This window comes from Juglans microcarpa x Juglans regia, chromosome 4D (genome assembly GCF_004785595.1).
Source record: "Juglans microcarpa x Juglans regia isolate MS1-56 chromosome 4D, Jm3101_v1.0, whole genome shotgun sequence".
NCBI classification, from domain to species: domain Eukaryota; kingdom Viridiplantae; phylum Streptophyta; class Magnoliopsida; order Fagales; family Juglandaceae; genus Juglans; species Juglans microcarpa x Juglans regia.
In genome coordinates, this window is record NC_054600.1 from 24,911,161 (window position 1) to 24,981,096 (window position 69,936).

At 37.0% G+C, this 69,936-nt stretch overlaps 7 protein-coding genes, 1 non-coding gene and 1 pseudogene across 17 annotated transcripts in view; 6 read left to right on the forward strand and 3 right to left on the reverse strand.

Annotated features, from left to right (window-relative positions):
- Window positions 1-8,589: 8,589 nt before the first annotated feature.
- LOC121260237 lies at window positions 8,590-11,379 on the reverse strand (annotated as a pseudogene).
- A 12,220-nt stretch (window positions 11,380-23,599) lies between these two features.
- On the forward strand, window positions 23,600-29,072 carry LOC121260538. 8 transcript variants are annotated; one of them, XR_005939736.1, is made up of 6 exons: window positions 23,600-25,929; window positions 27,047-27,194; window positions 27,294-27,508; window positions 27,866-28,066; window positions 28,148-28,199; window positions 28,246-29,072. XR_005939736.1 is itself a non-coding variant. In XM_041162452.1 (2 exons), the coding sequence occupies exon 1, from the start codon at window positions 23,618-23,620 to the stop codon at window positions 25,904-25,906; it is 2,289 nt and encodes a 762-aa protein (XP_041018386.1). In that variant the 5' UTR covers window positions 23,600-23,617; the 3' UTR covers window positions 25,907-25,929; window positions 26,023-26,558. The 8 variants fall into 8 exon arrangements, 2 of the variants coding, with proteins under 2 accessions (XP_041018386.1, XP_041018385.1); XR_005939735.1 differs by having other exon boundaries at window positions 27,047-27,508; window positions 27,863-28,066; XR_005939733.1 differs by having other exon boundaries at window positions 27,047-27,508.
- A 2,349-nt stretch (window positions 29,073-31,421) lies between these two features.
- Window positions 31,422-32,620, forward strand: LOC121260238 (tol-Pal system protein TolB-like). The gene is made up of 2 exons (XM_041162073.1): window positions 31,422-31,647; window positions 31,803-32,620. Exons 1-2 carry the CDS (start codon window positions 31,422-31,424, stop codon window positions 32,591-32,593), a joined length of 1,017 nt encoding a protein of 338 aa, XP_041018007.1. The 3' UTR covers window positions 32,594-32,620.
- Window positions 32,621-34,399: 1,779 nt separating this feature from the next.
- On the forward strand, window positions 34,400-39,189 carry LOC121260540 (E3 ubiquitin-protein ligase ZNF598-like). The gene is made up of 7 exons (XM_041162455.1): window positions 34,400-34,758; window positions 35,809-36,108; window positions 36,211-36,419; window positions 36,514-36,562; window positions 36,699-36,788; window positions 36,918-36,980; window positions 37,184-39,189. Exons 1-7 carry the CDS (start codon window positions 34,591-34,593, stop codon window positions 38,801-38,803), a joined length of 2,499 nt encoding a protein of 832 aa, XP_041018389.1. The 5' UTR covers window positions 34,400-34,590; the 3' UTR covers window positions 38,804-39,189.
- Window positions 39,190-39,460: 271 nt separating this feature from the next.
- LOC121260541 (autophagy-related protein 8i-like) lies at window positions 39,461-41,665 on the reverse strand. Its single transcript, XM_041162457.1, has 5 exons — window positions 41,529-41,665; window positions 41,387-41,442; window positions 41,033-41,085; window positions 39,817-39,935; window positions 39,461-39,718 (listed from the first exon to the last, which is right to left on the reverse strand). The coding sequence occupies exons 1-5, from the start codon at window positions 41,566-41,568 to the stop codon at window positions 39,615-39,617; spliced, it is 372 nt and encodes a 123-aa protein (XP_041018391.1). The 5' UTR covers window positions 41,569-41,665; the 3' UTR covers window positions 39,461-39,614.
- A 40-nt stretch (window positions 41,666-41,705) lies between these two features.
- Window positions 41,706-41,778, forward strand: TRNAF-GAA. Its single transcript has one exon. It is a non-coding gene; the product is annotated as a tRNA-Phe (tRNA).
- Window positions 41,779-41,848: 70 nt separating this feature from the next.
- LOC121260539 lies at window positions 41,849-53,440 on the forward strand. 3 transcript variants are annotated; one of them, XR_005939739.1, is made up of 20 exons: window positions 41,849-42,417; window positions 42,534-42,651; window positions 42,985-43,067; window positions 43,442-43,665; window positions 43,762-43,894; window positions 45,063-45,145; window positions 45,722-45,931; window positions 46,496-46,855; window positions 47,323-47,497; window positions 47,814-48,005; window positions 48,105-48,314; window positions 48,392-48,484; window positions 49,424-49,620; window positions 49,919-50,479; window positions 50,564-50,644; window positions 50,755-50,840; window positions 51,472-52,218; window positions 52,646-52,799; window positions 52,932-53,100; window positions 53,134-53,440. XR_005939739.1 is itself a non-coding variant. In XM_041162453.1 (19 exons), exons 1-19 carry the CDS (start codon window positions 41,992-41,994, stop codon window positions 53,014-53,016), a joined length of 4,218 nt encoding a protein of 1,405 aa, XP_041018387.1. In that variant the 5' UTR covers window positions 41,849-41,991; the 3' UTR covers window positions 53,017-53,440. The 3 variants fall into 3 exon arrangements, 2 of the variants coding, with proteins under 2 accessions (XP_041018387.1, XP_041018388.1); XM_041162453.1 differs by having other exon boundaries at window positions 52,932-53,440; XM_041162454.1 differs by lacking the exon at window positions 41,849-42,417 and having other exon boundaries at window positions 42,596-42,651; window positions 42,985-43,050; window positions 52,932-53,440.
- An 8,199-nt stretch (window positions 53,441-61,639) lies between these two features.
- Window positions 61,640-63,837, forward strand: LOC121260542 (S-adenosylmethionine synthase 1-like). Its single transcript, XM_041162458.1, has 2 exons — window positions 61,640-61,795; window positions 62,518-63,837. The coding sequence occupies exon 2, from the start codon at window positions 62,527-62,529 to the stop codon at window positions 63,706-63,708; it is 1,182 nt and encodes a 393-aa protein (XP_041018392.1). The 5' UTR covers window positions 61,640-61,795; window positions 62,518-62,526; the 3' UTR covers window positions 63,709-63,837.
- Window positions 63,838-66,853: 3,016 nt separating this feature from the next.
- LOC121260543 (major pollen allergen Ole e 10-like) overlaps window positions 66,854-69,936 on the reverse strand; it is a 3,444-nt gene continuing 361 nt past the window's right edge. The window contains exons 2-5 of the mRNA XM_041162459.1: window positions 68,610-68,700; window positions 68,068-68,147; window positions 67,552-67,852; window positions 66,854-67,382 (exon numbers count right to left, since the gene is read on the reverse strand). Of these exons, the coding sequence (XP_041018393.1) occupies window positions 67,354-67,382; window positions 67,552-67,852; window positions 68,068-68,147; window positions 68,610-68,694 (495 nt within the window). The 5' untranslated portion in view covers window positions 68,695-68,700 and the 3' untranslated portion in view covers window positions 66,854-67,353. The remainder of the gene's footprint in view (window positions 67,383-67,551; window positions 67,853-68,067; window positions 68,148-68,609; window positions 68,701-69,936) is intronic.

Sequence of the window (69,936 nt, forward strand, 5' to 3'; positions counted from 1 at the left end):
GATTTGGGAAGTACCCACAACTTTTTAGACCCATCAGTTGTAATGAGGGGGTAATATACCATCTAATGAGAATGAATGTGTGAGAGTTAGGATTGCCAATGGGAGAATAGGTCACTAGTGGAGGGAGAGTGGCTAAACTGGGATTTAAGGTGCAGGGCACCCATTTTTCTGCTGATGTGCATGTTCTAGTACTTGCAGGTTGTGATATAGTCCTAGGGGTGAAGTGGTTGAGAGGCTTGGGTACTATCATCTGGTATTTTCATATTCTGTTGATGAAATTCCAACAAGAAGGGAAAACTGTACAACTAAGGGGGTTGAGCTCTTCTCAAGGAATTGAAGAATGTTGACTATCGATGTAACACTTGGGTCCATCAACAAGCCCCTTTTTTGTGCATAAATTATATTTTTGTGATTTGATTCTATTCTGTTCTGAAAATATTTTGTACTCTAATATGATATGATGTGAATTCTGAAACCTTTGACATGACATTTTATTTTTGTTCCATTCTAACCTTACCACTGGTGTAAAACAGTGGCTTCTGTTTGAGTTGGTACTAACTTTTCTGTTTCCGGTGCACCCACTTTGAAAGCTAAATTAGTTTTCTGTGTGGTTTTTCCTATATGTACACTTGGAGATCCGAGAATAATAAGAAGAAGATTCATATTTTATTTCTGCTCTGTTGGCCGCCGGAGTTTGCACAACCCTACCATGAGGGTTAAATATGAAATTATGTTTTGATGTGATGTTTCAGTTATGACGTGCCAAAAGAATTTTGAATTAAAATATTTTTGAACTTTCGCTCTGATATTTTTGATAACACGTTTTGATTCTGCATTCTGAAAATAAAAAATATTTTGTTTTGCATTCTGAACTCTGTAAATGTTCATGTTTACATACTAGTATATGTTTTTTGCATACTGAATTGTTGATAACTCACCCCTTATCTCTGAACATTTTTAAGATAATCTTGATGGTTCTACTGAAGAGTAAGAGTAGGCAGTGTAAGAGAGATTTGACGTTCGTAGAGGAATAAGTATCCGAGTGTACAAGTACTTATTTAAAAGTCATAGTTAGTAAATTGATTATTTTTCGATTATTTTGATATGATGAGTTAAAGATATTTTCGAATTTTTGAGAGTTTTTAATTTTGTTTATTGAGAATTCATTTGTTGTCCCTATGAAGAAATATGGATATTTGGGTTGAGCAAATGAATTAATATTTTATAGAGTTTTTTGAATTTTATAGTTGTGATATTGGAGTTGATATTAAGTATTAAGAATTAAGAACTAACTCTCCAGACCTCTGGGAATAGGGCGATACAACTGAGCTTTGAACAAGGCAACCAATAAAAAAAAAATATCATATCCCAGTAGTTGAAGATCTGTTAGATGAGTTAAGTGGAGCATAATTATTCTCTAAGCTAGATCTACATTCTGGATACCACCAGATAAGGCTAAGGACAGAAGACATCCTTAAAACTACCTTCAGGACACATGGGGGTTACTATGAATTCCTGATTATACCTTTTGGGCTAACCAATACTCTATCAACTTTCCAAAAGTCTCATGAATGAGATTTTCAAACCTTATCTAAGAAAATTTTTCCTAGTTTTTTTTTTTCAAGATATTAATCTACAGTAGGACAACAGAGGAACATTTGAAGCATATAAAACCGACCCTAAAAATTCTGAGGAAAAACAGTCTCCTAGCCAAGCCCTCAAAGTGCTCTTTTGCTAAGTGTAAAGTAACCTATTTGGCCACTTAATATCTGCAGATGGGTTGAAAGCAGACCCTGAAAAAATTAGGATCATGGAGAAGTGGTCCTTCCCTACAACACTAAAATCTCTAAGAAGATTTTAGGGGTTAACAAGGTATTTAGGTGGTTCATCAAAGGATACGAGGGAATAGTTAGGCCCCTAACTAATTTATTGAAAAGAAATTAGTTTGTATGGTCTCCTGAGGCTAAGGAGGCTTTCCTCAAGCTTAAAGTAGCAGTGACTAGGCCACCTGTGTTGGCCTTACCAGATTTCTTAGTGTCTTTTGTAATAAAATGTGATGTCTAGGAAAATGCAGTTATGACTATACTTACGCAGAAAAATAGACCTATTGCTCACTACAACTAAGCTCTTAAGGGAATGGTGCTAACATGGTCTACCTATGAGAAAGAGTTGTATGCACTTGTGGCTACCATTAAAAAATAGAGGCCCTACTTGATTGGTCAGGGCTTTACCATCAAAACTGATCACCAAAGCCTAAAATACCACTTAGAGCAAAAAGTAGAGAACCCAATGCAACAAAAATGGGTTTCTAAGCTCTTAGGTTATGATATTAAAGTGGAGTACAAAAAGGGACAAGAAAACAGAGTGCCCGATTCATTGTCTGGGAAGGATGAAGATAGTAAGGCTGAAGTGGAGGCAAACATTTCTGTCTTATATATTTCTACTATTGAGTGGTGGGAGGAGTTGAAATTGGGATATACCAGGGATCCCCAAACCCTCAGCCTATTCTCTAAATGGGAAGAGGGATCTTTACCACAAGAGTTCACAGTGAGGTAAGGGCAAACAGAAGATTTATACTACAAACAGAAGATTTATATTGCTAATGATGGGGAAACCACACAAAAAAGTATTGCAAATGCTATACAGTAACCTAGTAGAGGGCCACTCAAGGTATGATAAGACCTTGCATCGAGTGAAGAAGGTGTATTATTGGCCACGGATGAGATCAAACATTAAAAGGTTGACAAGGGAATGTGAAACTTGCCAAAGGATCAAAGTTGATCAGTCCAAACCTAGTGGCTTATTACAGCCTCTCTCAATCCATTCCCGTAACGCCCCGTACCTGGAAGGGTTGGAGGATTACTACCTGTCACTTACAAACCTATCTCTCCAAGCATCTAACACTCCAAGGACTTCATAAATAGTACACAATCTCATATTTTCCAAATAACCATAACACAAACTCCATAAGTCATCATTACAAAATAACAAAAACCAAAGGGGGGTCCACAATTTTAAAATAATCTCAACGAAATAAAACGATACATCTTTAGATCTCAATAAGTCCAAACAACACAAAGTATTTCAAATACTCAAGTTAAATCCTTCTACTAATAATGATACTCTTAGGTACTTGACCTTCTATCCATATCTAGCCAAGCTCCAATTTCTAATCCTGACTCTCAGCTGGGTAATCAATGTCATCTAAAAAATAATGAAAATAAGGGGTGAGTTAACCACAACTTATTAAACAGAGAATATATACTAGTATGTAAACAAGAGCCATTTTTAGAAAATTTAGTATGCAGGAGCAAAACATTTCGTTTTCATGTACGCATCTCAAAACGTATTATCAGAAAGAAATCTGAGTGACTTTTCAATATTTTCATATTCATAAACCATTTTCATATTGAAATACTATTTTCATATTCAAAATCACTTTGGCGTAACATAACTACACGTCTTCATTTTATTATAACATATCATATACCATGTTTAACACCTGTGGTAGGATTGTGCTATCCCCGGTGGCCAAACCAGACAGTATCATATTGTGAAACTTCCCATTTTTCAATTTTAGAACCCCGAGTGTGCACACAGAAAAGAACACATAAGAAACCATTTTGTTTCCAAAATGGGTGCACTCATATCATATCATATCATGTTGGTTGGTGCCAAGCATATCACGTGAACCAGTATCATCATATCAGAACCATATTCAGAATCAGAATCAAAACAAATAAATATGTCAAAGGTTTTTCATATCCATGTCATATCAAACCACGTGCTGAACATATTTATATCATTTCCATTTGGTCAAAAAAAATAAATCCAAATCATTTCATATCACATGTAGAAAAATTCACAGATATCATACTCGTTCTTTTGCACATTTCAGAAACATGTCAAATATTGCTCATGTCTACACTATTCATGTCAAAAACATTTCTTTTCTCTTTCATACATATATCATGAGCGAATGCAAAACATATACTGAGATTGTTTTTCACATTTTATTTTTAAAACAAAATGCCCATTTTTATAAACCAATCTCAGTTAATTTGTTTTTATGCAAATCTAGCATAAGAATCCCGCTTATCTAGACTTCTTAGTTTTTCAAAAATTTCCTCAACAAAGTCGAACAATTATTAACCGTCACCTATAAGATAATCATATAATTTTCATAAATTTTTAGTCAATCACATATTTCGATATTTAAGCCTAACATTTTAAAATAACCTATTTTAATTCCTCGAAACTTGAATTTCTCATAACCTCAAAATATCATCATTTTACCAAAACCATCAATATCTTCTTAATCGAATTCGTTTCTGAAAAAGAATTTAATCGAACAAGTATTATGATAATTACTGAATTCAACAAATACTAATATTAAAATATCTAAAATACTAACAACGTATTATAAATTAATAGAATACTAGGACTACTTTAAAAAACAAATCTTATAAAATATGTCATTAAAAAAAAACCTCTATTAAAAATAAGTTTATTTCCTTTAGTTAACAATATTATTAAAATATTATCTACACAAATATTATATTTCAGTGACTTAACAACAAAACCCATTTTAACATAAACCCAATTAGACTGTTCATCTGAAAAATATATCTGAGACATACAATAAGGATAACTGGTAATCAACTATTAGGTTAATGATTTATATTATATATATATATATATATTATATATAACTTATAAGAACAAAGCTAGAGGAAACAAAACAACTAGAACTCAGTATGTGGCGGCAGGGACTTATCCCAAGGAGACCGAGGCAAGCGTGGTGGAGTACGGGGCAACGGGGCTGGCTGGCAGGATAATGGCGGCGCCGCTGAAGAGCAGGAGTGCGGCAAAGATGCCGTCGAGCTAGATTGAGCATGAGAGAAAAAAAAATTAAAAAAAAAAAGGAGAGAGGGCGAGGTGAGCGAGCGAGAGGCGGAGAGAAAGGAGTGTGTAGATCGAAAGAGATGCTCACCGTGAGGGGTGGTTAAGGCTGAGGTGGCCCGTGGGTGTCTGACGCCCTTTTCCGTGCGGGTGGCGACGGCTTGGATTGGTTGGTGCGGTGCAGTGTAGTGGTTCAGTGGTAGGGCCTCTGTTTCAAGTGGCTAAAATAGGGGAGCTTCGTGGCTTGCAATGGAGGCTACGAGAGGCATTGGACGACAGCTTTGAGTGGCTGAGCACAGTGGTGAGGTCTGGACCGAGGTTCTCAAGGGGTGGACGAACTGTGCGGTAGCAACTTGTGGGGGCAGTGGGTCACCCGACTCACCCTCTGTTTTTTTTTTTTTTTTTTTTTTTTTTTTTTGTGAACAAAAAATACAATCATGGGTGATGGAGGCTATGGTTGACGGCAAGATTCCTTGCTAGCGCAGTGAAGTGGAGCTCTCGGTTGACCCTTATGTGAAGAGGAGGATGGGCGGCACATGAACTAGGGTTGAGGATGTTTAACACACACACACACACACACACACATATATATATGATATAAATAGTAAAGAGAAAAACCTAGAGGAAGAGGATGAAAAGGGTATGCATGAAAATGGTAAATGGGCGCGAAACCATGCTACGTGTTCTGGAAATGCTTCCACGGGCCTGGGCATGGCAGAGGGCTGGGTCTTACACTTCCCAACCTTGGGCCCACATCACAATGGACTTCATAGAAGGCCTACAACTTTTCCAAGGTTTTGAAAGTCTATGGGTAGTTGTTGATAAACTCACCAAATACTCTCACTTTACCCTCTGATCCACCCCTTCAAAACCAATACTTTAGCCCATTTATTTGTCAAAAACATCCTAAAAATCCATGGCATGCCCTAAACTATCATCTTAGATTGAGAAAGCACATTCACTAGTACCTTTTGGCAGGAGCTATTCAAGACTTAGGGAACTCAGTTAGACTTCAACACTTTCTACCATCCCAAACCGATGGCTAAATTGAGGCAATAAACAAATGCCTCGAAAACTAACTTAGGTGCTTTGTGGGTAACAAACCTAAGGTGCGAGCACAGTGGGTACCCCTAGTCGAATGGTGGTATAATACCACTCTACTTGCCTCGACACGCCTAACCCCCTTTGAGGCCCTCTATGGCTACCCACCCCTTAAATTAATGTTGTATTTGATTGGGACAACTAAGGCTGATGCAGTGGAAGCAGATCTTAAAACTAGAGACCAAATAATTCAATTTTTGAAGCATAATTTGAAACGGGCACAAGAAAGAATGAAGAAATATTCTAGTCTCAGGTGAAAGGACCAAACTTTAGAGGTGGGAGAGTGGGTTTACCTCAAGCTTCAACCCTATCGACCATTGATAGTGGCTCACCATAAAAACTTGAAGTATGCCTCGATACTATGACCCCTTTCAGATCACAGAAAGGGTTGGGGAAGTTGCATATTGCTTTTAGCTTCCACCCACAACCACCATTCACCTGGTGTTCCACATCTTGCAGCTTAAGAAGAAGCTTGGCTAGCAGATGGTAGCTCATCAAACTCTTCCCTAGTGACCCAAGACGACACCTTTAAGCCAGAACCTTTGGAGATTTTAGCAAGAAAGGTTAGGAAGGTGTGGAACCAGCCCATTGTGGAGCTCCTCACCCGTTAGCAAGGGCAACATGCCGACGATGCAAATCTGGGAACCTTACCAGGTTTTGAAGGAACATTATCCTTACCTTGCGGGCAAGGCATTTTGAGGAAAGGGGAAGTGTCACACATATTTGAACAAGGGCCGTGTACTGGGCTGGAGTTGGGCCAAGGTAGTAGTCTGGGCTTCGAAGAGTAGGGGTACTGGGCACACGAAGGAGTAAAGGGTTAGGCCCTCTCATTTATGTTATTGGCTTTAGTTGTTTGTTGTCTGCATTATTTTAGTGACAGTGTCTCTATGAACCTAAGGCCCATGATGGTCCACGATATAGTTTATACTTTCTGTTAGTTGCTTATTTTCTGATTGGTTAGCACATTGGGAGGTCCGTCGCATGTGACCCTTAGTGGTTATTAGTGGGAACGTGGTGCTATTGTCAATTGCTTAATGAAATTACAAAAATCCTTTACTCTCTTTTCTCTCTCTAAATTCATCTTGGAGTAGCTCATCCTCGAAGTGGGACTTTATCTTTCTTTCAATTTTCATATACACTTGTGTGTGTGTGTGTGTTACATCGAGCTAGGTCCACTTTGAGATATATTTATACGCCACTCGAAACTATTGTCTTTTGAGAACACAAACCCTAACAACTTTACCATTTACAGTGCTCTCTCATGGATCCCATTGGCTCCATAGTCTTGATATCCACCATTGATTGGGTTCACTATGGCTTCGACCTCTTCTCTCTCAAGATTGGCCCAACCTCCAAAACTCTCGGTCCTAAGCGTTGCATCACCGATATTGTTTCCATCAACTTCAATGCCCAATTCCTTGATGACTAGAATGATGAGAACCTTGTTTTCGTATATGAGAGAATTGGGTCATCTTGTATCTATCTGAATCGACCAAAAATTCGGAACCCAAAATTGTTGGATTTTGAGAATCCAAACATACCAAGATCTCATGTCAAAATTCTTGTAGAAATTTATTAAAGAGAGCGTACCTGTAGCCATTGGAGAAAAGAGCGCAACAGTTCGGTCTTTCACGTCCAAGATTCACTATCTGGAAATACTTACAGCGATATGATGCGAAAAGTTAAGAATAAATCTAGAATGGGATCATAACCTATATATAATATCCGGATTCATATTTTGCCCATCATAAAATAATGGAATTACATGGGCCTTAATGTGTTTCAACACATGAATTGGGCCCATACAACTTTATTACTGATGATTTGACCAGTGACCAAAATCACAGGCTTCTAGAGATTTGTCAATAGCCCAGTTGTATTACTTTATTGATCATACTTATTGGTCCTTACAGACACTACCAAAATCTTATATTTGGCAATTATACAATGTATGTTGTATGATCTATGTAGGTCCATTAATTTAAAATATTTCTAACAAAAATCACTTCCTTCAATACCTACAAGCCTCTTCCATGATCACCCTATCATCAAGAATGATCGCCTCTACTTCATCCCAACTCATAAGCAACTTGACTGACCCTACAAGAGCTGGTCAGACTTAGTCTACTCTCTACTCGACTTGGATTGATGAATTGAATATCACTCTGCTCACCCCTTACAGTTCTATCAATTAAAGTCTTGTACATTGTTTCTCAGACCTAGAAATTTATAGTCGTTGTGTCACATGGGTCTGGTCCTTGGGATGGTGAATATCGTGAGCTCTACACCGCTTATATGGTAAGATTTAATTTACAAGACTCAAAATTCTATCTTGCTAATCAAATGTTGGCATATAAGCTGTGTGAAAGGCATGTACTCCACACCAACTTGCAAATAAAATTTTTCTTTCATTTATATTTCTAATTATTAAAATTTCTTCCTTAAGAAAAATAAGTTTGGATTTTTTTTTTCCCACAGAAATATTTGGAATTTCGTTGTAATGATCATTTGCTTGAAAATCCATGTCTATTATATTATTCATTATCAAGGAATTTAGTGCATGGAACATAGAATAACTAGTAGATATGGACCTGAATCTCTTAGTCATATTCTTAATTACCAAACTCTAGGTCCTATAATTCAGTCACAAAGTTTAGAGAATCTCTATTGAGTAGATATCATCCATTTTGATAATCACGACTATCATGGAACAATTTGAATTATTGCAGCTATTGCGTACGTGCAGACCAGCGACTAGGGCTAGCTGCTAGGAAGTCATATTCTGCAACCTTTGCGTATAAAGCTCTCGTGTTCGAGCATATAGACCACATGCTAGGAATGTCCCAAAAGCACATAGAGAACCCCAGATAACAAACGTCGTTCTGTAGCATTTCATTCCCATGCATATAACATCTCCGTTTCCTTCCCTGCGGTAAAGGAAAGCTGCCATGCAACCAAAAGTTAAGGATCCCACTGGAATATTGGCAATCACCACATTATGATTCCGAGAAAATTGCTCCCTCCCGAATAAGTCTGCGGTGATACATACACCAATAGATGAAATTGCTCCGGCACATACTCCTATAATGGCAGTGCTGATGTATAAGAGGATGGTGATATTGGAGGGAACAATTAGTAAGAAGAAAGCTAATGTCATCAGAGCCATTGATGCTGCTGCCAAAGATGTTGGTCTTGAAATCATCTCATACTTAGTCCTGAAAGATTTAAAAGAAAGTAAAAGAAATTAACACTCGAAAGATAGACTTCAGTTAAGTTTTTGTATAATTAGTCAGTGTAATTTGTTGGGCTAGCTACTGCTATGCTAAGAGATTTTTCTAAGGTGAAGGTTTTGAGGAATGGGTATATATTTTTTGCAGCTATTGGTTCTCTTTTGTGTTGATATATGAAGGCCCCAAAGTTGGAAATTCTGAAGCAGATCGAGCAGACCAGTTTTTGGGGGGAGTTATGTTAAATATAGATGGCAACTGGACTTTGTGGATTGGTGGGCATTTAGAGATGAGAAAGGGAAGTTTGTGGAGACTTTTTCTGCTCACAGTGGAGAGAGTACGTACGTCTAACACCATTACTGAGCTGGTACGATCATTGTTGACTGGGATCTGTAGTTTTGTGAAAAGCTTTGCCTGTGGTAGGTGGAAATTGGATCTGATTCATTGGTGGAATGGAGGTGTGTCCAGGTTTGTGTGGGAGATACGGAAGAAGATCTTAAAAGAACAAGAATTCTAAAAATCATATATATGATAATTACCAGACGCTTAGTCATGCAAGTCATTGAATAATAGAATTTAATTTGCTGTGAATCGCGACGTTTAATCCCGAAATGCATAGACCTTTTCATCAAGTTCTTAAATATTTTGAACTAATGGTCAACAGCAAGAAGACTATGCTAAGTGCTAAGTTTTAACTGATCATTTAACAATTTTGATCAGATCCATATAACGGGCAGGCGACTTACCCTTTCTAAAAGAAATGATAATGGAGTCAGAAAGTAGAGTTTAAGAGAGTCACCGTGAGGAGCAGTAGTCCATAAAGGATGGGATGAGACGGCCGAAGAACCCGAACGAAGAAGACAAAGAGACCAAAGCGCTTGCAGAGTGGCCACGGGATTCAGCTATTTGAGCCAAGTTGTTAAAAAAACACCAGTCCCAGCGTTGGCCCACAAAGGTACATGAAAAAATACAAATAGAAATCGCATCTTTGTACCATCTTCTTCACTCCCATCTCCTCAGACTTTGAAGTTGTTTGCTCTCCCTCTTTCACGGCCTCCTCCAATATTCTATTAACACCACCATTCTCTTCTGAAGCAAAACAATGAAGTCTAGTGTCTGTATCATTACGATCCACATGATTTCCTGAGAATTCTAAAACTGGAACTACTAAAGGGAGCAACAGGAAAACTCCCATGCCAATAATTTTACCCAGAGATGATATTGGAACTAAACTGCTGATCAAAGAATAGATTCCAGTCCCTATTGCTATGAAAAATAGAACAGCGAACCCAACTCTCATGATTGATCTTGGTCGTCCAAATTCAATTTTTGGAATCAGAATTGGTGCAACTATGACACCAAAGATTATAGCTGAGATAGAGTTGAGAAGAAGAAACGCTTCAGCTATTTTATCGGGCGCAGGGGAAAAAATAGCATGAACAAAGTCTGTATAGATCTTTGCGCTTAATCCTTGGTAGCTAATTGCTATCCCCGCCACAACTTGTTGATGATGAGAAGGAAAGTTCCTTATGATAACCACATTGCAGACTGTGTTAATCCAAGAGATACCGAGGCTTGCAAATAAAATGGATAGAAAGAAAACCCAATACATATAAATATGGAGTTTTAAGAGGAGGAACGACAATCCATAGCCAACAAACCCAAGAATAGAACCAATCAGGAGCATTAACCAGAGGGGTAGACGATCAGCCAATAACCCGGGTAAGAAACCGAAGATCTTTCCGGCATCAAAGGCGAAGGCCAGCAGGATGAGTTGCATCTGGGATATAGAGAGTTGTTTCTTGAGTTGGATAGAATAAGCAGGGAAATTGAAATTTGTTCCATTTACAACTTGAAGCCACACTATCGCCACAAGGCTTAGCCATTGAAGAACTGATCTGGAAGACATATGTAGATAGTGAGGTGGGAAGGATTACAGAAGCCGAGTAGTACTTCGTAATTAAAAGCTCAAAAGAATTAAAGCCGACTGCAGTACGTGATTATTAAGCTGCTTGCTTTACTGTATATATAGAGAGGAAGTCAGGAGAGAAGTGTTTTTTTCCTCTATAAATTGGCCAATTAGGGTCGTGGGGAGGTGAGTAAACGAAGGAAGCGGCCGACTTCATACTGCATTATATCTGGAAGAAAGGTCGACGCAACTTTCATGAGTTAGGTTCAGGGCTAGGCAAGCTTGCCTGCAACGGTACCTAATCTCGGCTTGCTAGAAAAAAGCGTCCACGTACACAGTAATTAAGAAATATATAGGTGTTATGAAACTTATCAATGCATATTAATACATGATGATTTATCATTTTTACTATTCAAGTCTTAGATGGAGAGCGGCTTAATTCATTTCATCTTATTTTATTTAAATAATTATAATTTTTTTAAACTTTCACACAAAACATAATAAATAATTTAATTTTTTTAAATTTTCAAATAAAAATAATATTCTAATAATATTTTATTCAACTTCTAATTTTTATCTTATCTCAATTCATTATTCAAATCTAGCCTTAAACACATACATATATTGATATATGAATATATAAATACGTGTATTTAAATAAAAAGATAAAAATAAAAATTATATATTAATGCGTGGTACGGTATGAGAATGATAAATAGTGTGATTATTTATACATTATTTTGACCGGAAGGACAGTCCGCGTACAGGATAGTTGGCACGGCGCTGGCAAGAGAGGCAAACATTTCTAGATAAGATTGGCTCTAGACGGTGACGCTGCGTGCGTGTCCTTTGGTTTGCATTCAAAGATTCGACGAAAGAGATCAGCTGCTTAAAGAGCTATGTACACTAGCTAAAAGTAGAGGGGAAAAGAAAAACATTAATTTCTTCATGCCCATGTTGACCAGAATGGTAGACTTAACTCGGGTACGTACGTACGTACGTGTCGGGAAATGAAGACACACCAGAATGATTCCATCTCTTAAAGCTTGGCGAAAGGATTATATATTTTAGAAGAAAAAGATGGCATCCGTCGATCGCCTCCAAAAGTTCCAAAAGAGACTCATTTGTCTCTTTACTTGTGTATTTTCTTTAGAATATTTTGAACAACACAGCACTTAAAAAATTACCTGACTCTCTGCAACTGATCTCAGAAGTCAGAACCGATCGATCCACCCAGAGCCGAGGCAGATTCCTTGTGTTTATGCCTGGAGGATGATCCATTTTCCTGGTGGATTTCCATGAAATTTAACCAATTTGTTTCCCGCTTGGATTGATCCATTGTGTCACTCCGGCTCGGCCACAGTTTCGAGATCTTCCACATCGATTCGGGTGCAAGTCAACTCCGAGTGGCTAGAAATTTTGTTCATGATCTTCTCCACACGGCAATTGTGTCGCGTATGGTCACGACTTAGATGGAAACTCCCGCCTGGTGATAATCAAAGTGAATGATGGTGATAACATCCTGATCCGGCTGACGCGACGGGAAGACATCAACGACAGGGGAAACTGGGAATAACGCCTCCGCGTCGTGCATGCTTGCCAGACGTCAAGTCCACGAGCCGTCTTTTGGTCTGGGCACTAGAGTTTGCATATATCGAATCCATTAATGCCGACTTGGACTCCGCTGTTTACGTGCTCCATTGCCGGAGGGACCATGGATCTGCATCGCTCCCCAGCTGCTCACCTAACGGAGACCTCATTGCCTTCTCATCCGACGGACAAAACAGAACAAGGTTGAAGAGTTGATCTTTTACTTGGTCAAACATGATGGATAGTTTAGAGGTTCACGTGGCAAAATCCGACTGGTCATCTGGCTTGAATATGCTACAAGTCAACCAATTCTACTTGGTTTTTATATTGTTCTTGATTTCAATATTATTACCATATTGTACCAACTTACTGACCCCCAAAAAAAAACTTTAATAATATCTCTAATAATTATCTTACCGAACATACTTGTATAAATATTATTACATATCCTTATGAAATAATTATTACACATAATCCAATGAAAAATGTTGACGAATTAAGACTAAAAAATTTAGGTAAAGAAATTGTAATATCACAAACTGAGTATACAAGTAGTAAACGAGATTTCACAATTTCTTAGAAGAATAAATTATTGGGATTTATAATAATCTAAAATAACTTTAACTTTAACTTTGATTGGTGTTTTTGAAGTATAAGAATGGGTGTTAATGCTTAAATATTACACAACAAGCGGGAAGGAGAGAGAGTCATTCCCAATCCATTATGATGATTCAGGCTTTGGTCAAAGTGGTTTGGAGCTCCCAGTGGTGGTTAAGTGCGGTTGTACGGTATTTGTGTGTACATCCATGATAGTGAACAGGAAATAATTGCAGGTAGAAGTGTAAGGCTGCATTTGGATGTTGAACTGAGTTTAGTTGAGTTGAGATGATAAAATATTGTTAGAATATTATTTTTTAATATTATTATTATTATTTTGGGATTTGAAAAAATTGAGTTGTTTATCATATTTTATATTGAAATTTTAAAAAAATTGTAATGATGAGTTGAGATGAGCTGAGATAGGTTTAACTTCCAAACGAAACCTAAAACTTTCAGTCTGGACCAGACCAGACCAAAAATTTGTTTGGTTGGTTTCGATCCTCCATTTGTGGGACCGAATGGGCTTCGGTCCGGTCCCGAGATCTATGATTTTTGGACTAGATCATACCGAAACCAACCAAACAATATATATTTTTTAATAATACAATATATTATTTTATATAGTAATTGCATTGCTTAATTATATAATTTTCATCTAATCTATTATCATTGACCATATAAAATGTTAAATAATATATGCTATCAATTAATAATATATCATAAATCATATGATAATTTATGTCATTATATGTAAATACATCATACATTCATATATACTCTACTATTTACACTTAATTAAAGTAATTAGATAATTTTTTTTAAGATACCTAAGTTGCAAGTAAGTATTAATAATCTATGGACAATAAAGTTATTGAATATTCATTAACCATATATGATATATAAAAAAATAAAATGTTAGAATTTTAATTTTTAATACAAGCCATTATTAATGATTATGAATACTAAAGTCTAAGTTATAACTATCAATATTATAAATATAATTATAATTAAATATTTTTTAATTACATAATCCACATTATTAATTAAACCTTACTTAATTTTAATATTAGCAATTTTAATATTTTTTTTATTAATTTATCTACTAAAAAAATAAAAATAAAACAAGTTTTTGCTAGGTATTGTAAGAACGACACGATTTAGAGTGAAATAGAATCTAAACAGATCCATTGGATGATTGCTAAGTTCAATGAAACCAGGCTACTTCCGTTGAAAATACTCAATTTTTTTTTTAAAATTACCCGTGTTGCGCTTTATCCGTTGATAACCTTTTTTGGATGAATATGGATAATTTTTATTTTTTATTTTTTTCTATATTTTTCTTTTGTTTTGAGTTTGGATGTTATTAGCATATTGCATCTTTTTCAAGTTTTTTTTTTTTCTTTCTACTTTTTGTATGTAAATAATTTTAGGCTGAAAATAGGATAAAATGTCAAGACTTGGGCCAAAATCTTACAAGAAATGTCAGTTGGGCTGAAAAATATAAAACTGACACATTTGGTGATAGGTCGGACCGACTGGACTGATACTTAACAATCTTGTCCGGTTCGGCGTGGGAAAAGGGTGGACCAAAATGATCTGGTCCAGTCCCAAAAATACCCTATAGACCAACCGAACCTGACCAAAATCGCCCCTAAATGCAGGGAAAGTAAAGAGACAGAGACTCAGATTAATCTGGTTTGGCATAATGCCTACATTCATGGGATTTGGGGAACAGGAAATCCACTATAATATTATTGTTTTACAGTCTCTCATCATTGTTGTGCAATGGGAATCAGAGATCTATTTTTTTAAAGAGACCTTGTCATTGGTGCTCTGGCCGCGAGGTTGAAAAAGTTGAAGGAGAAGTTAAAGTTGCAGTCTAAAAGCCCTTTGAAGTCGTCTGGTCCTTTTATATTATCCTATGTCCATCCCTCCTTTATGTCACATCACCTCTCATTTATGTCCTCTCCTCTCTTTCCTCTTGACACATTGACACCCTTTTACTTCCTTAACCTTTTGTTCCCTCCTTCTTTCTTGATAAAACCCTTAACCTTGGACTGGGTTTGGAAAGCCACTTTGGGCCTGAGATATTTTATTCCCTCCAATGTGAAGTTTTATTTTATTTGTTACAAATTAATAGTACCATATGATCAACCCGGGACCTAAGGTAGGATCGTGTTGAATTTATGGAGTTATATTGAAAATCAATTAGAAATCATGATATCACGATAAGAAATATGGTTGGCTAGCGTGAAGGTGTCAAGAATGAGAAAAACTTCAAAATGGATATGGTGAAAATTTTGATTTTACACCCTCCAATAGAGGGCACGTAAGCGATGTAGATTATTTATGCTAAAAACGATTTGAGAAAATTATCCTCCCATGTGAAGTCTCTCTCCTCCCTCAGTTGCTTTCTTTCTCTTTCTCTTGAAGTCTCTCCTCCCCCTCCCCCCCTGCCCCCGGGCCGCGGGAAGCAAGTATTTTTCACTACAGAAAGCTTGAAGTTTGATGAGTTTGAGGAATAAGAACCATACTTTTCCATCCCAATGTTTGATGACAAAATGTCTTTTCTTCAGACGCTATAGAGCGTGCGATCCCTATGTTTCTTGTCCATCAAGGAGCCCAGTTACTAGACACTGTTGAGATTACAACACCTTAAGAAGCCTTGAGATGGAAACCCAAATTTAGTTCCTAGCGTTCGGGAGTTGTATCACCAATGACATTGTGGAGCTGTATTCAGCGGTCAAATATGAGACCATGGACCTTCAACATTCACGTGTCGAGTGGGGGAGCTCAAAGCGCAACCAAAACCAACCCAGCTCAATAGAAAACCATTGCATAGAAGGTGCCTCAGCCTCTCCACCTTCTTAGGCTAATCCATAATCGTGGCCTAAGAAAACTCACTTCCCCAAATCTCTTCCAATCACCCGGGAAAGAAAAAAGCGAAAGCAGGTTGCTCATTAGAAAGCATTTTTCCCCATCTGAGATGACTTGAGGGGAGAGAGAGAGAGAGAGAGAGAGAGAATCAGAGCTTCATATAGAGAGAGAAAATCTGAACTTCAGGAAGAGAGAGAAAAGAGAAGAGAGGGAGAAAGAGATGCCAAGAAAGTTTGTTAAAGTTAATCGATTTTACGGTAAATATATAAGATGGCAAACATGTCATCCTTTTATTAAAGGGTGTAAATTCTGTGAGTTTTTTCACAACATCTAATTAGAAGGACCTCTCGTCAAGAATTAGTACATACAAGCCTAAATTTATCGAGGGATCACACTCGATCTACTGACGTGTTCTACACTCCTAAGATCCAACAAATTTATTATTGCATGTAGTCAATTTACTTGGACCTGGCTTCACTTTGTATATAAGTATTACAACATTAATTACTTCTTTTTCTTCTTTTTTTTTTTTGCTTCATTTAGATTCATATATATGGTTTGGCCGGGTTTTTCTCATTCATGTTTTCATTTTGGAACCTAAACTTAGTGGAAAGATCTCTCTCCCTTTTCTCCCCAAATAATCGCCTAACAAAAACCCAACTGGGGGGGGGGGGGGGGGGTGGACCTTCGGCTCCTCCCTCCCTCCCTCATCCCATCTGGTTAGACCAAAGACTGTCTGTGTATCCCTTTATTTTCTAGTTTTGTTTGTTTTTCCGTCTAAAATATGGCAAAATGCTGATCTACTATTTTTCGAATCCAGCGACCACCACGCACCCCTTCGTAGGATTTCCAAGCTACCGATCCTTTAGACGACCGAAGGCTTTCATCGGACGGAGCGGTGCGTGAGTCACACGCACAGGTCATAGTAGCACGTGAGCCAGGCGCCACCGCACCAAGAAGCTTCTACTGTTGCCATGCGCGGCATTTTTGAGACCAGGTACCTCAGTTTCTTTTGACTCAACTGTCTGCCACACTCCTAGCATGTCCCTCACACGCCACCACAGTCTCTTTTTCTTGTTTTTTATTTTTCTTTAAGCTGAAAATTTAGATCTATAGTTGTAATCCATCATTTTCACATCTATCTTTATGTTTATTGTTATTTCTTTTCGTTTAGGTAAAAATAAAAAACAAATAGTCTCTTGGACATTTTATCCATAGAGTGAAAGTCTTCTCCTCCTCTAGTTGTGGGATTTGAAATCTCTACTTTAGGTAGAGTGTGGTTTCTCAGACGGTTTATCTATAGAGAGTTATAAAAGTTAAAACTATACCAGTCACAAAGGAATTTATGTACTGATGGAGCCCCAACCATAAGTAGTTGGCCTATAATCTGAGATTTTTCATGTCTATATCAAGTCATAGTTGTACCTTCGCATTTATGAATTAATGAATTCTATTTTCTATAAAAAAAAAAAAAAGTTATGATTTGGCCGGGGAAAAGAAAAGATGGATAGATAATTAGTTACATAGCACGAACAAATTAAGTAAAGCACAACCATAATTTATACCAGCTGGGTTAAATGAAGTACCAAAACGAACTACATATAATGTCCTGATTTCTAATAATGTAATTTCAATAAAGTGCTCGAAATGTACTAATTATGATAGTCCTTAGCCATAAATTAATGAAGGCATTTTAATAAAAATTAATAATACAAATAACACTTTTACTTGACTATTTAAAATGTGACATTTTTATTATCTTTGAATTATCTTTTATTTCTTTAAAAAAAATAAAAAAATTGGTGGAGAATGTCATCTCATCCTAACATGAATGGGATGGGTGAGTTTTCTTCTAATAAAATTGGGATATTGTCCATTCTAGAAGCTGGAATTATGTATCTTGATGACCAAGTTTTGAGCAGGGTTATAATAATATTAATTATATATTGCAATTTGCATGCACGGGCTCACCACCCTCCCCACACGTTCTATGTTTCTTGACAAATGTGGTCAACAACTTCCGGGATGGAGTAAAAGTGTGCATATTACATGGTCAAGCCTGACCTGTTTTCAAGATTTCGTCCTTCCACGGCTACTTTTCCATCTCTCGCTTGACACCACACGTACGCAATATTAATCCACGCCTCGCCTGAGATCAAGTCCCCATGCATGAGGCCGCGGGATTAGGCGCTAGAAAATCCATATTCTAATTCATTGATCAATGTGTGTTTGTGTGTGTGTATCAGTGGTCGACCTTAATTTCAAAGATTGAAAGTGCAAAAAGAAATGCTAGATTAATGTAAAAAAAATATATAAAAGAATAGACTAATAATTTGTTAATTTTTTTATTCCAGATTAGGATAGACCGGACAACATTATGCATGCATATCAAATTACTCTAATCGATTCTAAAGATTACGTACAAGTACCGTTGAAACAAGCTAGCATGCATATGATGCCATTCATTTGCTATATATACATATAAATAAGATTTTATTGCCTTGATCTATATATATCCTTGAACTTCCCTTATATAATACTCAACTAAATGTCAGCAGAATGTCGGTAAAATAAACTCATGAACAAATTTCTTGGGAGTACTTTTTTTTTTTTTTTTTTTTTTCAATTCTGTAGATCAGTTTGACCAGCTGCATGCAAGAAATAATCTCATCACCGGCCTTATCCGACATATATAATTAATGCTTTATTTTCATATGCTATAGCCTTAAATATTTGGAGTTGGATCATTGCGCAAATCAAGCGTATATATCCACGTGTCACGATTTATCACATTTGTTGAGTGTGGCTTCATTCCTATTGAAAAAGCACCACTCTAGGTCGTTCGTTCGCTCAAGCCAAGCACTTGATGCTCAAGTGAAGCATCAAATAGATTGTTGGATCAACAGTTGCTCGACAGTCAGCTCGAATAGGATCTTTACTTATTATTCGTTCGACTCTCGCTCGATAGTCAGCTTAAGGGAGATTCAGACAGAGCGTTCGTTAGACACAAGCTCGACACTCAGCTCCAGCGAATTCCAGCCCTAATGTTCGCTCGAATCTCGCTCAACATTCTGCTCTAGCGAATGTTTTTAATTAGGTCTTTTGCGCCGTTTCAATATAAACACAAATTTAACAGCAACAAAGTAACAGAAAAAATCAAGAAATGCACTATCAGAAGAACAAAGCACAAAAATTCTCTTCCAAACTGCAGATGAACACAAAATAAGATATCCTTCAATGGAGATCAGGGCCTAGGTCACAAGTGGAATGAAGATGGCCTCCATCCATAGTTCCTTTAGAAATAAAAAAAGGTGGAGAGTGAAATAGAGAAAGAGAGAGGACGAGAGAAAATACCTCCAAATCAATGGCCAAAAATAAGAGGGTGAGAGCTTATGGAAATTGAGACCAGGCATAGCAGGTGGTGGAATACCCTAGACTGTGGCGGTACGACAACTGCAAGGATTTTGGGCAGACGAGGTGAGAAGGAACAGCAGTAAGCACAACATGAGAAAGAAACATGGACGGAGACGAGAGATAATATCGAGCTGGGGGTGAAGAAAATACAATAGAAAGGGGAATTTTAGGTTTTGACCTTTTACAACGACTATTGTCGCCACAAATGGTATTTACTGTACAAAATGTTTTTAATGGTAGAATAGTGTCACTATAAAAGATTAAAACTCGCCACAATAAATTATAAATTGTTTTAATCCACAAGTTGTCACTCGTGACAAATAAAATGGCCAAATATAAATATTTCGGACCAATTTTGTTCTAACAATGTAAATTTGATAGCAAAAAGTACTTATTTGTCCCCAAATAAAATTCGTTGGAAAACTTTATGTCCCAAAAACCATTATTTATTGTAGTAATCCTTTTACAATAGTTACTACCAAATTACTATATTCTTTCACAAAAAGGTACTAAATTACTATATAAGAATTTGTTGTCGTTGGAAAGATTACGCCTCAATTGGGAGATTTGATTGCACAACTCTAATTAAAGGTGGAAGAGATAAAATATATCAAGCCCAAAGTAAGTCTACTAGGCTCATCCCAAGGGAGAGGTCTCATCTGGAGGAAAAGAAGAGAAGATAATGAGGGAAATAGCGAAAGGAAAAGCGGAAGGAGGGAAAGATGTTAGGAAAAAAGAGAAGATATGACATAAAGGTGGGATGATGTGACGTAAAGCAATAAAGAAGGTAGATGATAAAAGGAAAGGGACCCGACCGCTTAAGGGGACTTGGAAAATCTCGACTTTGGCTTCTTGAAAGAAAGGAGATGAACTCTAGTGACGATCTTTCCATTAGAAGATAAACCTCTAATATACCTTGTACAGTGAGGAGGAGAGACTATAAGGAACTGTAAATAGGCTTATTATAGTGGATATTCTCTCTCTAAAACTCATATTGTGTGTGTCTCTCTCTCTTTGTTATTTTTAGTATTTATTTTTTATTCACAGTCATGTATGTATGCACAGTCACACCGGACCATGCCAGGGGCTCCAGAACATACCAATCGAGGCCTAGATCTTCATAACGCGGTTGTACAATTTTTGGCATAAAAAAAAAAAAAAGATGAATTTTTTTTTAAAAGGTACCAAGAAAATTGGGTTATCAAATCAAATGACCACTACTCTATTGATCATGAACTTACATATCATGCAACAATAATAAATAAGTCAACTTTCAAAAAGTTTAAACAAGTTTAAGAAGAATAAAATTAAAAAAAAAAAGTAATGATGTGTGGTGTCAGGTGTATAGGAATGATAAGTAGCAAAACTCCATTTCACTTGACAAAAACAAAACAACCAAAAGAATAATGCAACCATTTCCACATTTCATCTAGGCATATTCCACCCAACTCTCAAGTATTAATTTAAGAGTTTTGCTACTCATCATTTTCTCAAACCACACATCACACTTTTTATTTTTATTTTAAAATATTTTTTATTTTATTTTTCTTAAACTAATTGAATTCTTCTACTCATCATCCATATACCACATATTTGGTATGAGAAAAAAAATATGGTATATAGTGTATGGAAATGATGAATAACAGTTTTCTTAATTTAAAGGCCATGGACATGACTAGCTTCTCAACTGAGTAATTGCTCTGACTTTGTACGTTTGGGTAGTGATAAGTATTGAGAAGAGTTGTAAATAGTAATACTAAAATAATGAAAAAGTAATATTAGAATATTGAATGATAGTGAAAAGTAATGAATAATAATAATAAATAGGTAAAAATTAATAATAAAGTAATGAATAGTAGTGGAGCATTTAGATAAAGTAACATTTTTTCTAAAAACTTAAACCGTTGAACAAATGACAAAAAAGTACGTACGGATCTTGACGTTCAATTTAAACCACAATTTCCTAATTATCTGTAATAACTTTCAAAATACTACTATAATTAATGAAATTATCCAAGTATCCCTGTAATGCAGTGGAAATATCTACAAATTTACTCAACAAATTGGTTAGTATTCAAGCATGCAATTAATTTAATAATTAAACGATAACATACAATAAATAAATTACATAACACTAAGATTGGTATCAAAGGGAAACCTTTTAAATAACTCTTTAAAGGTAAAACCCTACGGGGTAGCCAAACTCAGGAAAGTCAATTTTATTATTTGAAAATCAATTACAAGTACTCATCAATTACAAAACATTTGCAACTTAACTCTTTTACTTGCCTAGACAAACGACTCGTTTGTTTTCTACCGCGGTAGTCGCCAGAACCTTTAGCGATATTCAAATATTGTCTTTCCTCCTAGAACTCTAGTGGCTGAAGTCCAATCACACGATCCTTCACGCTCGAGGCATGATGACACTCAAAGAGAGATCACAAATATGAAATTCACTAAGGAATTTTCTCACCAAAATATGTACTAGAAATTACTCTAGAAAATATGCAAATCTGAATCTCTACCGATCCTAACCAATAGGATCTCCTAAATAAACAATCTGAAAATCAATTCTAATTGTAGTAGGATGCTGTTGACAGAACAAATCTTATAGAAGTTTCAGGAATCTACTGACGAGAGAACTCTTCTGACAGACTGCTAACAGCCGACGCTGACGTTTCATCAAATAATTGCTTTAGATAACTTCTTGATAGTTCGAAATTCTTTCTGTTTGATATCTTCTTTTTGAATCTTCTATTTAGATCACTTGATATCTCATATCTTTTCGAACATTCAATCTTGATCAAAAGTCTTTTAAACTTTTATTTATTCAACTACTTATCTTATAATTCAAATATTCATAGATAACGATAAAGACAAACCTTTATTTATTAATCTACTTATCTTTGAATTTAAATATTCATAACTAAAGATAAAAATGAATTATATTCATTCAATAATTCAAATAGATCCTAACCATCTAATCCTTACCAACAAACTTTTTTATCAACTATTAAGATTATTACTAACTTGGGAGTGGAAAGGCCCAAATATTACTGGGAGGGTGTAATGGAGATTTGAGAAACAATGACTTTGATGGAAGGTCCATGTACGAGAGAGAGAGTACATTTTGAGAAGTAGCAGCAGCCCACAATACAGCCCAATATTTAAAATATAATTATCAAAACATGGTGATAGTGTTTTTTTGGGCCTTTCCCTCTCCCAAGTTTGTTCTCGACTCTGGATCAGACCTTCCGTATCTTTGATCTTCTACAATCTACTTGATTATATTTTATTAAAATAAATTTATAAATAGATATAATTTATTTAATATTTAAATTTTATTATTGATTTATCACAATTTATAAATTTATTTTAAAAGTCGAATAACTTCTCTTAAAATATATGTATAAAGTTATTTATTTTATTTAAAAAGAAATATTCTTATCCACTTTATTCCTAAGGTGAAAAAAAAGATAAATCGAACCGGACCGGATTCGATTTTCTTAAAATCAGTTTAGTTTCGATTTTCTTTTTTCTAATACCGATCAAACTTGATCGATTCATATATATATATATATATATTTTAATTTTTATATTGTATTAAATATTTTTTATATTATATATATTTTTTATATATAATTATATATGAAATAATTTTATATTATATGATAAATTATTAATTAATATAATATTAAATTTTAAAATAATATATAAATAACTATATATTATCACTATAATCTATAATATATTATTACTATATTATTATATACTATATAATCTATATGCTATATTATATATACTATATAATATATTAAAAAAATTGAACCACACCAAAATCGATAAAATTAAAAAAATCAATTTAAAAATATAATTGATATAGATTCTTCAAATCCAAAAACATATATATCTCTTCAATTTTAAAATATGTCAAAAACGGATCACCGACTACACCCCTATTTATTCGTAACCAGTGTTGGGAACTTGAATTGTTGTCATGACTCATCACTATAATCTTATTCTAATACTTTCTTCCGGCTTCTCAGTGCTTCTCTTTGCTTTATTTCCATCTTCTTCAATCTTCATATTGGACAGATGTCGGTCGATACGGATAAGCATGCTGCGTCACCTCATACGCACTCGATTACCATTTCCAGTTCCAAGAGCGCCCTCTCTTCCTCAACCTGTTGCCTCCCCGCTTCTTCTGCTTAAGCATTTCAATCCCCGCTGTTCCGTCATCTCAGACCCAACTCCTCCGACCACTCACTCTCCAACTCACACCCACACCCACACCCACACCCACGCCCACATGGATCCTAATCCTACAGGCTCCATCGTCTTCTCCACTCTTGATAGGCCCCATTACGGATTCGACCTCTTCTCTGTCGAACTCGGTCCCGCCACCACTGTCGGTTCCGAGCGTCGCCTCACCGATGCCATCTCCATCAACTTCAACGGTCAGTTCGTCGACGATGATCAGACCCTCGTATTCATCTCCGAGCGAACCGGATCTTCCCGTATCTACTTGTCTCGACCTGGATTCTCCAGTCCTAAACCACTTCCTTATATACCCACTAGCCTCTTCCACGACCGCCCCGTCATCCACAACGGCCGTCTCTACTTCATCTCAGCCCATGAGCAACCCGATCGACCTTTCAAAAGCTGGTGCGCTCTCTACTCGACACGGGTCGATGAGTTGGATGTTACTCGGCTCACCCCGTACGGTACTGTCGATTACAGTCCCGCTGTTTCTCGGTCCGGTGAATTCATCGCCGTTGCGTCATACGGGTCTAGACCTTGGGACGGTGAGTTCTTCGAGCTTCACACCAATATAGTTGTGTTTCCACAATCCGACCCGAATAACCGGGTGACCGTGTGCGAACGTGGCGGCTGGCCCGCTTGGTCTGGGGACTCCACTATCTACTTTCATCGCGAAGCGGAGGATGGTTGGTGGAGCATTTTTAGGTTGGATCTGCCGGAAAATCTCGAGCTTTCTTCGGAACTTCATAACACTGTCACTCGGGTCACCCCTCCGGGGCTCCATTGCATCACACCGGCCGCCTTGCACGACGGTAAACGGATCGCTGTTGCGACCCGCCGGTGTGAAAGGGAGTTCAGACACATTGAGATTTTTGACACTGAATCGAAGACATTCTCCCCAGTGACGGAGTCGCTGAATCCGAATATAAACCACTACAACCCTTTTGTCTCTTCCGGTTCCCGGTTCCTTGGGTACCATCGGTTCCGAGGTGAGTCACTAGAAGGCGTGTCGACGATACCATATATCGAGTCAATTATGTCTCCGATTAAGCAACTCCGAATGTTCAGGATAAACGGCTTTTTCCCTGCTTATTCTGCCGACGGTAAGTATATCGCGTTCAATTACGACTTTGGTTCGAATTCTAGCCTAAAGATACTAAAATCGGACGGTACGAAGCGGTGGACCCTAATCAAGGGCCGTACAGCGTTTGGCAACTCGTGGAGCCCCGCAGAGAAACACGTTATATACACATCGTTAGGGCCTATATTCAGGTCAGTGACAGAGACGGTCCAGATCGCACGGGTCGAATTCAACCCGGCAGATCTGGACGGCGATGGTGAGGACGTGAAGTGCGACGTGAAGATTTTAACCAAAGAGGAGACGGGGAATAACGCCTTCCCGGCCTGTTCACCGGACGGCAAGTCCGTTGTGTTCCGGTCTGGAAGGTCTGGGCACAAAAATTTGTACATAGTGGACTCTGTCGATGGCGAGTTCAATGGCGGAATACGTCGGCTAACGGAGGGCGCGTGGATCGATACCATGCCCAGCTGGTCACCTAAAGGAGATCTCATTGCGTTTTCATCCAATAAACACAATCCGGACAACAGCCGAAAGTTCGGCCTTTACGTCGTCAAACCCGACGGCTCCGATCTGCGTAGGATATATGTGGCGGGACCTGAGGGTTCGAATGAAGCTGACATGGAGAGGATCAACCACGTCTGCTTTAATAAGGACGGGGAGTGGCTGCTGTTCACGGCTAACTTTGGCGGGGTGTCGACGGAACCTGTGTCGTGGCCCAATCAATTTCAGCCATACGGCGATTTGTACGTGGTGAGGTTGGACGGGAGTGGACTGAGGAGGCTGACTTGTGATGGGTACGAGAACGGGACGCCAGCATGGCACTCGGGGGATGATGATGAGCTGGACATGGGACGCTTGACTCTGGGAAGCGAGGTTGGTGGGGATCAGCTAAGAGGGGAGTTTAGGGAGCTACGTTGGCTCTCTTGTGAATTTGTGAAGCAGTAGACTTTAGTCTATTACTGCGCAAGGTACATTTTGTTGTATCTCATTTTGCCTAGACTTTTTGTTATATTTGTGCATAAGATTGCTTCCTTCCTACGAAAGTAGGTTGTGAGGCACAGAATTGATTTGCATGGCACTTTTTAACTCTTTCAGAACTGTATGTTAGGGTGATTAGCTGTGAGCATACTTGTGCTGATGTTGACTTGGGAAGATGGGAAGTGAATTATCAATAAAGAAGCATTGGGAAGCTCTGTTCGTTCGTGCATGAGTAGATTTCAGGAGATGATCCTTTAAAGTTGATTTGAATAAAGCTGTATTGGCTACTATCGTGGTTGCTTGTTATCAGCCCTATTTGGAGGAACGATCTTTCTTTGATGAAAAGTGTTATTTCCTGTGATCTTACAACTTAGCTTTATCGGTTTATCTTTGAAAGATTGGCAGCGTTGTCTTGGAATAGGACTCCCATGAATTGCTACTCCTGTTTAAATTTTGTAATCGGATTGGTTGGTATCACTGAAGAATTATTATGTTGCTTTATAGCAAATTTGGAGGTTAAAAGGCTCCCTTGAAGTAGCTTTGTTGGTTCGAAAAGTACTGAACATGCCCAAACTCTGTTACAAATGTCTTTTTTTGGTATAATATCTGAATTCTCGAATATCTCTATTCTTTTTTCTTTTTGGAAGTCTATTCTGAATTCGTTTGAGTTGCATTTCTTTAGTTGAGAATGGAAAGTCTTTTGGATTCCCTTATGTGAAATTGATAGCTACCTACTTAAAGATAATCTTGAAGATTAAGAGATGCCCATTTCTTGAAGTTCAATCCTCGACTCTCCAACCCTTTTACCAGAAGGGAAACAAAGCAATTAGAGATGAAAGAGAGGAGAAGAAATACAAATGTTCATATTGCGTCTTCAATGAATAGGGCTGCTGTTTATTGCATGAGTGTGCCTTAACTCTGTTGAAAATTGATCGGAAAGATTGAATCTGTTCATGGATTGATATGCACAAATATTCGTGACTCGTATAAGATGCCTGAAACTTGCATTATGTGGAGGAAAGGAGACGTAGATGGGTAAACATGTTGGGATAAAGGAGTTTTGCATTTATTGTTGTGGTTTTGTAGACACTGAATTGTTTTTTACAGGAAATTGCCATTTCAGTAGAAACATGTTCTGCAACTTCTGGAGAACTTGGAAGAATCTAGGGCATTGAAGAATGCTATAGGGAGGAGAACAGTGTGACTATGAGGGGGCATATGAGGATGAGCAAAATGGCTAACTCACAAAACCACGGTACTTTCTTGAGCTTACATGTACAGACACTGTACAATTTTGAAGGTCGATTTTATTTCATGAATGCTAAAAATTGCTACTCCAGCTTCTTTTATGCAGCTAGTGGTTAGGTTAGGTTAGGTTAATTATACTACTAAGAGAGGGAGTGTCGAAGTTTTGGTGATAATGGTGGTAGTGGAAATAGTGCTAAGATTATACTTTGGGTGGTGATGGTTTAGTGTGGATGGTGTATACTATTGAGTGGCAGCTTCACTGCTTGTGGTAGAGTTGGCAGTGAAGGGTGGTGTGTTTAATGTCCCTTCACCCTAACACGGGTACTTGCATCTAAGATTCTGAAAAGTATTTTCAAAGGGGCATTATGGAATTACCACATGTAACAATCGATGGGAAAACCAGCATAAAGTTTTTTAATTACATAGTATTCAAGTTAATAACATTTAGTTTCTGATACCTGTTTTAATTTTTTTAGGGTTCTTAGTTTCTTTGTTATATCCAACTTTATTGCCATGTAGATATGATATAAGTTCGTGTGCAAGTGCTTTACGATGTGATGGCATATTACTGGAAGGATTCTCACTGTACATTAGACAGCAAGAACAATCTATTGCTTGAAATTACAATAGATGAGGATTTAAAATGCTTATTTGAAAGGGCTGTTACTGAACTAGTAGATACGGTTGTGGATCCAAAAGTGGTAGAATTGGTAGTAGCATACCTTCCATGTCAAGAGCAAGAGACAAGTGACGGCTTTCCTTGTACTATAAGTCTAGTTGATCCAGTTGATTATGCTCGTGCTCATGATTGGGATTAAGTTTATGCCATGAGGTTCGGTTCCTTATCTAGAAAGCATATCTGGATATATATACCCATAGGTGTGTGTATTATCTCTTGTTACTTTGTGAAATTCAACTGTTCCAATTGAGGATTTAAATTTGAATTCTGGGACTTTGCAGGGAGCGCTCCTTTAACTGTTATTTGGTAAATGTCTCACTAGGCCTGCAACAGGTAATTTAATTGTATTGATTTCTTGACCGTGGAATTCATGGTACAGACAGCATTTCATTAGAACATTTCCTGTCCAGACGAGGTTGAATACTACGGTGATAACCAAAATTTGAGAAGCTGTAGCAACATGTTGGCATCATCTTTGCCAGTGGAAACACTTCAGGTAATAAATTTCTCCGGCCTTCAATATGTCTCCCACCTTACGATTATGTTAAATCGGCCACAAAAATGGGTTTAAATTTGGAGGGGAAAAAGAAAAGAAAAAAGGTCAGTGCAAATATAAGGGTAATATGGAAAAGCTAAACTGATACATGTTTTCATTTTTGAAAAATCTCATAATTTTAGGACGAGTCAAAAAGGGAATCACCGTCATGTAAGAAATATGGACGGAGTGGGTATATATTAGTAGCAGCTGGTCATGTATTTCATTTGTAGATAACCATCATTGTGAATTAACTAGTTCTGCAACTCTGGCCACCTTTCGGATGACAAAAAGTCTATCTCAAGTTGGGATCACCAAGGAAGAACTCCTTGCAATTACGTGGTTCACCGGCTTGGAAGTAATGCTGTTCATGGTTCAGGTCTTCCTAATAATATTACTTATCATTTTGAGCAGCAATCAATGAGAGAATTTAGTAGGAAATAAGGTTAGTATCTGATCCTTGAGGAGGACCTAAACCCTGCCCAAAAAGTTTTCCTGCATTTTGATCCCTAATTCTTCACAGTTCCAAATTTCAACTGTGTAAAAGCTGATGGTAGAAAGGTTCAAAGATTGGTATGGAGTTTGGTTTCACTTTCAGAAACTTCGAGAGAGTAGTTATTCATATTGTTTTAAGAAATAATATACCCTTTTCCAAAGAAATATTTTCCCTTTGTCCGAAATGTTCTAACTGCTACATAGTTCCTACAAACAATATGTCAGTATCTAATATTTGTAAAGTTTGGATTTTTTTTAATAACAGGGATACGTTAAGGTTCCCTTTGGATTAGGAAAATCTTTCATCTCATCACATCATTATAATTATTTTAAATTTTTATATAAAATATAATAAACAATTTAATTTTTTCAAATCTTAATTTAACTTTTTTAAATTTCAAAACAATATTAATATTAAAAAATAATATTTTAACAGTATTTATTTTTAATTTTTATCTTTCATTTAAAATCATTTCTTTTCATCTCTAATCTAAACCAGCGTGGCAATGTCAACGAGTGCTTATTAAGTTGATTCAGTATTTTTTTTTTAATGATTATGTTTGACCACGCTGTTAATGTGTAACCCTTACTAATTTCTTACTTTGCACTCAGCTGGCTCTTCCCTTTATGCTCCACTATTCATTAAATTGTCTATACGCGAGTCAAACCAGCTTATCTTTTGGTGGTGTCTTTCTTCCGTACAAGATAGAAGTTAAAAAAATATATAGTGTGGACGCTCTTGAGAATTGTTTAGACAGGCGCTCTTTTTTTTTTTTTTCCTCCTCCTCTAGTAGAGTTTTGGACTCAATCACTTGTATAAAACTTGTTCGAACTATATGATGATCAACTGGAATGTTGTGTTCTGGAGGAGACAAGTCAAGATGATGTATGTTGCATTTGTTCATTCCAAAGTTTGTTTATTACATAGGGCTTGAATATCCTTAAAGAGGGCAGGATTTTCCTGTCTCAGTCTAAATTGATTTCGTTTCAATTTTAATTTCATCGTAGTTTTTATTTTATTACTATATATTTTACCAACAATTTTAAGAGATTTAGATGGAGTTTACAGTTGAAAATTCATGAAAAGCATTGAGTATCTCAATAAGCTATTATGTTTCAAAGAAGCCCATTTCAAGAGGTAAAAGTGTAAAGTGCTATTCTATCTAAGCCTTTTCAATGCCTCTTATGTTCTCATTGCCAAGAACCCTAATAGGATCACTACCGAGAACATGATTTAAGTATAAGTGAAAGTTCACGAAAAAAAAGTTGAAATATATGCAAAAAATGAATATGATTGTCGGTGTTATCTCTTGAATTTTCTTAAGGATCATTTATTTGATTATTACAATACTATTTATTCATATGCAAAGAAAGTTTTGAAAGCTTTATAGAGTAAATATACTCAGAAGAAGCCGGAGCAAATGCAGCAAATTGCTTATTTTGATATCAAATGGTAGATGAGAAGTCGGTTGCAAGGTAAGTGCAAGATTTTGAAATGATTATAACGGAAGTTAGATCTTAATGCATCAAGATTAGAGAAAGTTAATTGTTTGTGGCATCATTGACAAGCTACCACCTTCGTGTATAAAGTTCTGAGGGAATCCAAGTTTGAATCTAAGGCCAATGAAGCTCAGCTAACAAATGCGACGTTAAAACACTAGACTACTTGGAGAAGATAGATCAGCTCAAATAGGCGAGAAGAGATAAAAATTTGAGCGAGCGATAGATTTGGGTGATGAGACTTATCTTTTAGTTGAGCGATGAGACATCTCCTAGTTGGGCGATGATAAGTGGCGACATTTATATTTTAACTATAATTTTTACTATAGATGTCAGAATTTCACATATAATCTTAATATGGAAAGCTCTTTTCAACATGCACATCATGGTCACAACGCTTAGCTTGGTGGACCAGTTATTTTTATCTCTAAATCGTTAATTTTAGTTAACTATTTCATTTTTAGTTAATTTTCTTTTATGACAATAAAAAGCTTAAATCTCACTTTTTTAAAGAAAATGAGATTTTAATATCTCAATTTAATTGTTTCAATTTTAATTTTATTATTATATATTTCACCAACCCAATAAAAGCTAAAAAAGAGCCAGGTGCAGGTCCTCATGATTTCTTTTGTCGTAATTAATTAAGAATTCAGGAAGAAAAAATGATTTTGAGAATCAATAATACATCAAATTTTAAATTCTACATTACATATCAAAACTACCCACCCACTTATTAGGACAAGGGAGGTAGGCCAGGCCGTAACATTTGGACATTTCGGGTACAAATATGATGCAAGTTTGCTTGAGCTGCAGGATCTTTTTAAAAAACTCTACATTTGAAGTCAACTTTTTGACTGCCCAGGCCCCAAACATTCGTTAGTCAACAAAGGATAAGAACGCTAGGTCACGCTATACGTAAGTCGGGCACTTCCTTGCCATATAAAGCTCCCCCAAGGATCGCCGCATCTGAAACCTTCAAATCATCTCCAAATCCAAACCCAGTTTCCACTTATTTTCTCTCTCTCATGGACCCCGCCGGCACCATCGTCTTCACCACCGTTGGTAGGCCCCAATATGGATTTGACCTCTTCTCTCTCGAACTCTGCCCTTCCACCACCCTGAACAGTCCAGAGCATCGCCTCACTGACGGCATCTCCATCAATTTCAATGCCCAGTTCGTTGACGACGATCAGACACTCGTCTTTATCTCCGAGCGAACTGGGTCTCCCCGTATCTACCTATCCAGGCCTGGTCTCCTCATCCCGAAACCACTGCCTTCCTTGTCCACTAGCCTCTTCCACGACCGCCCGGTCATCAAGAACGACCGCCTCTACTTCATCTCAGCCCACGAACAACCTGAACGACCCTATAAGAGCTGGTCTGCTCTCTACTCGACCGGCGTCGAGGAGTTGGAACTTACCCGGCTTATACTTCGGTGGGGCCGATATTCGGTTCAGTGAAGGCAACGGTCCAGATTGCAAGGATGGAATTTGATCCGGTTGATTTGGATGGGGATTGCGAGGACATAAAGTGCGAGATGAAGATTTTAACGAGAGAGGAGACGGGGAATAATGCCTTCCCGTCTTGTTCGCCAGATGGCAAGTTCATCGTGTTTCGATCTGGACGGTCTGGGCATAAGAATTTGTACATAGTCGATGCTGTCGATGGCGAGTTGAACGGCGGTTTGCGTCAGTTAACTGAGGGTCCATGGATTGATACCATGCCCCATTGGTCACCAAATGGGGATTTGATAGCCTTCTCCTCCAACAGACACAACCCAAACAACGTTGACGCGTTTAGCATTTTCGTGATCAAGCCCGATGGCTCGGGCTTGCGAAGGATTCACGTGGCAGGTCTGGAGGGTACGAGTGATGTGGACAGGGAAAGGATCAACCACGTGTGCTTTAGCAAGGATGGGAAATGGCTGGTGTTCACGAGTAACTTGGGCGGGGTGACAGCCGAGCCAGTGTCTTTACCTAACAGTTTTCAACCATATGGTGATCTGTATGTGGTTAGAGTGGATGGGAGTCAGCTGAGGAGGCTAACATGGAATGGATACGAGAACGGGACGCCAGCGTGGCACCCCAATGATGATCATGCACTTGATATGGGGCACATACGTTTGGGAAGTGAGGTCGGAGGAGATATGCTGAAAGGAGAATTTGATGATCCACTTTGGATCTCTTGCAACATGTGAATGTTTGACATGTGGTCTGAGAATATTAAAGAAAAATTCTTAGTAGCAGCTACTGTTTTGCTGCATCTAAATTGCACACATTACGTGTCACACGAGCAGCCCTTGATAATATAGAGATGAGAGATGATGAGAGAGAGCAGAGATGAGAGAGAGCCGATGAGAGAGAGAGATGCTGATGAGAGAAAGTCAGAGATAAGAGAGACCGAGATGAGAGAGAGTCAGAGATGAGAGAGAGAGACTGTGATGATAGAGAGCATGAGGGATGAGAGAGAGTTGAGGAGAGAGAGATGATGAGGGATGAGAGAGAGAGTCGAGGAGAGAGAAAGAGCCGGAGAGAGAGTCTTTGATGAGAGAGAGACGCTGGAGAGATGATGAGAGAGAGAGAGAGAGGGGTAGCGTCTTGAGAGAGAGAGATAAGAGAGAGAGAGACGCAGGAGAGATGATGAGAGAGAGTGGGGTAGGGTTTGTGACTCTGACTCCGTGGGTTTTGAAAAAAAAAAAAAACAAATGGATCACATGCATCTACGTAGTGTATGTATTGTGTGCACCACTACAATAGATGCTATATAGCAGTATTCAATATTAAATAATGCATAAATCTTGCGTTTTTTTTTTTAATTAAAAATAGATGGATCTAAAATTTGATTATAATTTTTAAAAAGAATTCGCGAGACTTTGAATTCTTAAGATTGTAAAATTAATTTCTGATCGCATTTATGTTTCTACTATCATATTTACAAATAAAAATTGTTATGCAAGAAAGAAATATATGGTATTTATTTAAAGAAATATATAGAAATCTGTACCTTTGTCCAACTGAACAACTCGTGCGATCATTATATTAAATATTATAATCTACGTGTTGTATGTCTCTCTTTCTTAATTGTGAAAAATATTTAGTTAAATAGTTGAATCAAAACTACATTTATGATGCAAAAGCAAATCGTGGTCCCCTCTGGATACAAAGAACCATTTCATCTCATTTCTTTTTTTTTTATTATTATAATTTTTTCAAATTTTCATATAAAATATAATAAAAAATTTTATTTTTTTAAAATTTAAAATAATAATAATATTAAAAAATAATATTTTATTCAACTTTCATCTCAATTCAATTTAACTCTTTCAACTCACAATCCAAACGCAACTTAATCAAACCGAAACTTAATGATCAGATAAACACAATCTTCGAAGAGAGTCATAATCAATGTAATTCCCTAAAAGTCAACGGTGATATGTTTGAACAACTGTACTTGATTCTCCCATCTCAAAAAGTGTCATTTATTTGTAATTGTAAACATAAATGATAAATAATAAAATTAGATATAGTTTTAGTTGGGTAAATTTTACCGTATTTTTTTAAAATAAGAAATTTATTATTAAAAATTAATTTTATTTTATAAATATCAAATTTATCTATTTCTTTTAAGGATTTTATACAGGTTCTAAAATTATAAATATTATTTTTCAAATATTATTTTATTTTATAATGATTTCGTGCCTGTTTCTGTTTAAGTAATTAAGATTTTATTTTTTATTTTTTATTTTTCTGACTACATCGGCATATTTGACGATTTATTAACAAGTTTTCAATGGAGGAATCAATTTGATATATCTTAAGATTAGAAATAATAAAGAATTTATTTAAAAATAATATAGAGTAGTAATTTGATTTTAAAAGAAAGACTAATTTTTTATATAAATATTAAAGCCAAAATTTAATATTAATGGACATGGCAAGTCCGGTAAGTTACCTATTCCCAGTTGGATTAAAGGCGGCGGAACCTATATATACAAGTTTCACCATTATATTTTCTTCACCTAAAGCTTATAATAGTCACAATAGCATTGGGGGAGTCCGTTGTTCTCTGCGAACCCTAGATTAGATCTTCCTTTCTCATCTTCACTGCTCTCTCTCTCGCTTCGATTGGGGGTTTTTTCTTTTGCTTGTCAATCTCAGACGAACATACTGATTACAGACAGAGACAGAGGAAGGCATGGACGATAGCTGTGCCGTGTGCGCCGATGTTCTGGAATGGGTGGCCTACGGTCCCTGTGGGCACCGAGAGGTCTGCTCCACCTGCGTCGCTCGTCTCCGCTTCATTTGCGAAGATCACACCTGTTGCATCTGCAAAACCCATTCTGACGTCGTTTTCGTCACCAAGGTTTCAACTTCTTCTCCCCTCTCTCTCTCTGGTACCTCGCGCCTACTACGATTATTCAGAATTTGCTTAAATAATACTGACCGAGTATATTAACGATTTTTTTTTTTTCTCTCAATCTTGATTTGGTTTGCTATCCCTTAGGTATATAGGGCGGAAATAGATTTATGCCGCACTTAGAAGGAAATACCGAGTAGCATTTAGTTCACTGCGTTTCGGTTACTTTGAAATTATGTGGCTCTCTTCATGCATTTGTTTTGAGGTTCGTCTTTTCAGGATATTTTCTTATTATTTGCTTGTCAAATTTAAACCTACAATCAGGCATTTTCTTAGTTTTTTTTAATATTAATCTGTCACTGCCAAGGCCCAAGGCAGTCTGGTAATATCCATTTTACGATGATTACCTGGTTTATTTTGCACAGTTTCTACATTTTGTTTGCAATTTTGGACATTTGGTTTGGTTCGTTATGGATTAGGTTCATCTGTGCATGACAAAAAACTTTGAGAATTCATTGGTCATGTTTACTGTCAAAGGTTCATATTAGGCCTGCTGCCCGCCTGCGCACCCTGGCCCCATCCTGCTTATATGGGTCGCCCCATCCGGGAGCTGGGTGGGCGGATTGCCCTACAGGCCGTCTGTCACCTGTCCCTACTTATCTTGTTTTTGAGAGAATCTGCCTGCCTGCTGAGACGAGGCAGGCAATTCGCTTGTGACCAATGGGGGCAGGCGGTATGGATGCAGGTGCCTGCCCTACACATCTAGTTCATAGTGTTGGGGATTCTGAAAGATTTATAAGTTTAGAATTTCTAATCAGTAAAATTCTAATGATGGCACGATTGAAATATTTGGTGCTTGCGAGGTTTTTTTATTTATTTATTTTTAATGTCAAAACTTGACATTGAATTTTAAAATTATTAGGTGTTAACATATTTGTTGAGGAAATTACACTGAGCATGAAATGGTGTTCTTTGTCCTTTCTGATATTTATCTTTTTCCTGTTTATACAATTGCTCTCTTTATTATAAATACATGTGCTTTTGCTGTTGTTGCAGGCCTTAGGAGATTATACAAGGATGATCAATGACTTTTCTGTCTTACCAAAAGTAAGGGAGGGTAGGGTGGGATCATACTGGTACCATGAGGATACTCAAGCATTTTTTGACGACATTGACCATTACAAGATGATCAAGGCAATGTGTAGGCTATCGTGCAGTGTATGTGATAAGATGGAGGGGCAGCCACATAATGGCTCAAAGCATCGAGCAAATTTTAGGAACATTGAACAGTTGAAGGGTCATTTATTCCATCAACATAAGTTGCTTATGTGCAGTCTTTGCTTGGAAGGAAGGAAGGTGAAATGGATAGACTTGACCTCTTGTATGATTCTTGGTAGCAAAAGTGTACTTCTTTAATGGTTTTCATGAGGACTCACTTGCTCGTTTTGTGTGACCCAGGTGTTTATTTGTGAACAAAAGTTATATACTAGAGCACAATTGAAACAGCATATAAGCACAGGGGCATCTGAGGTGGATGGAACTGAGAGTGAAAGAAGTGGCTTTACAGGGCATCCTTTGTGTGAATTTTGCAGAACCCCATTCTATGGGGAAAATGAACTGTACTCACATATGTCTACTGAACATTACACCTGTCACATATGCCAAAGGTAAATAAGCACTCTACCATATGTGACAAAAAAACCCTCTGCTTTGATTGCAACAAAGACAATTGTTAATGATTTTTCATTCTGCTGAATGCAGGCAGCATCCAGGTCACTATGAGTATTACAAGAATTATGACGACCTAGAGGCAAGATAGTTGTGCTTACTTTCACTTCTTGTAATAATAAATTCGTGAAGATCCACAAGAAGTTTGTGAAGTCCACAGTTAATTATTGTCTTAGCTGGGAACATTTTTTGAAACAGCTGACTGTTTTCTATGACAGATCCACTTCCGTCAAGACCATTTCTTGTGTGAGGATGACGCCTGCCTAACCAAAAAATTTATTGTCTTTCCATCTGAAGAAGCATTGAAGGTGATGCCTTATAGCATTTGAATGTAGTGTGCATGTGTGCGTTTGTTTTCCTGTCCTTTATTTTGAATTTTTATGGCTCATGGTTTAGCTATATTTCTATCAGTTACTATTTTTTTTTTTATTTTTCAGAGACATAATGCTCTTGAACATGGAGGAAGAATGTCACGTTCGAAGCGTAATGCTGCTCTGCAGGTATGTAAAATTTATCATCGTTAGCTATGATCATTTTATCTAGATTTACTGATAAAAAAAATCTAGCTTCTTCTTTCTGTCTTATAGATCATTACATACGTGTATTGCTGCATTTGCATCAATTAATATTAAACATATTTTTTATAGCTCTATTTCTTTGGCTATATCCTTTGGTAACTATTTTTTTTTCCTCATTCTCACAGATTCCGACTAGCTTTCAATATCGACGAAATAATGAACAAGATCGTCGCCGTGGGAGAGGACGCGCATTTCAAATCAATTCTGAAAGTCAACTTTCTATGGCTATTGAAGCAAGTTTGGAGACAGCTAATGCTGATCATATGTTTCACGATCCACCATCAACATCCAGTCTGCAAGTTGATCCTGATGCTGAGGGGACAAGCAATATTGATCCGACAATTCAGCCATTTGAATCCTTAGCTACAACAGATTCTGAATTACCTTCAAGGTACCTTCAAGCTTTGGGAAGGTCAAGGAATGCTCCTTTGGAAGAATCTTCCTTTCCTCCTCTTCCCATGGCACCCAAAAACAGTCAACAAAAACCAAAACAGGAATCAGAAAATTTTCCTAGTAACTCCATGGCAGCACATCTCCGCCGCCAAAGAAATGTGACCGATCTTAATTCAGCTCAGGCTTGGTCAGCAGCAAGCTGCGGACCCCGCCCAATAGCAGCTGATTCAACAAAACCTAGACCTACAACAAATTCAGTACCTGTAAAATCACATAGTTCTGGACAGTCTAAGATAGCCACTGGTAATGGACTAGCATCATCTAGTTATGCAAGTTTGGCTGAGGCTTGGCCAACACCTGCACTTCTATCAGTTGGCTCTTCAAGGGACTCAGGCAACACGTGTAGGATCAGACACTCTGCATCAGCCCCAGATCTTGTGGAAAGTGAGTCTGTGAAACCCTCAATTTCTGATTTCCCTCCGGTATCTGTAGCACAATTGCACAAGTTGCCCAGAAGTAGCCAGGTTTCCTTAAATGTGCAGGATGTTCAGACTGCAAACCGGTCTTTGGTTGAAAAGGTTCGTGCTGCCCTTGAATTTAATGAAGATAGATACACTGCCTTTAAAGGCATATCTGGACAGTATCGCCAGGGTTTAATTGACACAGGAAGATATCTGGATTTTGTCCAGAAGTTTGGCCTGTCACATCTTATTCTGGAGTTGGCTCGGCTCTGTCCTGATGAGCAGAAACAGCAAGAGCTTGTTGAGACCTATAATGCTAGTTTGCGAAACAATGTTCCACAAGCTAATGGTCGGGGCACAGGCAATTCCCACCTGAAAGAAAGCAATGGCTCTAAGAAAGGTAAAGGGAAGTCTATAGTTGCTGAAGGCAGTAGTTCAAAGGATAGATTAGCAAATAACATTTTGAGCACCTTAAAGCAACTGCAATCTGCATACAAGCCCCTGGAAGAAGCAGCGGCGGAGGTATTATCTAGGGATGGGTACCGTGATTCCAAAGGAGGCAACTCTAAGGTTTTGATGGATGAGCACCTTGTGGAGCTAATTACCGGTAATCAACCCTTAATGAAGCTGGGAGGTCAGAACGATTCCCCATTAGCTGGTAGTATATCTAATCAAAATATACGGGGTGGTGGTGGAGGAAGTAAGCAAAGAAAGAAAACCACAAAGTTCCTCAGAGCTCGATTGGGTGATGGGTCTGTATCATCACTTTTGGATCACAAAAACACAGACCCGGACTCAAACCCAGAAGCAATGGATGAGAGTTCAGATGGAGGAGGGTTGCCTGTGCGTGGTGTTTGGCGAAATGGAGGAGGCCATAAACTCTTCACCTAATAATTTTTTTAAGAGATCCTAAAATCACTGATTCCAGTGGTAGTTTCTTTGTGGAGAAGTAAAAGAATCATTAGCGTCAGAATCATGATTGATCTGGGAAAGACAAAGGATTTTCAAGTTGAGTTGAATTTTCTTGGCCAGCCATGTAGGATTTTGTGACATGTTAACTTTGAAGGCAAAGGCAATGTTGCCCGAATCAGATCCCCCTTGCCCCTATGGGTATATCTTGCACCCCGCAAGTGTTCATATGCAGATAACCATTTCAATACATATATATATATAGTTCGGAGGTTGAGGTTTACAATATGTCTAGACATTCCTGTTTTTAATGTACATGCGGTGGTTCCACATCTGACAGGTTTTAATTGCATTTGATTATTATTATTTTTTTAAAATTTCCCTGAAAATTACGCCCCATGATTTCTACAAGCATGCAACCCCCTGGCAGGGGATAAGGCCCCAACTAATTACTCTCTGCCCTAAGAAGTACGCATAAAATAAGACATTACACAAGATGCTGCATGAGTGAAATGCTCATCTAACTTGCCACTCACAAGACATTACACAAGATGCTGCATGAGTGAAATGCTCATCTAACTTGCCACTCACGAGTTTAGCATACATTAAGTAACTAGGTTCTGCAAATGAAACATTGCCAAAATAATAATTGCATTTCATATACTTCAAATGGTTAGTGTGCATTAAATTGATGTGTCATTTTGGTGTTCATAAAATTTACAAGATAAATGATCGCGCCAACACTAGATCCACAATCATACACCATAGATCAGACAGCTTAAAAGAACAACCTTCACTGATTTATAGCATAACCAAAGGTTTTCTCGGTGCTGTAACACATGTACAGAAATCCATCCTCGTCTTTAAAAGATTTATAAACAGAGCCCATCAAAGTAGCTGCAGATCGAAGTCATACGAGAGAGCAAATCAGAAAATACTTCTTCCAGAAAAATTCAACAAAAAAAAAGTGGTACAGGATTTGCTTGCAACTATACCAGTTTGCGGTAAGGTATTCTTCACAAATACAAAGAGAGCTTTTCCAGGGGCCAGATGAAGTCTGCCGCTCAAAATGTAAATAAATTGCCCCACAGACATGTCTTGGGGAACAAGGTATCTATCACCAAAGAAAAATAATGATGTATCATAGACATACTAAACTAAGCATTAGTACTCGGTACGAAAAGGTGGCAATGCAAGTTTTAAGTCGTGCTCAGTCACTCTCCAGATTTCAAAACTAATGCTCCAATGCCCATAAAAAGTGGTTATTCGAGCACTGCTAAGGTATTACACTAATCAGATAAGAAACATTACAACAACAAAACAGCATCCACCACAAATGCACAAATACAAGTATGTGTTTACACCCACATTACAACTTTTCCCATCAATATCTCACAAATTGCTCAATGATAGCAGCGGTGTATCATTTATATGGATGAGAGTTAATCATGCTTGAAACCAAATGCATTGCAGTCCACATGCTATAAGTAAATGGGAAAAGGAAAATGACCTCAAAATCAAATGGAGTGAATTTGACAAGTTGAAAGCGTGGAAGAAACCTTGTCCCCATCAAACAAAATATTGAAAGTAGAAAATAAATAGGAACCTGTCTAGGAACGGGGGTGAGGCCTTGAGATACCCAAATAACACAATTAGAAATGTCCTCTTTAAAAATTAATTAATTAAAATAACAATTGGGGCCTGAGATAGCCTAAGTAGCCTGAGCGACGTGAGCGTGTTATTGTTAACCAAGTCAAATCAGTGAATTTTGTTGTCTCATCTTATACAGAATTTCCAAACTAATCATTATAACTTTTTCAAGTAAATCATTATAATTTTTTTAAATTTTAAAATAAAAAATAAAAAACAATTCAACTTTTTTAAATTCTCAAATAAAAATAATATTATAAAATTATATTATTACAATATTTTAACTTTATAATATTTTTTTTTCAACTTTTCCTCTCTTTTTCCAAAACTAAAAAAATACTCAACTCAAACTACCTCAATGCTATTCACAAACTATCTTCCTGCTAATAAATTCACGTCTCATCTAACTCTCCAAACGCCGTACATGTGCGTGCGCGTGTGATTTATCTTTAAACAACATTACATGTGTTGTGTGTGTGTGTGTGTGTGTGTGTGTGTGAGAGTGAGTGAGAGGGAGAGAGAACTATCAACCTTCGTAAAGGTAAGCGAGCTAAAACTTACTTTCTCTTTTCCATTTCAGGAAGATCACTTCTTGAATACCTTTCCACAATTACCTGCAATGGATAATACATAAGCAATTACTCGGAGATAAGGTAAATTTTTATCTACACCTCAAGACGCTGATAAAAAAATCTATTTGCTTTAAAAAACATAAAGAAGAGAAGAAAAAAAAAAAAATTCTGAACACCATCTTTCCCACACAACAAGATGCTTAGGAACAAGGCACGCCGAATTTTCGTGTTTAAAAGGGAAAAAATGAGACTTTTGGTAAAGAAATTAAACATGTTTAATTCACGAGGAAGGGGCGAATATAAATGAGTTTTGAGCTTTATGGGCATTAACAAAATTACATACAGGGACTCGGTCCGGGTACTTGGTGAGGATTTCACTCGATTCCTCATATCTTAGCTCTGCAAGTGGAATTCAAAAGAAAGAAATGAACGGACACACGAAAATATGCATAGAGAACCCAATGAAGAAAAGAACGGGAACAGACCGAAGTTGAACTCTTCCTTGAAGGACATGCTCTTCCCCATCTGGGTTTGCGTGTCCCACCGTCTCAGACTCGCAGAGAAATGGGGAGAGATAAGAAGCAGCAGCAGGAGAGGAGAATGAAAGTATAATGAAGAATATTATGGGATATATTTTTAAAGATACAACCTTCAGCAACCAAGCGGGGATAGCTCAGTTGGGAGAGCGTCAGACTGAAGATCTGAAGGTCGCGTGTTCGATCCACGCTCACCGCATCCGCATTGTTTTATGACTTTATCTTTTGTTTTTCACGTATTTCATTTTAACGACATGTCGTTTAACTCCACTGCATCCAGGGCTGGACCGGCTGGTGCAGCCGCGCAGGGCCATCTCTGAATTCTAAAACCGTTCCTCTACCCTGCTCCGAGGTCTTCAAATTCTCAACGCAGCCCACTACGGTCATTGGCTCAGTGTAGAGCCGAAGAGCCATGGCGGAGCCTCCAACCCATTGGCATTTACAGAGCGGTCAATACCTTGGAGAAATCTCAGCCCTCTGTTTCCTTCACCTCCCGTCCCATGTCTCCTCTCGCCCTTACCTCCTGGCCGGTTCAGGCTCACAAGTCCTGCTTTACAGTTTGGATTCTGGCCAATTAATAAGGTCCTTTCATGTCTTTCAAGGGATTCGTGTACACGGTATTGCTTGTAACGATTCCATTAATTGCGCCGAGGTAACCATTTCCTCTAAGCTTGCTTTTCAACTCGCTGTGTTTGGTGAAAGGCGTGTGAAATTGTTTAGCTTGGTGATTGAATTTGGTTTGGAACCCCAAAATGGATCCGGGATTTGTGTGAATTTGAACCAGTTGCATTTGTTGCCCAAGTTTAGTAATTGGGTTTTGGATGTCTGCTTTTTGAAGGTACAAAGTTTAATCTTTTGTAAATTTTTTTGTAGACTGTTGCTAAGCTAGTTATCTGAATTCATGCTTGATGGTTCTTACTCTATGGATTTGCTTTGCTGTTTGATTGGCTGTAGGGACTTGTACGTTCTCTCGATGAGGGAAGCCATTGTCTTGCAATTGGGTGTAGTGACAACTCTGTTCTTGTTTGGGATATTTTGAGGTCTAGTGTGGTTCTTCAAGTCCAGTCTCCAGGTTAGTTTTGATAACTTTTTTTTTTTTTTTTTTCACTGATGAAAGAATTTTTTTTTATGGGTTCTATCTTTGATTCAGTTATTCAACTAGTACCCATAATGTGTTCAAAGTGAGGTTCTTTTGGGCGATTACGCATTTTCTTAGCCCTCCCTCCTTGATGGGAATTCGAAATTCAAATTTTGTTGTATTGTCGAGTTGTATATTGTATTTCCCGAAAACTGGTCTTTAAAGCTGCACAAGACCTTTTTTTTTTTTTTTTTTTTCTTTTTCCTTTTGTTGAGTAAATTTTGGTTTTAATTTCGTCTTCTTGATTAATATTTCGTTGAACTGTAGAGAGGTGCCTTCTTTATTCCCTGCGGCTATGGGGTGACAATATTGAAGCTCTTCAAATTGCATCTGGTACTATTTTTAATGAGGTGGCTGATCTCTCCTTATTACAAATTCCTCTCCATTTCATTACTATGCCCACCGATTTTTTTATGTCACAGTCCATTCCCCCCCCCCCCCCCCCCCCCCCCCCCCCCCCCCCCCCCCCCCCCCCCCCCCCAGGGCTATTTTATTATTCACAGGAAGACTAAAAGGAAAGGGAAGTAGGCTATGCCCTGATTGATTCATATACTGTTAATGGAACTGGGTTTATGTTCAATTTGGGATTACATTGCTCATCTTCTGATTAACTCAGTCTTTATGATTTTTTATATTAGTTTGCCCCCTTTTTTTATGTAAAAGAAGCTTTTGGACCCAGTCTTTCTTTTAATTTGAACTCTTTGGTGAAAATGGGGTTTTCCAGATTCTTGTTTGGAAAGTGGTTTCTCAGAATGATGCTCCATCTTTGGAAAATTCTATGGAAGATCATATTGATCAGAGGAGCCCATTCTGCAATGATGTCTGGTTTCATTGTCGGCAGTTTGAAGCTGTTAATATATGCAAACTTGCTGGCCATGAAGGCTCAATCTTTCGCATAGCATGGTCCTCTGATGGATGCAAATTGGTATCTGTTTCTGATGATCGTAGGTGAATTAGTTTCTTATGCCTTACCATTCTAATTGTTTATGGTGTTTTTCTTAGAAGAGTGATTCAACACAATAACTTGTTACTTGATCTGTGCAGTGCTCGTGTCTGGACAGTTCATGCTGCAAGGAATGGTTATGATAAGCCTGAAGTTTCCATTGGCCCTGACCTTGATGGATTTGTGCTGTTTGGTCATAATGCCAGAGTTTGGGACTGCTGTATTAGTGATTGTGTCAGATTCACGAACTCCTTATTCTTGTTTTCTGACAACTTAGTAGTAAAGAAATATATTATCTTGGATTAAAGAAAATACATTGTTAACATCAGTTGAAATTTTTGGAGCAAAAATTTTGGTTCTAAGTGGGTTCTTAATCATTTTTCTCAGTAAGAAAATTATGTACTTGCGTCTTTTTAATTTATAGATTTTTTAATCATGTCTACTTTTGCATGAGTTCAAAAATGGAATTTATTTTCACTTTCATGCTGGATTTGTTATGCATGTGGCTGATGTGCCTTCCAAAGCATTATGGTCAATGTGTCTTAGACTAAACATGGATTGATATATGAAAACTTGTACTCGGGGTTGGATATGTTTCATTTTATGTTTGAATTAAAGTTGAAAGCAATATAGCATTTGTGTGAATGAGAACAGCTTCATCCTTTCTTTATTGTTCTCTCTCAATACTTTTTGTCTTCTAAATTTGTTTAACTGGTCACATGAACACATTATACTTGGATATAAGTTTGTGCATGATTGTAAACCAATTACATCGGAAGAGGTTACCAGCAAGGATTTGGATGGCATTAGAAATGTGATACTGGCTCGATTTCATACACAGCTTGAAATTGACTGGAACAACTCTTCATATCAAGGGATGAACCGGATATACATATAAAAAATTTGAGAAATTATACATGGAAGCCTTCCACCTAATCAACATGGGATTTGTCATTTTTACCCTTCTATCATAATGCTTAAATATGTGTGTTTAAATAGAAGGGAAAAAATGACAAATCGCATGTTGGTTAGGTGGAGGTATGTGGTGTTAGGCTTCCTTGTAGCATTTCTCAAAAAGTTTATTCAAAAGGCCAAGAAATGATCGTAACTTGGTCATGGGGACTCCCAACTCTTCTATTGCCTTTGCCTTCTACTTGTCCATCCTTTTTTTTTTTTGCCATCCCCTATCCCAATGCCCTAGCCCCTAGGAACATTATTTCTTGCATGGACAAACATACCATAAGCAGTTAATTCTACCCAATTTTTTTATCGCTTCTCGTTGTTGTTATCAATTGAAGGGAGGTATTGAAATTGAATTTCTTATGCAGTTTGTTATATTCTTGCATATTCTATTACATATGGACTACTGGAATTTGATTTAATCTCTCCTGACTTATTTCAGTTGATTGTCACCGTGGGCGAGGATTGTACATGTCGCATGTGGGGATTAGATGGTAAGCAGCTTCAGATGATCAAGGAGCACATGTAAGTGAAGTGTGTGTTTCTTTTTCTGTTAAGCACTGAGGATTATTAACTTATTAGTCATAAATTTATTTGTTACTGTTGATAATGGATGATCCAGACGCTAACATAAAACTAAAATGATTTGCTTTAGGATCTTCTGAACTTGCTGTTGACAACTATGATTCGAACCTTACAGTGTACCTTCAATTTGTAGCTTCCAAATATGAAGCTTCTTGATTGATTATTCCACCTAAAATGTTCTCAAATTTTTGTTTGCCTAGTCAAATGTTAAATTCAACTTCACACTTGCATAAGGAACCCATGTGAGAGTTTTCCGAAAAATTGTTGTATTCTTTTGTTTCCCAATAAAGTTGTAAAATTAATTTTTGGAAACGGCCTACGCCAATGTTGTGATGCTGTATCATCTCCTTGCGATTCTAGGTTGGCAGGACTGTATCACAACTAGTACTACAGCCTTCTTCATTATATCATATAACTGTAATACAACTTCTGAAACTAGTATCTAACAAATTGACAGTGTATTTATTTTATGTTGCAAGAATAAAACAATCATACCTATCTTTTGTTGTTGTGCAGAGGAAGGGGCATTTGGCGATGTTTGTATGATGCAAAGTTTTCGCTTCTTGTCACTGCTGGGTTTGATTCTGCAATTAAAGTGCATCAGCTGCATGGCTCTTTGTCTGGGGGTTTGCATGGGCATGCTGAGGTAAAAGAGTTTATTGACAGAACGGAGATATTCACTGTTCGTATCCCTAATACATCAGAGCATTGTGGACTCACTGATAGGTACCAATGCTTTTTATTAATTTCACTCAGGATACCTTCAACAGTCAGACTCCTAGAATTTTTCCATAGATGATGGAGAAAAATTGGAAAGTCTGATTTGGTGCTCGAGAATAATACTTTTGTCCTGTGTCCTCCCCAAACCTATGGGCATCAATGGGAAGGGTTGCCATAATTAATTAGCTCTCTTCATCTGATGTCCATGTTCCTTTAGGAAAATGTGTATGTGTCATTAGAATGATGATGATAAACATTCAACTGGGGTCATCATAACATCCCCCACAAGTGGTGGTTCACAAAACTTCAGGAGTAATGATACACGCACAACCCTTTATGCAACCATGTTTTAAAACGAGGGTATTTATGGAAAATGATGTTACTTTTATAAGTTATTGTACAAAAATACCCCTCATTTAATAGTTGTATGAAGGGTTGCAAAAAAGGTTGTCTGTCATTTTCCAAACTTTCAAATGTCCAGCATGGCTATTGATGGTTTTATACTGTATCAATTGTTATCATTTTGTTCACTAACTACTGGCATTGTTGGCCCCTTTTGACTTGTTGCAGCAAAAGTGAATATGTTCGCTGTTTACGTTTCACAAGTGAAGATACCCTTTATGTTGCCACAAACCGTGGTTATTTGTACCACACTAAAGTATCGAATATGAGGGATGTAAAATGGACTGAACTTGTCTGTGTCAGTAAAGAGGTTCCAATTGTATGTATGGATGTCCTATCCAATAAATCATCTGAGCTTTGTGGTGCTGTTGAGGATTGGATTGCTGTGGGAGATGGTCGAGGATACATGACCATTGCCAGAGTATTTTGTGATAGTTATACTCCTGAAGTGAGCCTCACATTTACTTGGCCAGCTGGAATAGAGAGACAGCTCTTAGGAACCTATTGGTGCAAGTCATTAGGATATAGGTAACACATTCCTTCTATAATAATGATGTCTAAACTATTGGATAGATTTTCCTTGCCTGAGCTGTGTATTGGTACAAGAAAGATGATGCAATCTGGAAGCTGTTGTTGAGTATGCTAAGCCATGTTGCGAATGTATTTTTTCCTATAAAAAAGGATTTTAAGTCCCGTAAATGTAATAAGTTTAATGTTCAAAAGATTGTTGGTTAAAAGGTGCATGTGTTATTGTATGTGGTATAATTTTTAATTCTCTCTCTAATGGTGCAAAAAGAAAAACTAGATTGTAGGATTATCTGAATGGTTCATCAGGCCAAGCTTTCCACGTTGCGTTATAAAGTACATGTGTTGGACAGTATTCCTATATGCTTGGCCCCAGGCCTCCTATCACTTAAAGAAATATTTTTGCTCCCTTGCTTTGTTGATTGAAAAGTAGGATGTGTTGAAAGATCATCAATTTATGTTGTATTTAGGTACATTTTTACTACTGATCCTAAAGGAATGTTGAAACTGTGGAGGTTGTGTGGTCCTTCCCCACAAGCTGCTCACAATTCTGCAAGGAGTTACAATAATGTGTCTCTAGTAGGGGAGTTTGCATCATGCTTTGGAAACAGAGTATTGTGTTTGAATGCATCTATTGAGAAAGAGGTATTTGTTTTGCATAATTTCTTTTCCATTCTAGAAAAATTGGATTGGCATTTTTAATACGGTGAGAAGACTCTCGTTGGTCTGCTTCTGGTTCATATCTCCTCGTTCTTCTTGTCCTGATTTCTTCAAGTTTTTGTGCTACCATATCATCCATATTTTCCACTTTTTCTCCTTTCTGTCTTTCTGGGCCTTTTTCTTTATTCATGTCTTTTTACCAGATGTTGTAATATGAACTTCTCAAAGCTTAAAGTGGTTTCTAAATTTTGAGGTTATATCTCATCTGTTTTCTTGGTTGTTTTTCAATTTTTTTTTACAGGTTCTGGTGTGTGGGGACGTACGTGGTAACTTGGTCCTCTTTCCATTGTTGAAGGACCTGTTGTTGAATACATCTGTTGCATCCAAAGTGAAAATCTCTCCAATAAATTATTTTAAAGGAGTTCATGGGATATCAAGTGTGTCCAGTGTTTCATTCAGCAGATTAAGTTCTGAGCAGATTGAAATATGTTCGGTATGGGCTAAATGCAAGCTTTTTGTATGTAAAGCAAAACTGTTGTGTGCTTGAGGACTAAAATGTTTTTCTTCTTTCGCTATTTTGTTTCTTATTCAGACTGGAGGAGATGGATGCATTTGCTATTTGGAATATCACAGGGATCATAGAACTTTAGAATTTATAGGGATGAAACAAGTTAAAGAATTGAGTTTGATCCAATCTGTATCTGCCGATAATGACTCACTTGACAATTTAGCAAGTGGCTGCTATGCAGCTGGTTTTGCATCAGTTGATTTTATAATATGGAATTTAATAACTGAGACAAAGGTACTCTCTTCCACTGGTTATGTTTACAAAACTTGCACTATCTATTCTATTTGGTTCCTAAGAGTGCATATTGGCAGGTTGTGCAAATACCATGTGGTGGATGGCGGCGTCCTCATTCTTATTATCTTGGTGATGTACCAGAGATGCAGAACTGCTTTGCATATGTCAAGGTTGTCAGCCTGAATACTTCACCGAAATAACTTCAATAAACAAACCATAAGTTACTGAAGGAGACAGAATCTTCTATTTAGGCATCTTAAGCCCATGCAATTGGGAATCTTTCCTGGTTAGAGAATCAATACAACAAGTAAAAAGTCATGACCAGTGGATCAATTTGTTCGATATGTTATTCTCTTGGATTATTAACATATATTTTGCATACTATTATATATTAGGACTCTACCTATCAAAAAATTATATATTTTTCTAGCACGCATAGGCGATGCTCTTGTATATGTTCCGTATACTTGGGCTCTTACGTATTCTTATTATCAATAAAATTTTGTTTACCGATCAAAAAATTAAATATCTTTTAATTGACTCGATAAAATTTTATTTTACCTATCAATATTTATATATATTAGGATTTGAATGAGGTTGAATATGAACTGAGAGGGCCCTACCAATGTCATTTTGACATGTATCCGTATCTTGAAGGAAGAGTGAGAGACTAGGTGGGAACCAAACCAAGATAAATTGAGTTTATTTTGGTGTTTGTGACTGCTTTGCTCTCTTTACTTTGACCCCTAATTGGGACCAAAAGGACAAAAGGAATCCATGCTTCAAAAAGTTCACTGGAATAGCTCCGGGTGGTGAAACTTGTTGAATGCCCAAGTCAGATGTATATTTTTCTGCTGCTAGATATGTGAGAGCTTTAAATATATGCTTGCTACTGCTTGTCTTCTTCCCCTTCTCTTCCCAAAAGATTTCCAACAGGATTTTACACTGCCTTGTTCTGCAGTAATCATATTTGTGTGATGTATAAAAAAGTGTGTAGCGGAGTCTAAGATGTCAAACCTTGAGCCTAGCACCAATTTTATACCATTCCAATGTTAAACATGTCCACTAGTTTTTTTCTGTATTTATGTGGTGATGTGTTTCTTTTTCAGGATGAGATGATCTATATTCATAGAAATTGGACACTGGATGGTGAGAGGAGGATAATCCCCCGGAATTTGCATGTGCAATTCCATGGGAGAGAGATGCATACCTTATGCTTTGTCTCTGAACATCGAGCTAACGATCTCTTTTCTAAAGCTATTTGGATTGCAACTGGCTGTGAAGATGGAACTGTTAGGTTGACTAGGTATTACAATGTTTATTTCATGTTTAGAATATGACTTGGACAGGACATCAGGATCATGATATAATGGCATTGGGCATGTTTCTTCTTGATTATAGCTGGGATAATTCACTAAGTATATACACGTATATTGCATGTGTCTATCAAAGATATCTTAGACCTTATTATTGCAAAAGAAAGGGCCTGTCTTTTGCTTTTCAAGGGAAAACATTACCCTATAGTGGATTTTCTTCTATCAGAGTAAGGATTATAACACCTCCCCCTTGAACCTGAAAATGCTAACCATGTGCCGAATGCTTAGGTATACAGCAGATGTGGAGAATTGGTCTGCATCAAAATTGCTTGGGGAGCATGTTGGTGGATCAGCTGTAAGGTCAATATGCTCTGTGTCAGAGGTACATATAGTTGCATCAGAGGACACCAACATTCCTGATGGGAGGAGCAGGCAAACTGCTGGTGCAGGTAGTGGAGAGAATCCATTTTTACTGATTTCAGTTGGTGCAAAGCGGGTCTTGACTTCTTGGCTACTAAGAAATAGGAAGCACAAGAAAGAAACAGTTGATCAGCAATATAGCGAAACTGGCTATAGCTGTAGGCCTTCATCAGGAGAGTCTTCATCAATGTCATTCCAGTGGCTTTCTACTGACATGCCAGCAAGGTATTCGAGTTCTGATTATTATCCAGAAGAGATAGAGAAAGTAGTCGGTGCAACATCAAATGTCCACAGTACAAAAGTTGGTGCAAGATCATTGTTTCCAGGAAAGGAAAAGATGGACATAACATCTGGCTTTGGAGATAAGTATGAAGACGATTGGAGATACCTGGCTGTCACGGCTTTTCTTGTTAAATGTGCTGGTTCCAGGTTAGAGGAGATAATTACTATTTTTATTTTCTGAATTATTTTTTACTCGAATTTAATGAAAACTTTCCTTTTTCTTCTTATCAGGTTAACTGTCTGTTTTGTTGTTGTTGCTTGTTCAGATGCCACACTCGTACTACGGGCTTTAATTTTGCCCTGTCGTTTATGGTATTTAAAGGCACTATCATCATGTTCACGTGATGGTTCTATTTTCCTTTTGTGTCTGTCATTTGACTCTTCATGTCCTGCCTGACATTCTTTTTTCCACATTATTTCAGGTTTGATGTTGCTTTGTTGGTTCCTCTATCATCACCAGTTTTGGCTTTGCAGCATGTCATCATTCCAATATGTCTTCCTTCTGAAGGTTAGTCTGCTAACTAGATCTAAAATGTAGCAATTCTTTTGAAATAGTTTCACACTTAATGGTGGAAATACATTATGGAAGTGTCCAATTTCCTCAGCACCACCTCCCACCACGTCTCATTAGTAATGCATATTCTTTATTAATCTTTGTCCTTTCATAGTTATAATGAACTTACTAGGAGAGAAGTACTAATCAGGTGTTATAATCATTAGTTTTTGAATTAATTTATAAATGCTTTCATTGCGATACGTCTTCTAAAACATTGTCCTTTTCATTCATAAAGAAGCATAAAACCATAAGCAACACATTCCTTTACCATTATAATCAGGAATTTTAGCTTTCAAAATATTCAGTGATTATAGTACCCGTTTACAATTTCCTTACCAGTTTGAACGTAGATGTTGAAGAGATGATGGATGCCTCCTGTAACTTGGGATCTAGCATCTAGGTGGTCAGTTCTCTCAGAAGCTTGGAAGTTTTAGTTGCAATTCCTAGATCCTTAATAGAAGTATGTAGTTGGAGATTTAATTCATGCATTAGAGAGCGTTTGTGATATATGTCCTAACTTTCAACATCCTGATATTTCCAGTAGTCTGGAGTTTTAATTCTTTACTTGTAATTCAATTCTCAGATAACAGTCAGAAAGGAAGTGTATATATTGTTATTAGTGGAGCTACTGATGGCAGTATTGCCTTCTGGGATCTGACTGGTGCTGTTGAAGCTTTTATGCGGCGGCTTTCAACTCTTCAGGTAGAAAACTTCATTGACCATCAGAAACGGCCACCCACTGGTAGAGGAAGTCAGGGAGGACGATGGTGGAGATCATTAAGCAATAGCATATATAAGGGAAAACCAGGTGGTAGTTCAGTGACCATGAAAGCTGGAGATGCACCAAATCCAAATATGCTAAACCAGGTTACAAATGGAACAGAGTTGATAAATGATTCTGGAAGTAGTGCAGCAACTTGTTCAAATGCTATACATACCGCTTCCCTTGAGCCTCCAGCAAATGTAGATGACTCACTATCTGAGATATGTGAAATAAGGCCTTTACATGTTCTGAGTAATGTTCACCAGTCTGGAGTCAATTGTCTTCATGTTTCGAATATAAGAGATTGTCAAAACTCCCTGTCTGGTTTACTGTTCAATATAATAAGTGGGGGCGATGATCAAGCACTTTACTATCTTAGATTTAAATTGTCTCTAATAGCAACGGTCCCGGATAATGAGTCTATGGCACCAGACATCAGAAATTCAAATGGCGGACCTGAAAGTACCAATAACTTTGTTAATTGTGGAGAAAGACAGGTCGAGGATTATAAGATCAAATTCTTATATCATGAGAAAATTGCATCAGCTCACAGCTCTGCTGTAAAAGGTAAAATAACCACTTCTTATGCTTGAGTTTGCTCCCGTCAAATTCTTCTGTTTGAAATAAGCTGTAGTGGTGAATATATTTGTGTTTGAAATCACGTTTCCTTGATATATCCGTGCCAAGAACCTTTCAGAAAACATTTTTTTCAATCATAAATTGCCAAGAGTATCCATTTCTTCCTTAGTAACAACTTAAAGACTGATAATTCTACCATCTGAAATATTATAAGACTAGAATCTTGTGGAGTGTTATCAATGCTTTTACAATAGTCTTTTTCCTGTCCATTCTAAATGCTGGAAGGTCATGAGCTCAAAAGATTTATTTGTTATTTAGCAAGGAAAAAGATGAACCCGTAGGAACTTCTGTGCACGCCTTTTGTTGATGAGTTCTGGTTGCTTTAAGTAGTAAGATTTGGTTTTATTTCGTGAAGGTGTTTGGACGGATGGCTCTTGGGTGTTCTCTACTGGTCTTGATCAGCGTGTCAGGTGCTGGCTTATTGAAAAAGATGGCAAACTAACTGAGCACACTTATTCAGTCGTTAGTGTGCCAGAGCCCGAAGCATTGGATGCTAGAGAATGTGGCAGGTGAGTGAGCATCTCGTGTAAAACTTACATCCATTGAGCCCTTCTTGCGAACTTAGTTGAAATTATTTGATTATGATTCTGGTAAATTAACTTGCTTGTTCGTTTACTGGTGGTTTTTCATGTCTTATCCAGAAACCATTATCAGATTGCTGTAGCTGGAAGAGGAATGCAAATCTTTGAGTTTGCTGGAGTCTGCGAAACTGACCATGGAAAATGAAGTTTTTCCCCCCTGGTGAATTAATTTGCTGCCATCGTTGATGAAAGCTTTCGACATTAGATATGATCTTTTCATCATTGCCTCTTAAGAGCAAACAACCATAACTCATCATCGACATTAAGAGAACCCAGGTTGACCATTTTGGTCAGAGCCAAGTTTCACCTAGGTTGACCAGCGAGCATGATATCTGCAACAGCTAAGAGAGAGTTTTCCGCCCCATGAAAAACTCTTTTCTTGGTTACAATTGATCGTTACCCATCTAGGAAACAACGAGGCCTCGTTTCCTAGGACGACAGACGTTGACCTCAAATTAGGATCCAGGTTATATTGGGTTATGCATTTTAGGATATTAGATTGATTTGTGCAAATTTGGGCAGTGCAGCTCCGTTGACGTTTCTCTGTAACAGTAGCTTGCCTTAAATTTTGGACGTTTCTCTATACGAGCTTATGTTATAGGGAAAAGTCTGCATAACTGCTGCAGTATTTGTTCATGAGTTTCAATTATCATTTCAAGGATCAACTTCTCCCATAATGATAGTGATGCCATCCTATTCATAATCGCAGCCAACTTCATTCTTTGACAAAGTATGTAGCATAATTAATGTACTCAATCATGTGAATAAATTCGTAATGCCAAGAAGAAAAAGATACCAGGCATGAGAACATGAAAATCAGAATGAGAACACAAGAATCAAAATGGGAGTTGTTAATGCCAACATATCGTACAACTTGGAACGGGAGAAAAAGTCATTTCCAGCCTATTGAGGTGATCTGCAATCCTCGATAGCAATCTAGAGTAGTGGTATGATGCCTTTACGTACATCTATATCAGTGAATAAAAAATAAATACAAGAAATGTAAATAGATATGGAGACTCAGGTTTACATGGTTCGGCACAAACTTTATGTCCACGGGTCATCTGGAGGGCAAATCCACTATAATATGAGTATTTTATAGTCTCTCATTTCTCTATGTACAATGAAGGTCGAAAGTCTCTTTTGTGGAGAGGATAATCTTTAGAGCTCTTGTTTTGAGGTTGAAGATAATTTATGCCTTCTCATACCAAAAAATCCATCCTCGCCTAGCCGTCTGGAAATCCTATTTATTCTGGCCCGTCTGTATAAGTAGGTGGTGAGTAAGTCAGTTTTATCTCACTCTTTGTGTGTCTAACTTGTTTTCTCCCATTTCTCATTTTTCTCTCTTTTCCCTCTCTTTCCTCTTTCCATTGACATTTACTTTTCCTTGTCCCCTCCTTGTCTCTTTCCACTTGCTTCCTAATGATAGTCCTTTAACGGGTTGGGCTTGGTATGGGCCTATTATTTATATCTCCTTTAGGATTCATATTTGTGAAGTTCTTAACTGAAATTGTAGGATTTAAAGTTGAAGAATGATAGACCCATAAAATAGATATTCCAATACTTACTAAGCATTTAATATCGATTGAAAAATTCTCCCAAACAACTATAAATATTGTAAATTTTATTTTATATGATTGTCTTACTTTAGACCATACGATGCGGATTTTAAAAAAAAAAAAAAAAGGAAGAAGAAGAAGAAAGATTTAAGGGGGTATTAATCCATCAGAATATACTTTCTTGGATGAGATGTTCAGTTGGATTTTTCGGTAAAAATGTTCAGGAGCTAGGTTGGTTGGTGGGTTTTAAAAAAAAAAAAAAAATGGCCTCCTGAATGAAAATAACTATATTTTTCTTTTTTTTGGAAGATGCCAACCTAAAACACTAGTGGAGTATTTAAGACTCTGCATGGAGAAGGCCGTCTTCTTTGTTTATGCCTTTAGCTGACTGTAAGTATAGTTAGATATATGGTGCAGAGTACTGGACCACCAATTTATTTCACGTTTAATTGTATCGGACGGCGTAAGCAATTCTAAAAAAAAATACTTATTTAAGGTTGTGGCCAGGAGTTCAATACAAACAGATATGGAACCCAGGTCCTTGAATTTTGTAATCGAACGTGCTTGTCACCACCCATGTTGTCCTTGGTTTTTGTATTCTCGTTTCTCCATGGACCATGCTGATGATGTTCCATACTCCAAACGAAACCCAACTAAAAATCAGTAGAAGTTTTCGGGTTCAGTTTGGTAGGTAGGTTGAAGTTTGACCTATTGTCTCTTAAGACTTTCTGCACTCTGGGTGCATGAGCCTGAACTGCTTTGCTCTTTAAAAATAATTACGCAAGCTGCAGGCGCACCAGTCCAGAAATGGCTGCAGATGGATTATTATAATTGTTATTATATATTCATATCCATCACGAAAGTGCAGTACCTCAACAAGCTGACGGATTATTAGCAGTACTTGGTAAAAGCCTTTCATTTAATGACACCAAAAACAAATGCACTTATCAACATGGTACCAGTCTTCATCAGACTCTGCTTTGTGGTCCAAAATCAAATGGATTTTATACAATTCCAGGAGCTGGGGTGAGGTTTTCAGACTCGGTAAAAGTCCAATATCTCCATTTTGAATTATGGGACTCTACCAATAGCAAGAAATGGACCATTAACATGTACAGTTTCCAGACCCAAATAACCCACTACACAAAAATTTCCTTCTCCTACCAAACTTGCTGCATGAGCAGTCAAAAACAGAGATAGAGAGAGATGACTCACCAACCCCCATACAATCCCTCCCCACTTGGCTTGAAAGATGGTGTCAAGTCATCACACCAACCACGAAGTACCGGTACGTGCCGGTCGGCAGGCGCCCAACCTTTTGGGAATTCCCTGAAAACAATGCTATATAGCTAAAGGATTTGGCCCCACAAACGCAGCTGCTTTGTTCTGTTCTTTTGTTTTTTTCTTTTTTTTATAAATTTTTCTTTCTGGGTGGGAACCGCACCTAGCTTACCTCCTAGCAAATCCCACCTGCCCCCACTTTCCTTCCTTCAAGTTCAAACACCCCACTTTCTCAATACCCCCCAGTTGTCGCCACGTCACGTCACTTCTTCACCCAAAACCCATTTGCTTTGCTTGAAACATGAATTGTGGGCCATACATGACTTATTTATAATTATTTCTAGAATTATTCTATAGGTCTGAACTGCAGGTGATTTAATTCTCGTACAATATCAAATATATTTTAGATGGAGTTCATGATATATTGGCATGGTGTTTCTCTCCAAATCTACCTAGATTTTAGCTTGGTGAGATGATTATAAATAGAAAAATGTTTGTTGCAAGCATTTGGTGCAAACGGCATGCAAACGTGATTGATGTGAAGATACTTGATGAGAGAGACCGAGTTGATGAGAGAGAGATGAGAAGAGCTGAGGAGAGAGAGATCGAGCTGATGAGAGAGAAAGACCAAACTTATGAGAAAGAGACCGAGCTGATGAGAGATGAATAATTCATTTTAAATCTGATGTGGCATGGACGATTGCACGCCGGTTATATTTACCGACTGTATATAGAAGAACTATTTTAAATATACTTGAATATTGCTTATTAGCTAGCCTTCTTCTTCAAGTTCATGACATGCAGTACTGTTTTCTTTTCAAGATAACAATACAAAAGAAGGGATGGATCCCTTACCATAACCATGTAATTAATAACCTTAAAAACTGGAAATTGACCAAAAGAAAAAGTAATCCAATAAGCTCTTGAGCCTATATGGATGGTTGGTTGGTTGGTTAATTGAAAAATATTCCATCAATGGCTTATATATATGGTTGGTGGCCAAACACCAAATAATTAGCTCAAAAAGAAAGAGTTTTTTACTTCCACCTGATTTTGACTTACAGTGATGATGATCTCCTTTCAAGGGTCCTGAAAAAAGTTGTTGCTGCTGCTGTTGTTGTTGAGGAAGGTTGACCCAATCCAACCCCACGTGTAAACATCTTTCTTATTAAACTAACCCATTGGAAAGAGCCTCTTCAAGCTCCGAAATGACACTATTTTTTGGTACGTGTAACACAACTAGCTAGGGTTTATATGTAGTTCTGAACCGGAGCTGTAACTTGAGCCCAGATACACGATCGACGATCATTCAATCATATAATGGAATGTGAGTAGACATGCATCTAATGTCAAGGGTTACTAATTCTAAATGACATCATGAGTACGTACAGGCATATATTCATGCTTTAAGGAATCTAAACTATCTTAGTAGATATTGCATTCTGGGATGGATCGATGGATGGATGGATATCTGATAATATATAATTAATTCATTTTTTGAGTACTTTTAAATAGATCGATGCATATGAATTAAGAATGTTGGATATATATATATATATATATATATACACACACACACACTTTGTTCATGATATTTATTTTAGAGCCATGCATGTTTTGTTTTGTTTTGTCTTGCGTGATTCATAATATATACTATTGATTTATCAGATTATTCACACATCGACCTATCTCACCAACTTTTGTTTGTTTCTGGGAAGAGGCTGTACGTTGAATAATCAAAGTATATACTAGTACTCAACCTTAATTCAGTACTACGATATCACCAAACTATTTTCTCGGGAGGGGAAGTCTCATTTCTGCTCCTTAATTAGAATAATATTGTGATTCAAAAAAAAAAAAAATTATAATAAGATTGAGATCATTCTCCTATATATGGCGAAAAATGAAATTTAAAAAATTTGAACGATTAATAATAAATATTTTTTTATGATAATAATTATTTACGATGAAAATATACTTATTTTAAATAAAAATAATCATTTTTATAAAAAAATAATTGACTACAAATAATCAATTTTTTTATAATGAATTTTTATATTATTATGTCTATTACATTGATAAGCAAGAATAAAATAATATCTCGATCAATTTTTGTTTTTTAATTCCCTCGTGCCAATAGGAACTTTGCATTAATAACTAGCACGTGATGGCATTAATTATTAGCACATGCGTTTCTTTTTCCAAAAAATATAATAAAAAATGATAGATGTCCCGTTAGGATTATCGCTCGTAGCTCCAGCCTCCCGCTCTCAATTTTTTATTTTATTTTTTACTTAATAATTAAGTATGTATCTTTTAATAATATTGTAATTTTTTTATTTTTTTAAAAAATATTAAAAAATACATATATTAAAAAAATAAAAAATAAAAACAATAGCGTGGCGGTGGCCGTAGAGCCACTCAAATATAATTGAGGGTGTTGACTGTTCTGCGATGCTTAAAGTACATCAAATGTATTATAAGTTACTGTAGCGTCGGCTGTACAGTGAAAACAAACTTGTATTCATTATTCCTATATACTACGTATCATTTTTTTTTTAATTTTATTCTTTCTAATCTAATTAAATTATTTTACTAATATATCATACATTTAATATGAGAATAAAATAAAAAAATAAAAAATTATGTATGGTGTAAAGTATAAGGATGATGAATAGAATTTTTTCTATATATATTATTTACCAAATTTTTGTCAAAAATACATTTTTTTCATTTTAACTACTTTTTTTTCTAAACTCTCCTCCATCTCATTTTCTATTCTTCTTCTATTCTATTAAAAATATAATATTTTTTTATCTTTTATTTTTTATATTTTAATTCATTTTTTCAATTTTTTTAAACCAGAATTATTTATCTTCATCGTGTTAGACTATTCATATGTAATGATTGCTTTTTTTTTTTTTTTTAATTTTAAATTATTTATCTCTCACAAACGATAATTATTTCAATATCTATCGTATTAGATTAATGATAAAAATGTAGTAATTATAATGATAAAAACATAAATTTAAAAAAAAATAGCTTAAGAAAAAACACGTTCAACACAACTTATATTATCACATTTATAGGAAAAATAAAACGTTTAAAAGAAGCAGAGAAGAACAAAAAAAAATAACATTAATAGAGTAAGTTTAACTTTTGCTACAATAGCCCCTAAATTTGATAAACTATTGTAGTAAAGTTAAATTTGTTCCTCACAAATACAACACGCTTTTAACTGATCATAAATGTCTAACTGATCATACAACACGCTTTTTTTTTTTTGGTTTTTTACAAGGGGTGGGGGGGTTTCAAATCCAGATTTTCTATTTATAGAATAAGATCATATGTCATCAGACGATTAGACTCTTGACAGATGCGATGCGATTAAATTTCTTCCTAAAAATTGTATGAGAAAAGCATTTTTGCATAATGGGTGTCCGTATAATATTATAATATAGCTGCCAATTAAATTAATTAGTGGTTATATCAGCTTTATTAATTATTGAAGAATATTACTCAACAGCATATACTTCTTGCTTTAACTAATTAATTTTAAAAATCAAAATTTTAAAATAATTATGGAATTTTTTAAAATATAAACTTTATTTTTTTTAGTTAAATTTGTGCAGATTTTAATGCCTTGTACTTAACATTTGTGTAGTACTTACTACACATGAGATGTTAATGAAGCATGGTAAGTTATATTAATATATATATATATATATAAGATTTCTATTTTACTTCTCATTAAACTTTTGCTATATATTTAATCTTGGTCAGAAAAGGTGCTTCTGCTATATATTGTCCAAAACAAACTATAAATTTTTCTCCTAACTTCTGATCACAGTTATAATTATGTCCAATTATCAACTAAAAACGGCCCCCATTTATTAAATAAATAAATAAATAATAGAATCCATATGTAATCCTTGATCACCTACTTCATTCAGCCTTAAAGCCTACACAATAATGGTTTGAATCTCAATGTTAGTTTGGGTTACACCAACTAAGTCACATTAATCAACCCAAAAACAAAATACTTGAAAATGAACCACTGAACATTAATTTATAGGTAGATCATAATCATATAATAAACACATGATCTTAATACTGCATTCAAACCAAATTAAAATTGAGACTTCAAACTAAGATCACATCATGTCAAATTTATATATTGTAACAGATTATGACTAAGACATGATATATGTAGTTACGTGCGAATGATCATATGCCAAACAATTGAAATAACTAATGCTAGATTTGAAAAATACTAAAATCAATATCACATGTCAAAGCCATTGAAGAATACCAAGATAATTGGGACATGTATGCAGTAATTAGAGGAAAATATTTTTTAAATATTCAATACCTACTATCACATGATGACAAATATATATTTAAGATCGCTCATATACATATATATATATCGTCACTATGATATAAATTTAAGACAAATTTGGACTTGGAGGACAACATTATTGTACCTTTCTTCCTTAGTCGTAGTTATAAATGCAGTATTTATTTTTAAAATACTGCATTTACCATTTAAAATTGGGTTTTTTTTTTTTTAAAATATATATATATAGAGAGAGAGAGAGAGAGAGAGAGAATATTCTTAAATTATATCCAAGATTTGAGTTGCATGACTTAAATGATTTAAAGATGTGAAAACAAAATGAATTATGAATCTTCCTAGAAAAAAGGGAAGGGGAGAAAAAAGGCTAAGCCAAGAAACGGATGACCGGTTAGGGTTGGTGAATGACCCAAATATACCGGTAAATTACGAGGCCAAAATGGTCAAATCAGAGCACAATCAGCAGCCCTATGATACTACTCATCAACAAAAATCAGGCAAAATGTCACTCGCTTCCGTCTTACCAACCCCCCCACCCCAACTCCCCCAACCAATCCCGTCCACAAGTTTTTCTTATATCTAACGGCTCTAAATTCTTATCTTTTTTAATACGGCAGGGCTAGCATACGTACCTCTCATGAACTTTACCGTGAGACCTCATTTTTGAATGGAGGAGTGAGGGCATGCTTGTAACATACCATTGTTTACAAACATTATGAGCCCACATAAATTATTTAAAACCTTATCTCACATCACATGCTTCCAACCCTAATTCAACGTAATCTAATAGCATCTTTCATTCTCTTTCTTCACCATAAAAAAAAAAAACAAAAAAACAAAAAACAAATTCACTTAACACTACCATTGACTCCTTTTAGGAAATTTTTATATTTTTTATTTATCGTAATTCACTAAGGTGGAAGTATTTAATTTTTTTTATAGGAGTATTTAAAACTATTTAATTAAGCACCAACATGCAAATAAGAGATTAAAGAGTAATCTTAAATTCAAGTTTAACTTTTTTATAAAAAAGTGGATCCAATTTATTATTTTCATTATAGGATTCACTATTTTACAAATGGACGGGATGAGATTTATATATTTGGGACTTATACAATTACTCGAGATTAGATTATCAACATGAAATTTATGACATTTTGGGTTTTTATAGGTAACTTCATATAAATTTTAGAAAATAAATTTAAATCTTAAAATGTAAGCAATTCAACCGTATGCGCAAATCAAACGGTAGGAATGCTTAAAAAAAAGAAAAATAATAGGGTTAATTACCCTTCTACTACCTATTTATTATTTTTTTTGTATTTTTTTATTTTACTTAATAGTTAAAGAAGTGAATATTAATAAAATTATATATTTTTTAATTTTTTATTAATGATTAAGGATGTTAAAAAATTATTTAATTTTAAATAATAAAAAAATAAATACACTATAAGTAATAAATATGTAATAAATAGATAGTAATCTTATCACTACTAACACGCTACTAAACAACAGCCGTTAGATCTGAGATTGCCCCCACCTATCAGAAAAGGAATCCAAACCGTAGATCCCGGTAACAAGTCACAAAGCGCCTTTCCGTCTATAAATAGCGAGTGTTCTAAGGCTTAGAAACGTCGTCCAGTTTCGCTTGTTTGGGGCGCTTCAGCACGCACATACAAGCACACACGAACCCGTAATCTGAGTTTCAGAACGATCTGTACCTGCAGGTACCCCTTGTTTAGCTTCTTTAAGCGCATTTGGATTTGTGTTTTTCTTAGTTTGATCATCGATGTTTGCAGATCTATATGTTTTCTGCTGTTTCGTTCGCATGTTTTGGTGGTCTGGTAGTTTGTTTCGTTCCCATGTTCTAGGATCTCAGAGACACGCAACATTGTTGGCTATGTAGTAGATCTGATTGTGATTTCTCTGTTCGGGCCTGTGTTTCTCTCGTCTTGTTTTTTTTTTCCTTTTGTATTGAAGTTTTGAGTTGTGTCGGTCCTGAATGCTTTTGCCTCCTTTACAAGATCTGTCAATTGGGGTCTCCGTTTCTTGTGGGGATGGGCCAGTCCCGCAGGAGATGAGTCAAGTCACTGTTTTAACGGAATATATTTATTTCCTAATTTAGTGAGGGCTCGACTTCTTTTCTTTGGTAGTTGACGTCGATATTGTTCTTTGGGGCTTTCGATTCTTTACAACTTTATATCTAGTGCCCAAGGAATCTGGTACTTGTAGACAAGATTGAATTAGAATTACCCTCAATTTCTTTATCTGTTGCACAAAGGGTGAACTTTTTATCAGTCATGAGGTTATACTTGTTTTTGTTCCGAATTCTATAGTCTTTAGTCTTGATTAGACCTCTTGTCGGTCACCAAGCGAACTTGTTTTATGAGAAATTCACTGCTTCTTATTATATTAAGATGATGTTGAGTGTATTTTTGTCGATGTGCAGCTTGAGATAATGGAAACCTTTCTATTCACCTCTGAATCTGTCAACGAGGGTCACCCCGACAAGCTGTGCGATCAGATCTCCGATGCGGTGCTTGATGCCTGCCTTGCCCAGGACCCTGACAGCAAGGTTGCCTGTGAGACATGTACCAAGACCAACATGGTCATGGTCTTTGGAGAGATCACCACTAAGGCCGACATAGACTATGAGAAGATTGTTCGTGACACCTGCCGTACTATTGGCTTTGTTTCCGATGATGTGGGTCTTGATGCAGACCACTGCAAGGTACTGGTCAACATCGAGCAGCAGAGCCCTGATATTGCCCAGGGTGTCCACGGCCACTTCACCAAGCGCCCTGAGGAGATTGGTGCTGGTGACCAGGGCCATATGTTTGGCTATGCCACTGATGAAACCCCTGAATACATGCCTCTTAGCCATGTCCTTGCAACCAAGCTTGGAGCTCGCCTCACAGAGGTCAGGAAGAATGGCACTTGCCCCTGGTTGAGACCCGATGGTAAGACCCAAGTGACTGTTGAGTACTACAATGAGAATGGTGCCATGGTTCCAGTCCGTGTCCACACTGTGCTCATCTCCACCCAACACGACGAGACTGTCACTAATGATGAGATTGCTGCTGACCTTAAGGAGCATGTTATCAAGCCTGTCATCCCTGAGAAGTACCTTGATGAGAAGACCATCTTCCACCTTAACCCTTCAGGTCGCTTTGTCATTGGTGGCCCTCATGGTGATGCAGGTCTCACCGGGCGTAAAATCATCATTGACACTTACGGTGGCTGGGGAGCCCATGGTGGTGGTGCTTTCTCTGGAAAGGACCCAACCAAGGTGGACAGGAGTGGTGCTTACATTGTCAGGCAGGCTGCCAAGAGCATTGTTGCGAATGGGCTTGCTCGCAGGTGCATCGTGCAGGTCTCTTATGCCATTGGTGTGCCTGAGCCCTTGTCGGTTTTTGTTGACACATACGGAACTGGAAAAATCCCCGACAAGGAGATCCTCAAAATTGTGAAGGAGAACTTCGACTTCAGGCCAGGAATGATTACCATTCACCTTGACCTGAAGAGGGGTGGCGATGGTAGATTCTTGAAGACTGCCGCCTATGGACACTTCGGTAGGGATGACCCAGACTTCACCTGGGAGGTTGTGAAGCCCCTCAAGTGGGAGAAGCCTCAATCTTAAGATCCATCTAACGCACCATCTGCTGCCTGCTTAAATGCTTGTTTTATTGGTACTTGATGAATAATTCGAGTGTTACTTGCTGCTGCACTTTATTTTGAACTTTTATCCAATGTTCTAATCCCTTACTAAGATTTCCGTTTTCTATTTCTTTTTTTCTTTTTTTTTTTTTTTATAAATTTGATTTTTATGTAATCTAGTTACCAATATCGGTGGAATGAAAAATATGAGAATTTGTCAAATTGATGGCATCCTAATTAGTAAAGAGCTGCTGAACATGTGATTGCTTGCAGAATGTAGCAGCCAGCGGGGCTGCAACAAAATGTTTGTAGTGTTGTGTTCTTTTTGGCAAAAACCAAACTATTTGTTTGCTCCTCTCTCTCTAATTGCATCTCAAATACTCTTTAGTGCATACATCTCAATCTAAAGAGATGATGGCTCTAAAGACCCAAAGCTGGAGATTATGAGTTTTGGACCTTTTGGTTGTGACCAGCAGCAAGCTGTTGTAGCCTGTATGGCTTTTTATTGTAAGGAAAATAAACTGAAACCACTTGAAACTTGTCTTTAATTTTTGTAGGTGTCTACGTCAGTTTGCTTACAGCTTAGCAATTTTATCAGATGCCTTCAATGGTATGGAACTGAGTATACAAATGCATGGCCAGCTGGCCAATTTGTTAAGGGATAAATTTGTCAATTTACTTAACCACGTAAAGTGTATTTTAGATGATGCGTGAACAGAAGCTGCTTCCAAGACTTTCTATCCCATGATCCCACATTATTACTGTTACTTTTCTTCTTCATTGATTTGAAAAATTAGCTACTTTTAGAGCATAAATGACGTTGCACCTATCACAAAATCCTATTCAATTACTACTCCTCATCCATTACCACAGCTTACGCTCAGATCCGGTAAGCATATACTCTTTTTAACATACGTCACATAGGGCCAGACCCCAACAAAAACATAAAAAAATTGTAGTGTGTGGATATAGAGCTTATAAATAGCAAAGCTCTATTTAGATATTAAGAATATTTTAAAATATCGGTAAATAGTAATAAAATATTTATAATAAATAGTATATAAATAACATGAAATAGTTTTAAAATATTTAAAAATAGGCATTGGCTCGTCCTTTAGCCCAACCAGAATTGTCCTTGATTCTCATTACAAGTAGTCTATTATGTCGTATTTGAATTTGGTTTGGCCCTTTTCTTTCGGAAATATGAGCGCTTTTCGTGGCGACAAACTTTGCCGCAAAAAGTGGTCATAGTGACTTGAATTCGGTTGCCACCCGTCTCAGATCATTAGCATTAGATTGACCCTCCTATTCTTCAAATTTTAATTAATACGTAACTGTTTTACTTTTAACTAATCATTCAAAATTTAAAATCTATATTGAATTATTCATTACACTCTATATAATAATAAAATTTTATTATTTTTTATTATTTATATTTTTTTAATTAATTTATATTTTATTTTTATAATCTTCAATAACTTCTAACAATCATATTTATTTTTATTTTCACAATCTAACAATCTATAATATAATAATCTCATATGTATATAAATGATAAAATCTCATATGAATAAAAATCTCATATCTATAATATAATAATTTTAAAAAATATTTTTAGACTTGTTATAGTTCTTTTTATATTTTAAAAAAAAAGAATGAATTTATTATAATTTATAGTTTGAATGAAAAAAATTTAACTAATTTAATATAGAATAAATATAGATGATATTTACTAATTTAAAAATAAAAAAACATTCGACTAATTCAATGCAAATGCTTAATGGAACCTGCGATACCTTTTAAAAACCTCAGCACCATTCCGTCCAACCACTTCAATTAACAGCCTGCCAACAGTTAAGTTACACGTATGCTTCCCACCACAACTATCATGTGGATGCACAACATCAGATTCCCACCACCATTTAAGAAGAACATACGAGAGAGAAGAGAGAGAGAGAGAGGCAGCTGCTCACCGAGGAGGGGTTGGGCGTGGCAGTGGGTCTAGGTGGAGATCGACGAAGGCGCAGCTGGGGTCGACGGCGACGGAGCCCGAGAGAGTGACCTGCGGTGGAGTCGACGGCTGCGACTGAATTAGAGGAAAGAGAACAATATGCGTCGGAGTTGAGCTGAGAAAATACAGATCTGAGTTGAGTATTGTTTTGGCTTCATGGCTGTGAAATCTGTGGTGTGTGGGGATCCTTTGGTGTGGTTTTCATAGGGTGCTGACCACTCTTTTTTTTTTTTTTTGGGGGGTATGAAAAACAAAAGAGATTTGTGTTATGGTGGTGCTGGGTGCTGTCGATGGTGGTGTTGGGAGGTGCAGTGGTTCAACTATGGCAGTTTAATCATGCGACAGGGTACTAAGGGCCATGGGGTTGCTGGTTTCCCATGGGCTGTAGGTAGCGGTGGCACTGTGGCGGAGGAAGCTTGCAGGATTGTCGTGCATGGGAAGAAATTGTACTCTGTTTTTTTGGTGCAAAAACAGAGGTTTGTTGGGCGGTTGTGACACGGCGTGTAGGCTATTTTCATGGTGGTTCAAGGCTGGCTACGGAGGTTAGACGTGGGGCTTCGCGGTGCACTTTCCTTGCGGTGCCGTGCAGTGCTCGGTTGTCTCAGGGTGCAGCTTTTTTTTTTTTTTTTTTTTTTTTTTTTTTTTTTTTTTTATGGCAAGGGGTGGTGGGGCACGGTGGGGCTTTGGCTGCCATGATGGTGGCTATTGCTGGGTGGGTTAACGGAGGCTAAACGTAGTGCACTAGTCTTTCTCTCTATGTAAGTGTCTGTGTGCACTGGCTTCCAGATTCAGGATTGATGTGGAGGGACTATTGTGGGTTCTATCATGGAGGATAAAACTCACGGCGTGGAGGATGGCAGCGAAGGAGTAGATATTGAGGGCTAGAACTAGTGTGAGCGACGTGGTGGTTGGTGGCAACGTCGAACAGCAAATCACCATAAGGGAAAATAGAAGAGAAAGTGGTAAGAGAAGGGAACCAGAGAATCTGAGATGGTGAGCAACACCAAGGTAGGCAAAGGATGGTCGGCGTCGGACTGGTGGCGGTGGAACTGAACTTGCTATCGTGCAGTGATGCAAAGAGACGGAAGCAGAGAGGGGCAAACAGAAGTACTATCGGTCGGATCGCTTAGAAGAGGAACTGTTTTTATTAGTCCTTTTTTTAACTTTACTTTAAATCGAATGCAATTACCACATTGTTGGATTGACATGTCCTCGATCTAGGATTTAAGAATTTCACGAAAAAGAAAAGAAAGATAAGACATCTGAAGTAGGTTCTACAACATTTATTTTTAATAATGTGAATTTTTTAGATAACATTAAGTAAGTGTTTAATAATACGTCGAGCCTACTTTATGCGTTTATCACTGTACTACTTAAAACCTCAAATTCAGACAACTCGAAAAATCTTTTTGTATGGAATTCAAACAAATGTTTGCATCGGAAATCAGATCTTAATCATACCAAAATAAAAACCACGACTACCTTTTGTTTCTTATTCAGTATCGAGCTTTGTCTATCTCATCCATTACAACAATTACTGTGAAAACCTTCTGACTTATTCAACTGAAACATGAGTATGTTCTTAATTGCTTCACTTCTTATCCCTGAGCTCTCTAATCAAGCTGGATACTGGCAATTGCCAAAAGCTGCCATGCCAAAACACCATCAAAAAAGATAAACTGATCAAGCATAAATCAGAAACTAATCCCCAGGACAATCATAATATTGCTGCTACATTAATCAATTATGAAAACCTCTGATTTCCTCAACGTACGTTAGCTTCGTCAAAAGAGAGGTTCATAGTGGAAAACTTACATGGGTTGACAAAGACGATGAGACCAGTTGCATTGAAATGGCAGTTCCAGTGGTGCTTCCCGGCAGTCTGGTAGAAGAGATTCATGACAACAGAGGCATGTGAGTTTACATTGTTTGGATGGAAACAGCTACCTCCGGCCTGAATGCTACTACAGTTGACATGTGCTTGTGCGCAGCTGTATTCCACGTTGTGCTGAAGTCTTTCATTATCTATGGAAGGCTTTGCAATGCACCACGTATTCGACGAATCCTTTCTTGCTCTATCTGAATGCAAAGCTTTGTTCTCGCCCGCTTTTGCATGCTACAAGATATTTGACGTCAAAGAGAGAGAAATCAGGCCTTGAAATATAAAACATTTTCCTTAGGAAGTTAATAATGCAGATTGAATTGAAGACAAGAAAAGAAATGGCCATCGTTGTTATTTGGATTGGCTGTCCATTCAGATTTATGCTGCAGAAAGAGCTGAGGAGACCATTGGAAGGGCTGGAAGATAATAGAGTTGTAAAAAAAAATTACCTGCAACTTTTTTCCATTCACATGGGATCTTGAAAAAATTGCTGCCTGCTGCCTTTTTCCATTCACCTTTGTCCTTGACTCTACATGGCAATTATGACATTTAGAGGTATAAAGAACTACCACTATCTGTATCAGCCCCAAAACTATAGAACTACAAACATGATCATCTACGGTTTTAAAGTAGAATCCACTGACTTTCATCCAAAATGGCTCTACAGTTGGCATTTCATATAGCATTCATCAAATCCAAATCAAAGCAGATGAATGGGCATGTGCAAAGGTAATAAAAACTCTGACAGATACTACTGTAACAAAATAGGAGCAGAACAAAAACAAACATATACATTTCTAAGTATAAGAGAAAAAGGTAATAAAAACTTGAACAGACAGCACAATAGGACAGGCGATCATGACCTTAGAATGCATGCTCTTGAAAGAGGTATTGCTACGAATTTAATTTGTGCATTTTAGATGAACTCAATGATATGCATAAAGCTAAATAATTAGTGGTGGTCTAGGAGCTAGAGAAAAGCAAGACACACCAGTGCAAGCAGCAAAAGACAGGAGAAAAGCCAGGGCTAGAGGAAGGAAAATTGCAAATGTCCCTCTGGCAGCCTTCATTTTCATCTGTCACTGCAAAGGCAAACAACTCAAAGAGTGACAGAAAAAGGAGAGATTGGTGAAGAGGGCATGCACAGTTGAGAGGTAGATATAGTGTTGTGATCAGAGAATGCCTTACAGATGGTTAAATACAAAACTACCAATAGTGCCCTGCAGTTAAAGGTTGGCTTTTTTTCTTTCTTGGAGTACGTAGGACAGATTGCTTATGAGGTTAGAATTGAAATATTGATATATGCGAGGCGTCCAATTAGTTTTACCAGCTTGGATAAAGAAGAAAATGTGGACTCTGCTAATTGCTAGTTTCAAGATTTATTTATTTATTGAAGTCATAAGAATAAATTGGACTGACTCGAAAGTATTTCCTTTTGGATTCTATTCTTCTTCTTCATCTTTTTTTTTTAATGGAAACTTTGGGTTCCATTTTTGTTCATACAAGTTGTATGACTACTTTTCCTGTTTATGCCATACAAAATGCCCCAAAAAATTGTAGGTGGTTTTCCTCAAACAAGTGTAGCAATTTTGGGGGATTTTGCATGCATGGAATCCTCATCTTGTACGTGGTTAACCACTGCATTTTCTAATTATAGTAGTTAAGAGTAGAGCTAATAGCTAATACATCAAGCTCCAAGGTTATTGCCTAAATTGATTGAGTTAGTGTTCAACCATTGTATATAATCAACACTGAGTTTCAATGTGGAACAAATTCAGTCTTTTTTCCTAAGAAAAACAAAAACTCGTCCACCTTTATCACTGTAAAAATGAAGGATTCTTCTTTCGGTTGAAACCAAAAAAAGGGAACATCCTCAAACGTCTGTAGTATTATGAGTTGAAACCAAATTGACATGGATTCATATGGTACGTTAAATGTATTTTACAATAAAAGTAACTTTACAATTTGGCGTACCACATCAAACCATGTCAGTTTGTGAGTTTACTCTTGTTAAAACTCGCTAAAGCATTTCTCTTATATTAAATGTTAATACGTTACTAAATGTTTTATAGACATTAGACATGATCATGCTGTCCTTCGATATCTGTCATGCCTATATTCTTCCTCGTCCCTCCCTCACATAATGTGTTTCCTGATTGTTACCAGCAGAATCCACTCCTACGTGCTCTTCTACCTACTCGTATTGGGTTAAACTGGCATGACTGCACGTAGAGCAGTCACTCCTCTTACATGTTCAAGCATCTGATCAATCGGCATTTTTACTTCTCCACTGGCATCAAGCATGCATTTAGTTCTCT

What these genes read in the sequence shown, in the direction of transcription:
- LOC121260542 (XM_041162458.1), top strand. Translation starts at nt 62,527, where the DNA reads ATGGAAACCTTTCTATTCACCTCTGAATCTGTCAACGAGGGTCACCCC.
- LOC121260541 (XM_041162457.1), bottom strand. Translation starts at nt 41,568, where the DNA reads ATGGGGAAGAGCATGTCCTTCAAGGAAGAGTTCAACTTCG. An exon ending in CAAGGAAGAGTTCAACTTCG is followed by an intron (nt 41,443 to 41,528) that starts GTCTGTTCCCGT and finishes TTCCACTTGCAG; the next exon opens with AGCTAAGATATGAGGAATCG. An exon ending in CCTGAAATGGAAAAGAGAAA is followed by an intron (nt 39,936 to 41,032) that starts GTAAGTTTTAGC and finishes CTTTGGTGATAG; the next exon opens with ATACCTTGTTCCCCAAGACA.
- LOC121260238 (XM_041162073.1), top strand. Translation starts at nt 31,422, where the DNA reads ATGGACCCCGCCGGCACCATCGTCTTCACCACCGTTGGTAGGCCCCAA. An exon ending in TATCTACCTATCCAGGCCTG is followed by an intron (nt 31,648 to 31,802) that starts GTCTCCTCATCC and finishes ACCGGCGTCGAG; the next exon opens with GAGTTGGAACTTACCCGGCT.
- LOC121260539 (XM_041162453.1), top strand. Translation starts at nt 41,992, where the DNA reads ATGGCGGAGCCTCCAACCCATTGGCATTTACAGAGCGGTCAATACCTT. An exon ending in TCTTCAAGTCCAGTCTCCAG is followed by an intron (nt 42,652 to 42,984) that starts GTTAGTTTTGAT and finishes GTTGAACTGTAG; the next exon opens with AGAGGTGCCTTCTTTATTCC. An exon ending in ATGCATCTATTGAGAAAGAG is followed by an intron (nt 47,498 to 47,813) that starts GTATTTGTTTTG and finishes TTTTTTTTACAG; the next exon opens with GTTCTGGTGTGTGGGGACGT.
- LOC121260538 (XM_041162452.1), top strand. Translation starts at nt 23,618, where the DNA reads ATGACTCATCACTATAATCTTATTCTAATACTTTCTTCCGGCTTCTCA.
- LOC121260540 (XM_041162455.1), top strand. Translation starts at nt 34,591, where the DNA reads ATGGACGATAGCTGTGCCGTGTGCGCCGATGTTCTGGAATGGGTGGCC. An exon ending in AGAATTATGACGACCTAGAG is followed by an intron (nt 36,563 to 36,698) that starts GCAAGATAGTTG and finishes TTTCTATGACAG; the next exon opens with ATCCACTTCCGTCAAGACCA. An exon ending in CATCTGAAGAAGCATTGAAG is followed by an intron (nt 36,789 to 36,917) that starts GTGATGCCTTAT and finishes TTTATTTTTCAG; the next exon opens with AGACATAATGCTCTTGAACA.